The sequence below is a fragment of the Henckelia pumila genome, chromosome 2, assembly GCF_033568475.1.
Source record: "Henckelia pumila isolate YLH828 chromosome 2, ASM3356847v2, whole genome shotgun sequence".
NCBI classification, from domain to species: Eukaryota; Viridiplantae; Streptophyta; class Magnoliopsida; order Lamiales; family Gesneriaceae; genus Henckelia; species Henckelia pumila.
Window position 1 is genome coordinate 109,510,799 of NC_133121.1, and position 58,039 is coordinate 109,568,837.

At 34.4% G+C, this 58,039-nt stretch overlaps 7 protein-coding genes across 18 annotated transcripts; 3 read left to right on the forward strand and 4 right to left on the reverse strand.

The window, feature by feature from the left end:
- Positions 1-13,616: 13,616 nt before the first annotated feature.
- On the forward strand, positions 13,617-16,300 carry LOC140881554 (protein CHLOROPLAST IMPORT APPARATUS 2-like). The gene is made up of 3 exons (XM_073286957.1): positions 13,617-15,484; positions 15,918-16,064; positions 16,157-16,300. Exons 1-3 carry the CDS (start codon positions 14,465-14,467, stop codon positions 16,184-16,186), a joined length of 1,197 nt encoding a protein of 398 aa, XP_073143058.1. The 5' UTR covers positions 13,617-14,464; the 3' UTR covers positions 16,187-16,300.
- Positions 16,301-20,581: 4,281 nt separating this feature from the next.
- LOC140881993 (uncharacterized) lies at positions 20,582-27,041 on the forward strand. Of its 3 annotated transcripts, none has more exons than XM_073287698.1 (8): positions 20,601-20,696; positions 21,667-21,857; positions 22,411-23,584; positions 24,871-24,931; positions 25,020-25,138; positions 25,820-25,910; positions 26,457-26,504; positions 26,741-27,041. In XM_073287698.1, exons 3-8 carry the CDS (start codon positions 22,539-22,541, stop codon positions 26,819-26,821), a joined length of 1,446 nt encoding a protein of 481 aa, XP_073143799.1. In that variant the 5' UTR covers positions 20,601-20,696; positions 21,667-21,857; positions 22,411-22,538; the 3' UTR covers positions 26,822-27,041. The 3 variants fall into 3 exon arrangements, with proteins under 3 accessions (XP_073143797.1, XP_073143799.1, XP_073143798.1); XM_073287697.1 differs by having other exon boundaries at positions 21,667-21,833; XM_073287696.1 differs by lacking the exon at positions 21,667-21,857 and having other exon boundaries at positions 20,582-20,696.
- Positions 27,042-27,854: 813 nt separating this feature from the next.
- Positions 27,855-32,217, reverse strand: LOC140883396 (pathogenesis-related homeodomain protein). Of its 3 annotated transcripts, none has more exons than XM_073289844.1 (10): positions 31,860-32,217; positions 31,244-31,409; positions 30,857-30,980; positions 30,617-30,729; positions 30,177-30,530; positions 29,632-29,850; positions 29,467-29,556; positions 29,243-29,293; positions 28,730-28,957; positions 27,855-28,371 (listed from the first exon to the last, which is right to left on the reverse strand). In XM_073289844.1, exons 1-10 carry the CDS (start codon positions 32,087-32,089, stop codon positions 28,099-28,101), a joined length of 1,848 nt encoding a protein of 615 aa, XP_073145945.1. In that variant the 5' UTR covers positions 32,090-32,217; the 3' UTR covers positions 27,855-28,098. The 3 variants fall into 3 exon arrangements, with proteins under 3 accessions (XP_073145945.1, XP_073145944.1, XP_073145946.1); XM_073289843.1 differs by having other exon boundaries at positions 27,855-28,374; XM_073289845.1 differs by having other exon boundaries at positions 27,855-28,374; positions 31,244-31,506; positions 31,860-31,998.
- Positions 32,218-33,355: 1,138 nt separating this feature from the next.
- Positions 33,356-37,093, forward strand: LOC140882563 (putative clathrin assembly protein At5g57200). Its single transcript, XM_073288636.1, has 15 exons — positions 33,356-33,575; positions 33,661-33,730; positions 34,004-34,101; positions 34,296-34,434; positions 34,525-34,652; positions 34,752-34,844; positions 34,936-34,986; positions 35,074-35,139; positions 35,237-35,302; positions 35,471-35,551; positions 35,648-35,728; positions 35,916-36,095; positions 36,192-36,267; positions 36,359-36,483; positions 36,563-37,093. The coding sequence occupies exons 1-15, from the start codon at positions 33,495-33,497 to the stop codon at positions 36,971-36,973; spliced, it is 1,746 nt and encodes a 581-aa protein (XP_073144737.1). The 5' UTR covers positions 33,356-33,494; the 3' UTR covers positions 36,974-37,093.
- A 529-nt stretch (positions 37,094-37,622) lies between these two features.
- LOC140879927 (uncharacterized) lies at positions 37,623-42,210 on the reverse strand. Its single transcript, XM_073283908.1, has 5 exons — positions 41,550-42,210; positions 40,988-41,091; positions 40,590-40,766; positions 38,467-40,310; positions 37,623-38,155 (listed from the first exon to the last, which is right to left on the reverse strand). The coding sequence occupies exons 1-5, from the start codon at positions 41,723-41,725 to the stop codon at positions 38,012-38,014; spliced, it is 2,445 nt and encodes an 814-aa protein (XP_073140009.1). The 5' UTR covers positions 41,726-42,210; the 3' UTR covers positions 37,623-38,011.
- Positions 42,211-42,869: 659 nt separating this feature from the next.
- Positions 42,870-45,165, reverse strand: LOC140884348 (pentatricopeptide repeat-containing protein At4g32430, mitochondrial-like). Its single transcript, XM_073291081.1, has one exon. It carries the CDS (start codon positions 44,992-44,994, stop codon positions 43,213-43,215), a length of 1,782 nt encoding a protein of 593 aa, XP_073147182.1. The 5' UTR covers positions 44,995-45,165; the 3' UTR covers positions 42,870-43,212.
- A 1,199-nt stretch (positions 45,166-46,364) lies between these two features.
- LOC140881005 (glycosyltransferase BC10-like) lies at positions 46,365-52,903 on the reverse strand. 8 transcript variants are annotated; one of them, XM_073285949.1, is made up of 12 exons: positions 52,548-52,903; positions 52,319-52,445; positions 51,267-51,714; positions 50,650-50,748; positions 49,791-49,891; positions 49,625-49,696; positions 49,151-49,241; positions 48,960-49,040; positions 47,651-47,710; positions 47,434-47,556; positions 47,102-47,140; positions 46,365-47,023 (listed from the first exon to the last, which is right to left on the reverse strand). In XM_073285949.1, the coding sequence occupies exons 3-12, from the start codon at positions 51,615-51,617 to the stop codon at positions 46,895-46,897; spliced, it is 1,146 nt and encodes a 381-aa protein (XP_073142050.1). In that variant the 5' UTR covers positions 51,618-51,714; positions 52,319-52,445; positions 52,548-52,903; the 3' UTR covers positions 46,365-46,894. The 8 variants fall into 8 exon arrangements, with proteins under 8 accessions (XP_073142050.1, XP_073142053.1, XP_073142052.1 ...); XM_073285952.1 differs by having other exon boundaries at positions 52,299-52,445; XM_073285951.1 differs by having other exon boundaries at positions 52,286-52,445.
- Between the last annotated feature and the right edge of the window lie 5,136 nt (positions 52,904-58,039).

Genomic DNA, 58,039 nt, shown 5'->3' on the forward strand with positions numbered 1-58,039 from the left:
GTTCATCTTCTTCGAGTTTTGAGGAAGAAGATTATGAGGATGCTGCTTCTGATGGTTTTGGAAGTTCTGAGGAACAAGCTGCTGATGAAAGTGTTGCCAACACTGATGACAACACTGCTGCTGAATCTGACTCTGATATTGATCTTGCTAAGGCATACAATCTCCAGTTTTATTCAAAGGAATCTGCTGATGAATGGGAAGCTCTGTCTGGAAAATACTGTTGGGAAGAAAGAAATATTGATGAAGTGTCCTTCGAAAAGCAGAACTTGGTGACTTTCTTGAAACAGCAGAATTTATATTCTACTGTCACCACTGCCGGACCATTTTCAAGAAGAGCTGTATTAGAATTTTACTGCAATCTGAACATGAAGACTGGAGACGAAGAATCATTTAAGTTTGGAAGAGTGTACATCCGAGGAAAGGTGTTTGATTTTACTCCTGTTTTGATCAATGAGCACTATAATACTCCTGATATCGATGACGATGCAGTTACTGAGGATATTGATCAAGTCACTAAAGTGATCACTGGAGGAATGGTTCAAAAATTTCCACTGCACCCAGACAGGTTGTCAGCTGCAAAGCTTACCTCCTTCTTTTATGTGCTTCACAAAATTGCGATCAGAAATTGGACGTCATCTACCAATACAACAGTGGTAACTAAGCCACAAGCACTTGCGCTGTTTGCCATTGGAACTCAAGCTCCTTTGGACTTTGGAAATTTGGTGTTTGAAAATTGTGAGGCCTTGATTCTAATCTTCTAATCTCGGAACTAAACAACGATTCCAATACAAGAAACAAGACTAAAACAAATAATTTTTTTTTTAAAAGGAACAGTGCCCGCTCGATCGGTAAAAACTTACCGATCGAGCGGCAGCAAAATGACTCAACTTCTGCCTCTGAACAAAGGTGCTCGCTCGATCGGTAAGATCCTACCGATCGAGCGGCACCAATTCTGCAGAAAAGAACAGATGCTGCTCAACTCATTCAATTCCAATTCTTTCAAACTAACACCATTCAACATGCAACAATCATCTAAGAATCATGCATAATCAAATACAAGGTAGTTCTAGAGTTATACATTCATCCAAACTAATAGAACATGATTTGGTTAAGGGTTTACAACACCAAAATACAAGAAGAGTTTGAATACAATTCAACTCCTAAAACCAAGGGCCTCACTCTATCCTCTCAATCACCTAGCCAAGCTGCCTCTGACTCGGTCCTGCCCACCTGTTGCCAAGTACACATACAAACAAAGACAACAACCGGATAATCCGGTGAGAATACAATTCCCAGTAAAAGAGACTATCATGCAATATCAACAACCATATCAAACATGATATGAATAAATTATCACATATATCACTTCAAGTAAAATCAATCCTTCATTCAAGTACTGAATTAAAATGATATGCATGTCTTTAAAACATCTGGATTATCAGACTCAGATAATCAATAGAATTCTTCTTTCTTTCTTCGGTTTGGGATCTCGAGGTTAAAATATCCAACAATCACACCGAACTCCCCTCTCAAGGTGGACGAGACATATTTTAATCCTCTAGACTCCAGAGCATTATAGAGAGTTTATTTGACAAGGTATAAAATCTCCAACCAGGTCACTCAACTACAATCTCTAGATCGTCTAATCAAATTGAAATGAATCGAGGCTCAATATGAATGCATATGTCATCTCATGCATTCTAATATCATTTCAATCATCAATTCATGTAGGCATTCAATCATGCTTTCATTCATCAATTCAAATAATCATTCAATCATGATTCCAAATAAACATTCCATCATGTTTTCAAATACGCATTCAATCATGCAAGTATGTGAATTCTTTGAAACACTCGAATAAAGTCTAATTCGAGTTAATCGTTCCATTCAAGTCTAAGTCGTATTTTACCTTATTCGCTTCGAAGGTTCTTCAATCTGAAATCAATAACAAGGATAATAGTCAATATCCAATCAAACTCTTTTAAAACTCAATCAACTTCTTCAATCGATAAATAAAAAAATCGATACTGTACCGACTTCAATCTTCCAACTGACCAAAGCTGCTACCTCGCAACTTTGCTGAATTCAATTCAATCTATCATAAGAAGTCAATAGGATCAATATCGACATCCAAAAGCTCAATCAAACTCGATACGATCAAAATATTGAACGATATCCAAAACTCAAACTGACGGCATAACGATTATAAACTGATCAAACCGGAAACGCGGACAGAATTTAACAATCCAATAAACTCAATATCATCTCAATATCATCAAAACAATTCAAATCCTTCAAATCTAAAAGCTCCAATTTTCGAAATTCACAACAAAAATCATATCAATTCCAATCGTCGTTATTTCTTCGAACCGTCTTAGATATACTATCACAGCTATCTCATAATCATCCTCTCCGAATATAAATCAATTCTAAAGACAACCAAAAATTCAAACCTCTCAGAAATAAGATAAACTTACTTCCAAACGGAGCACTCGTCGCTGTGATCGCAGATATCAACTTCAGATCAAATTCCAACGGACGAATCGAGCTAAAATGGAAATCACAAAAGCTTGGAAGCTTTTCTCTCGCCTTCAATGGAAGAACACGGTTGAGAGGGTGAAGAGGAAGGAGAAAGAATAGTCAACAAGCTTATAAATATCTATCTATGTCCAAATTTGCGTTTTAGTCCCTAAAAATTCCAAAAATTGCATTCTAGTTCCTGATCAAAATCGAATCGGCCCTCGACTTCTAAAATCTCTGATTATCCCAAATAAAGTCCATTAAGATAATTTTGGAGCGTTACAATTCTCCCCCTCTAAGAATCGATTTCGTCCTCGAAATCAATCACTGTTCCATCACAAGGTCGAGGATAAAGTCAAAGGACTGCAATAAGAATTTACATTTCGGAACTAAGTCCAGAATCTGCTTCCAATCAAACTCTGAATCGTTCGTCTCAATTAGTTCGACATCTCAATCAATCAGAGAATTCAGAAACTCTATTCGATTACTTCATCAATACTCCGTTCGTCTATCAAAAGTCAACTCATCGTCGTCAGAAAATTCTTCTAAACTCAGTCACAATTCGAATCATCTTACGTTCTAAACCAAGAGACAAAGGGAATTAATCTCAAAATTCAATTCGATCATCCTCTACTCTCGCACAACTTCTATAATGTGCCTCCAATAACTCGTCAAACTCTGTCGTTGCACGAAATTTCTACAAACATCAAGAATTCTGTCAACTAGTGCTAAGTCGAGCACTACTACTCAAAGCAATTCTTCTAAAGTTCGACTCATCTGATCTGGCTGTCCGTCGTTCTGAGGGTATCGAATCGAAATAAGTTGTAATCAACACAAAAATCTCTTCTAAGTCTATGCCGAAAGAACAATACATCTAGGATCTCTGTCTAGACTGACAGATTTCGGCAATTCATGACATCTGACAACCCCTGAAAAGATATCAATTCTCTCCTCTTCATCATAATCATTCTGTACAGAAACTGTAACGGATCCTATCTATCGGTCAATCAAAATCAGACAGTAAATAAAATAAGAACAAATTCTTCGGTTCTAAACATCAGTTGCTGCATTCGCTCCTTCTGTTAAAAAGATTCAAATCAAAAATCTCAATAAGAAGAAAACCAAGTACTACAAGATCATCAGTACTGAAACTCAGAATACAAAGAGCGGAAAATCAGAAATTCCATCATCAGATAATAAGATCAAAGAAATTCATTCGGTTCGATCAAAAATTCAAACGTCGAGATTAGTATACAACTGATCGGCGTACAATTCTGAAAAGATTGTCGAAAACTCTGTACGATCAGTACAATTCTCATAGCCCGAAAGCAAGAAATTCATCAATAAGAATTCCTAATTTCAACTAATACTTCTGAGAGATTCGGTCTACAGACACATTCTTCAGCAATACAGGAGTATCCGTCAAATCAAATGGCCGGTCAAAAGCTCAAAATGGTCATACCTCAATTCGGAAACGATTCTGAGAAAGCTCACTTCACAAACTTCCTGTAGAGAAAAATTCGGATCTCAAATCAGTGTCAAACTCATTTTGACAATCGAGACCAATCTAGAAGTTCAATCCGAACAACTTCAATTAGTCAATGACCACTGGAACATCAACCAGTTCAGGTTACAATTCAATACATCAACTGTAAAGCTTCGAGAGTTCGTTCATACTATTCTGTAATAATAGTCATTCTACAGAATAAATCAAGAATTCTTAGAGTCGATAATTCTTTACGGAGTATTCCATCACTCGCTCAACGATACTCAGATAACATCTCATCTCGAACTCAATAAAGTAGTCTTACTACTAAAATCAACAAAATGCGATCTCAATTCCCTTCTGAATCTGAATAGACTTTACAACAAAAATTCGGATCGCTCTCTCTCTCTGACTGCTGACAGTTCAAAACATCAGAAACCCTACTTCGAACTTCATGCTTCATCATCCTCTATTCGATCTGATTCCTTAATTCATCAAACATCTTCCGATCATCTGGAATAACTCTGAATAAACTTCAAAGTGCAAAACTCCTGATACTCTGTCTCAAACCGAAACATCTGGCACAACAAAAGTTATTCGCTAAAAAGGCATCAATAAAAACCTGAAACTCAGATTATACTCAGATATGATCTATCTTCATCGGATTCTGAAAGGTCGAATCAGATTCCAGAGTGTTCTCAATCTTCTCAATCAACTCTGGTTCGAAGTCGAATGAAGGAGTCAAGATAAACATTTCATCTGTTCCAGTCTCTAACAGAAGTGCAGCAATCATCTGTCGAAGAGAACAACTGAAGTAGATAAAATAAGATCAGATCTTACAGCTTAGGATCTTAGCGGTTACCATTAGTTCTCCAGATAACAATAAAAATTCGCAGTCAGATAAATCATCCTCTAAAACTCTCTCTCCCAAAACAAAATCAGTTCGGAATGCGACAATCAAAACTTCTATCTTCCTAGATCAGAATAGATTACTGAAATCTTTCAAGCAATAAGATTTTTGTGAGATTCAAATCGAAAACTAATATTGCATCTCGAGCGTCTTCAACTTCTTCGATGCTCAAGATAATACAGATTTCTTTTGAACAAGAATAAATCTCAATACTCAATAAAAAGAAGTGTAAAGCACCAAAAGGTCATCAAAGATACAACTGAATAGAAGAGCATAATCTGCTGAGTATTCGTCTAATCAACAATAAGAATTTCTCAAAGGATTCGCGATAGAACTCGCTAAATCCAAGAATCTTCAATTTCAGATAAGGATGTCGATCCAAATCAATTCATAACAGCCCTAGTCTTGAGGTATTCAATAAAATTCCATCTTCCTAGAGAAAAGATCGAGGAAGATACCACTCGATCTCACGAGATTCAGACGTCAAAAGAATAACATAATTGATCGACATGCAAAACTGCGAACAATTCTTAAAGAATCTGAAAGATCAGTACGGATCTTCGAAGGATAAAAGATTCATCGATAAGAATACTCAAGAACTCATCTACAAACCTCTGGAAGATTCGGTTCAAAAAACTCATAAACATTGCAGATGTAATTCCAATTCGATCTATACGATTAAAATTCAAATCGGTCGTACCTCATTCCAAATTCAATCTCTGAAACTTCTTCCCTTCAGAATATCAGTCGATGATGTCTGATCTAAAATTAATGCTGAACTCATCCTCTCGACTCGGAGGCAAATCTGGAATCTCAACTAGAACAACATCAACAAACTTAACATCTCTGTTAAAACAACCAACACGAGCTGATTGAAGACACCATCTACATACATCAAACATTCCTCCGCACCTTTCTGTAACCAACGGTAATCAACAAACAATAAGAAAGAAATTCTTAATTCAGGAATTCTTACCGGAGGAAATCCACTCGTCTATCATCTCGGATCCGAATCTGGCAACAATCGGAAATCAAACTCGGTTGCTCTGTACTCGGTTAATGCACTACATCGATAATAAAATCAAAAACTGATAACCGGAATATAGAACTGTTCAATACAATCAACTCTCATCGAAACAAAATTCAAAATTTCGAACTAAATTCACCGCAACTAATTCAGATAGTCTATAGTAGAGGAAGCATCAATCTAACTTCTCCACAAGAAGAAAAGTTGCATCAATATCTAACAGCAAAAGAGTCGAAAGACTAAAATCGAACAGTTACCTGTTTCATCATCTTCAAGAGCAGTTAGAGTCTGTGAATCCTAGAGCAAGTACTAAAGCCTGTCGTAGAAACTCGGATTTAACAAACTCTACGAAACGAACAAACCTTGTTTCTCTAAGGCTTTCTTCTTTGATAACCACCAACTTTTCGCAATGTCTTGCAGTTGGTAACCAACTAACTGAATCCGTCGTTCGTCGCTGTAGTTTAAAAGAATCAAACAACTGATCGATCACTTCTAATCAGCTTTCACACCAAAACTCATTCTCAGAACTCCTCAAAGTTGAAGGGTTAACAGACTGAAATCTCATCAGTAATGCTTCCATCAGTGTCGGAGTGAAATCCATCAGTCCAATCACAGAACAATTCTGTACAATCGGGTTTGTTACTAGTTGAATCATGTTCAAAACTTGCCGAGTAGAAAATCTGATTCAAGAGGATTAGGACACAACATCTCAATTACATCTATCCGGTGTCCAACAACCTCAGCTCGACATACTCATACGATCTCAAGAGTATACAATGTAACCCGAAATAGTTCGTATCTCAATTAATTCATGCTTTAAAAATTAAATCACATATCCAAGTAATTCAAATAATTCTCAATCATAAAGCATGCTCGCATATTCTTCAATCATAGAATTAATCAATCACATGCGAGAAATTGAATTCAAGCGGACTCAATCTACCCCGCTCTCTTCTAAATTCAGTCCAAGATCTTAACTCTCTGATACCACTTAATGTGAGGCCTTGATTCTAATCTTCTAATCTCGGAACTAAACAACGATTCCAATACAAGAAACAAGACTAAAACAAATAATTTTTTTTTAAAAAAAGGAACAGTGCCCGCTACTCAACCTCTGCCTCTGAACAAAGGTGCTCGCTCGATCGGTAAGATCCTACCGATCGAGCGGCACTAATTCTGCAGAAAAGAACAGATGCTGCTCAACTCATTCAATTCCAATTCTTTCAAACTAACACCATTCAACATGCAACAATCATCCAAAAATCATGCATAATCAAATACAAGGTAGTTCTAGAGTTATACATTCATCCAAACTAATAGAACATGATTTGGTTAAGGGTTTACAACACCAAAATACAACAAGAGTTTGAATACAATTCAACTCCTAAAACCAAGGGCCTCACTCTATCCTCTCAATCACCTAGCCATGTTGCCTCTGACTCGGTCCTGCCCACCTGTTGCCAAGTACACATACAAACAAAGACAACAACCGGATAATCCGATGAGAATACAATTCCCAGTAAAAGAGACTATCATGCAATATCAACAACCATATCAAACATGATATGAATCAATTATCACATATATCACTTCAAGTAAAATCAATCCTTCATTCAAGTACTGAATTAAAATGATATGCATGTCTTTAAAACATCTGGATTATCAGACTCAGATAATCAATAGAATTCTTCTTTATTTCTTCGGTTTGGGATCTCGAGGTTAAAATATCCAACAATCACACCGAACTCCCCTCTCAAGGTGGACGAGACATATTTTAATCCTCTAGACTCCAGAGCATTATAGAGAGTTTATTTGACAAGGTATAAAATCTCCAACCAGGTCACTCAACTACAATCTCTAGATCGTCTAATCAAATTGAAATGAATCGAGGCTCAATATGAATGCATATGTCATCTCATGCATTCTAATATCATTTCAATCATCAATTCATGAAGGCATTCAATCATGCTTTCATTCATCAATTCAAATAATCATTCAATCATGATTCCAAATAAACATTCCATCATGTTTTCAAATATGCATTCAATCATGCAAGTATGTGAATTCTTCGGAACACTCGAATAAAGTCTAATTCGAGTTAATCGTTCCATTCAAGTCTAAGTCGTCTTTTATCTTATTCGCTTCGAAGGTACTTCAATCTGAAATCAATAACAAGGATAATAGTCAATATCCAATCAAACTCTTTCAAAACTCAATCAACTTCTTCAATCGATAAATAAGAAAATCGATACTGTACCGACTTCTATCTTCCAACTGACCAAAGCTGCTACCTCGCAACTCTGCTGACTTCAATTCAATCTATCATAAGAAGTCAATAGGATCAATATCGACATCCAAAAGCTCAATCAAACTCGATACGATCAAAATATTGAACGATATCCAAAACTCAAACTGACGACATAACGGCTATAAACTGATCAAACCGGAAACGCGGACAGTAATTCAACAATCCAATAAACTCAATATCATCTCAATATCATCAAAACAATTCAAATCCTTCAAATCTAAAAGCTCCAATTTTCGAAATTCACAACAAAAATCATATCAATTCCAATCGTCGTTATTTCTTCGAACCGTCTTAGATATACTATCATAGTTATCTCATAATCATTCTCTCCGAATATAAATCAATTCTAAAGACAACCAAAAATTCAAACCTCTCAGAAATAAGATAAAATTACTTCCAAACGGAGCACTCGTCGCTATGATCGCAGATATCAACTTCAGATCAAATTCCAACGAACGGATCGAGCTAAAATGAAAATCACAAAAGCTTGGAAGCTTTTCTCTCGCCTTCAATGGAAGAAAACGGTTTAGAGGGTGAAGAGGAAGGAGAAAAAATAGTCAAAAAGCTTATAAATATCTATCTAAGTCCAAATTTGCGTTTTAGTCCCTGAAAATTCCAAAAATTGCATTCTAGTCCCTGATCAAAATCGAATCGGCCCTCGACTTCTAAAATCTCTGATTATCCCAAATAAAGTCCATTAAGATAATTTTGGGGCGTTACAAAAATATTATGACCTTTCGAGAAGGTGGTTGGAAAGCAACTAAATTTTCGTTTCCTTCATTGATCTATGGTATGCTGGAATCTCAAGGCTTCACAAAAGAGGATGATGAAGAATTGATTGGAGGAGATGAGCTTATCAAGATCGCACCTAGTTTGCTGAAAGGAATTAGAAAGATTGATCTACCATGTACTGGTGCTGTACCCAGTGTTGCCAACACTGAGTCTGTTCCACCCATGACCATTCATAACACTGCTGTGATTATGTTGAAATCTACTGCAATTCGTGCTCAAATGGCTCATGCTGAACTAAAAATTGCACAAGCCAAAGCTAATCTCGAGTACTATGAAGCCTTAATGGCTGAGTACATGACTAAACTTGGACTACCAGGGCCCTCTGGACAAAAAGGGGGAGTAGAATCAAGTGCTGAGCAAGCTGAAGAGGCAGATGATTAGATGTGGTTGATCGTAATTGGTTTTAGGATTTTTTTCTTATCCTTATCTTTTATTTTTGTTATTTTGCTCTAAGTTCGAAATATATTTATGAGTTGATTAGGTTGTGCTGTTTATTACTCTCTGATATGATATTAAACTATTTGCTACTATGATCTAGTAAGTGTTGAGAGTTGGTGTTGCCAACACGACCGCACAACACTGTGTTCTGAGATGATTAAATTCAGGGGGAGCTTTAGTTACATAAGATAGGGGGAGTTATTTGCACTTGTTTGTGTGTTTTGTCCAGAAAAGCAAAAAGGGGGAGTTTGAAAGAACATATTATGCACATGTCTTTTAAATTATTTCCTTATTGCATTCAATTTCTATATTTATAGTTTTTCCTTTCTTAGAACATGTTTTAAAATTGGTAATATCATATATATCTTGATTCGAAATATGTGATTTTCTGATGATATATTGTTTCCATGCTTTGTAGGTTTTTATTTATGGAAACATATTGAAGATCTATTTATAGGAGTGCTTGGACCGATCTGATAACACAACAATCAAGAGAGAAGAGAGTGAAACGTAGAGAGCAAAATACATAGAGAAAGTACTGCAGAAATTCTAGAGTATTGAAGATCGATCATTGAAGAATTTCTTAAGAGATACTACTGCTACGTTGTGTTGCCGAGTAGTGTTGGAAACACTGAAGAACACACGAGTGAAGTGTTGTACAGAAAGTGGTTCTTTGGTTTTCGTTTTTCGGTTTAGAACTTCCTATTGATTTATTATTCAAGTTCTTACTAGTGTTTAGAAAGTCTTTTATTTTCTCAATCTGTCGAGAAAAATAGTTTTTTTTTTATAAAACAATCGCTAGTTGGTTTTTTGTAAACTGATTTAATTTTGTAGTGATTATTTCGCCATGAGGCATAGTACAAGTACTTAGTACTTGTGCATATATATATGTGTGCTATTTACTTTTGTTGTTAGTTAATTATTCTGCTGCATAATGTTATCGTGAAGTGTTGACAACACTGAAAGATAACACACACTCGAAAAGTTTTTTGATATTTCTGTGATTTCATACTGTCCAAACCTTACAGAAACAATATATAAAATATTAAATATATATATAACTTATTTAGACATTAGTAGCAAAGTAAATTGCAAATGACATCATTATTACTTGAATTTTTTTTAAAAAATTTATTATTACGTGAACTTAAAACTTATCTTACTTAACATGAAATATTATATAAGCACTTAAATAGTATATTTGAAGTTTATGATCTTCTCTAACAGTTTAACTAGACAACAAAAATACATTCAAATACATTTAAAATCTTTTCATCTAAATGTCAAACCGCAACCTTAAATTTTTTAAACATTATTATCGAAAATACCACATATACCATTTCTTACTTAAAATTGTAATTTGTAAGTTCTTAATTATCAAAATAATGATTACGTTGTTCTTTTCTTTTATCGATGTTTTAGATACGAAAATTAACAAAAAATAACAATAAAAATAAAGTTTATCGGCGTCATATTCTTTATTAGATTTTTTAAAAAAATGTTAAAATTTATGAGACAAGGGTTTGATAAATATCGTTAAAATAGTCCAAGGATGTTGAGACATGGGATATTTTCAAAATATCTCAGTTATAGGAAACTCAAACCCTCGGCAAAGCCAAACCTCCTATGTGGTCTTGTAACATTTTATAATTTATATTCATAAAAAAAAAATCAAAAAATAAAAAATAAAAAAAGGAAACAAGTGTTTTCGATATTTGCAGTTTTGACCTTTAGCACTTCTATATTTCATCTTTCAGTAACCTTTAGATTACCCTGAGTTATATATGTTAAGTATTCTTAACACTTTTCGAACGAGTTTGTCGCAAAGAGTTTTTCTAGTAAAATTTATTTTATTAAAATGATTTGTAGACTACTGTGTTATATTGTATTTATCTAGTGCTCATCGAATAATAGCGATTGTGGATTCTCACATCATTTAAAAAAAATGGAGGAAATATAATAGGATGGAGGAAATATAATAGGTTATTGATTCCATATGTTATGTGAAACATGTAATATATTATCGAAATCTATCGAATTATAGCTCAATTTTTCAGATAGCACAAAACAGCCTCCTAAACTTGTTTATTCCCGTCTATTTTGTTCATAGTTCGGATAATAATTTTTTCTAAAAAAAAATAAAATTTTGGTGCATTAAAATAATCTTCTATTAAAATCAAAAATTTTGCGACAGAACTCATAGACCCGAACCGATATTTGTTCGGAACAAGCATCCAAAATGGTCTTTTGATATTTTTTTTTCTCACGAGCAAAGCAAAGCATGAGCTTTGCTTATTGTAATCACAATATCTAATGAACCCAAATTGCCCAACGTATGAGCACTTGATGCCACACACAATTGCCACAAAAGACCAAAAACCCTTCAAAATCATTGCACCCACCGTATCCCACCCCATCTCCATTTTTCTAGATGCTCGTGAAAAATCCACCAACCAATAAAGTCCATTCCACGTCATCCCCCAAATCCGACATAGCCAATAGCCTTGCGCCACGTCGGCAGATAAGAGACACTTTATTCTGATGATAGAATGCTCTCGATGAGGAAAATACATCTACGCCCCTTGACCATTAAGAAGTAGATTGATTTACATACGCTTTTATTAATTAATACCAAATCGCAGTTAAATCTTGGATAATTGAAGTAACCCTTTGGTTATTTTGAATGATATGCTAAATTTTCACTTGCAGATAATATTGGGTAAATATTATATGGTACTAGCAACCAATGTACATGCTCTGCGTGTACGTAAATAATTTAATATCTAATTAAAATTATAATAAATACGAAATTTTAATAATTTACAAATAATATGTTGATATTAAACAAAATTGCAATGAAATTTTTTAACTGAAATGAATATTTAATTTTAGAAACACATAGATAGTGAGTGGTTTTTACTGATGGGAGTAGAAAATGCAACCGTGAGTTTTTATCATTTTACCAAATAATCTATATGAAGTATAATGTATGTTTGAGAGTTAAAATTGTAAATTTAAATTGGTGTCATCAAACGGACTAAAACAATTTTTAAATAAGTCTCAACTTTTATATAATAGTATAGATATAATATATATGGTAAAAGTCAGTTTTATGCGGTTGTGGCCAAATGATGATTCATGTATTAATTTGAGATTTTGAACTAAAGGAATGAAATTAACCTCTACGTGTTGTATCCGAGAAGGTGAAAGGCTTACCAATCTTAGAGGGTGTTTGACTAAACTAATTAAAAAGAACTTAAAAGCTATTTTACGAGCTTATAAGTTGTTAGAACTTATTTTAAAAATAAGTTGTTAAAGTGTTTGGATAAATTTATTTTAAATAACTTAAAGATGCTGATGTGTTTGGTATTATAAGATCTTTTTATCGTCGAAAGTACCAAAAAAAGTATAATTATATGAAAATAATGTTTCGAGTTATACATATATGAAAATAGTTTTAGAATAAACATATATTAAAAATAAAATTGTTATAATATTTTTATTTTAGAAAAATTTATGTGATTTGAATTTTTTTTTATAAAAATAATATTTAATATTTAATGGGTGAAAGATATGATTGAGATTTATTAAAATATTTAAGAATATTTTAAAGAGATAAAATATTAAAATAAGATCTTATGAGAGAACAAACACAAACTCTTGTGAAACTACATTTTACGAGATAGATATTCTATTTGGATCATTTATGATATTGTATTATTTTTTATGTCAAAAATATAATTTTTTTATTATAAATATAAGTGAGTTCGCGGATAAATCTCACAAAAAACCAACTCGAAAACAAGTTACATAATAATAATAATAATAATAATAGTTAAAAAGCACGTAAATAATATATATATATATATATATATATTTGTTTCGGAACTTTTTGTTAACCCCATCTTTATTTTGAAATAAAAAAAAAAAACTTTAGAGGTGGTTTTAAAAAAACCATGTACAAATAATTGTGACCGTGGAATTATATACAAACTAATGAAAAATACTAGGAATATAAGAGAGGGGTATTTCACAGTTTACTACATAAACTAATTAGTTGATATAATTAACCATAGTACTTAAAAGTTAAAACCGCAGACTGTTGAAAACGAGAATTAAGAAAGCGGTCCACCATCAAACAACTGCAGACTCTATTGTCCCTTTCTCTGTTCTAATCTCTCTCTCTCTCTCTCTCTCTCTCTCTTCATTTAATCAGAGAGAGAAAGAGAGAGAGAGAAAAAGTGTGTTTGGTAACAGGCTTGGTGTGTGTAGTGTGTGTTCTTCTGCTATATGTACAGAATTCATCCCGGATTCTAAACTTTTATCTGCTCTGCTTCCTCCCGTGACTCACTCTACCTACCCAAAATGCTTAAATAATAAGTCCCTTTTGCGGTCAGATTCAATCCTCCTTGCTTCATAGGCCAAATCCCACCTCAAAATTCCTCTAAAATTCTCGTTCGAATGTAGCCAGTATATGCTCTGCTTCTAAACGTTCCTCTCCTGGGTATATCCTCTGTTTTTTTTTTTTTTTTTTTTTTTTACCTTTTGTGGTTGGAGTTTTTGGTAGCAGCGGATTCCTGCCTTTTCTGGGATTTTGCTTTCAGATATTTTCTGCCCAAGAATGCTACTTTCTTCCGAGTGCTAAAGATTTTGGCTTTTCTGACTTTCTTTTATTAGTGCCAAAGTCTGGTTCGTAGTGAAAATATAGTACTTTTCCAGGGTTTAAGGTTCTCCTTGTTGAGCCTTTTTTTAAACACTTCGACTCCTCTTTTTCATCTTCTTTGCTCAATCAATGGCGATTCCCAATCAGGGCCTAATTTTTTCGATCTCCCCTTAGATTCTTGGACTCTCAGTCTACCATTTAAAGCCTGTCGGAGTTGAGCTCTGTAATTGAAATCGAGTTGCTTATTCAGTACTCGAGATCTTGATTTAGTTCAATTTTTGAACTCTTTTTGAAAAGCTGTTGCATAGTATAATCTACGGATGTCTTCTTGTATAAGTGGAGGTGGGAGAGCTTATAGATTGAACATCGAAATCATCAAATCCCCATCGAATTCTTGGGCTTCACATTCATCGTCCCCATCCTCCACCCTCTCCGAGTCCAGCAATTCCCCGTGCACAATCTCCACCCGGAAACCTCGTACCTCGCGGAAAAGGCCCAACCAGAAGTACGATGAAGCGGCGGCGATCCTCTCCACCGCCTACCCCAAGATATTCTCCATCGCGAAGCCTTGCAAGTTCGCGGACCCGCACGACAAAAAGAGCAAGAACCCCATGTTGTTAGTAGAGCCCTCGGATTTGCTCACGCCTTTGAGAATAGTGGACAACTCGTGTTTCTTGCTGCACCCTCCGATGCAAGAAAGACCCCATTCTCCCATCGAGCTGAAATGCGCGAGTTTGTTCGAAAAGCATTGTCCAAGTCCGGGGGAGATCAATTCCCAGTCGAGTCCATTCGACGATAGTCAAGAAGACTTCGACGCAGAATCTATACTAGATGAGGAAACAGGGGAGGGTATTGATAGTATCATGGGGAATTTGAGCATGTGCAATGACTCAAAAGATGAATCCAATGCTTTGAACACTACGCAAATGAACACTTTTTGCTACGGCTATCCGGTAGGATTAGGATTCGGCTTCGGTTTTGGGATGGGAAAAGAGTTGAAAGCAATGAAAAATGTGGACGAGGGGGGAGATTGGTGGAGATTTCCAGCTGTGAACATGCTTGATTTAACTCCTAAGGTGGTGAAATCCCCTGTGGAGAAGAAGAAAAGGAAGGTGAAGAAAATGGTGTCGATCAAGAATTTAGAATCAGGGAAGAAAAATTCAACTTCTATGGCTGATGTATCTAGCGATGGTGGTGCTGAGGAGGCGCCAATCCCTCGGCCAAATGGAGGGCTGCTCCTGAAACTGAACTACGACGATGTTTTGAACGAATGGTCCGATAAAGGCTCGCCCTTTTCCGGCGACTCTCCGGCCACAGAATCTGAGAGAAGTGATGTTCAGGTACTTTACGTTAGATACCATTGGTGCTTAGTTTATAAACTTCAAAAGGGAAATGAAATCTCTCCGAATCAACTAGAATATTTTGTTTTTGTTTTATATCATTTATCACAATGTTTTCAATATCGGATTCGGTTAAAACGGTACAACTGATTGGATCGTTTTTTAAAATAGATCGCTTCAATCACTAATTCGATTATAAAAACATTGATTTATCGCAATACTCTTCGCCGTATGAAATTATATTAGCTCTTTTGATTGAATTTTTTTGACTCCTTATGGGTCACGTAGTTCAATTTTAGTTTTGCTACACGAGTTCATATATTTTTATGGAGTCGTGTTTATATTAATTTTAGGTACTTGAATTTAGCATTTTTGCAATATAAAATAATTTAAAAGATTTTTTTATATTTATTTATGATTCTTTTTTATGCAGGCGAGGTTGGCGCAAATAGATTTGTTCGGAGGTGAGAGGGATGCCATAGTGCTGCGATACAAAGAAAAACGGCGGACTCGTCTCTTTTCTAAGAAAATAAGGTATCAAGTCAGAAAAGTCAACGCTGATCGACGGCCCAGAATGAAGGTAATAAAATAAAATAATTTGGACACTTTTTTTTCTTGATGGATAGATTTCCCACAAATTTATCTCAAAGTGATTTATTGTTTGTGTTGCAGGGACGATTCGTGAGAGGAGTGGATTCTTGAATTTTGACACTATTTTTTTCCCCTTTCTTGATTACAATGGGCATGAATAAAGGAGTTTCAAGAAGAGTTCATAGTGGAGATATATATATGTTTTCATTTGCATTTTATCTTAAATGTGTGTTCTCAAAACGTAGCTAGAAGTACTCAACAACTTTCAACACAATTAGATAATCATAAAGGGTAGATTTTATGTGTCACGGTCTTATAGGTTTATATTTGCAAGACAAAGTAATCGGTTATACATGCGATAAAAAATAATATTTTTGACATAAAATTCATTTTTTTAATGAATCAGGTCTAATGAAAAATCCAAATTGAGCCGATAGATTTTCTCATATGAGTTTTTATAAATGATAAGATATCTTTGTAACGATTTCTAATAAGACCTATCGTGGTTTTTTTGAGTGTTCTAGGGGATATTCAATTATTTGGGATTTCTATATTCCTATCCGCTAACTTTAAAATAAATTTTTATTCCTAAAATCTTTTTATTTATTTATTTATTTTACTATTTTTAAATGTAATAGTTCTTAAAATTTTAATCCCAAATTGGATGAGGGTGAACAACGTTTGTTTTTTCTATATACCAACGTTGGGAGTCCAGGAAACTTCAACATATCACCATTTGCATAATCAGGAGAAATAATGTTATCATGATAATTAGTTTTTGGTGGAAAGATTATGGTTGTGATGTTACTAAACTTAACATTTTCGTTACAAATTTTATTATTATTTTTAGATCAAAACATCAAAGTTTACATTAAAAGAAGTATATGTCTCAAAATTTAACACCAATTCATCGACTAATTTAATTCAAAACTTGAAATTTAATGCAAACCTATATATTTATTGTGGGAGGATTTAAGTATATACATGGCGTTATCTTCAAAAAGTACATACATGGCGTTTTGAATTATGGGGAAATTTAAACATAATCCGGGCTTTGTGGCCCAATTTTCGCCCAAATATCATGTACAATTGGTCCACTTACGGATTTTCCATTCTGAGCCCATTTAAGTAATGGATTAATCCATTACAAAAAGGCTGACAAAATTGTGTGTCATGTAATATGGAATGGCACACGTTTAGAAGTTTTTTGCCGTATATGCAGACTCATTGTGTGTGTGTTTATATCTTATAATTTTTGTATAATGACTATATGTTTATAAATTTTGGATGAATTTTTGACTGGTTGAGTATTCCTGAAATAATGAGTATGCAAACTTGACTGTTTTATGATTTAATTTTTTTTAAGACGGATAACTAATAAGTAATACCTTCATGCATTATATAATTTTGAAGTTTGATTACCACAAAACTTTAGAAGAAAATTTTCCTTCAAAAAACGGGGACACCTTTTAATTATTAGTGATAAATAAGATTGTATTTGGATTGAATGATTGAGTAGATTTAATTCCAAATCCACATCAAGACTCCAATATATCTACTTGGCTCAAAATCAGTATGAAATATTTGAAAACACGTGCGTTGTCCAAACATAATTTATGTTTCAATTTCGAATGTGTTCATTGACCCAGTAATTTGAAATCCATATATTTGAAATCTTTGTATTTGATATTATCCCACAAATCCAAATCATTTTCACCAAACAAAATCTAAAGTAATTATAATTACCTTAAAACACCAATTGATTAGTAGAATGTAACGATAATGATGTATGATATAGAGATAATATATAAATAAATACATATAGATAACATAATTGTTTATAACTATGTTTTTTCAAAAAGGGTTGACCTCGAAGGGACCCCATCCCATATGAGTCAGTTGTCCATTGGCTCATGCGGGAATTAAATCGAGGGATGTGCACGAGCGACAAAGACCCGAGGGAGAGAGCAACATGGTCAACCCTCATAGCATACCCCACAATATAACTATGTTTCTTTATATGATTTAATTTAATTTAGATGTTAGATGAAACAAATATGTATAATCAACTAATATCTTATCATTTACACTAAATGATAACAAGATACATGGCCGTAACAAAATACATGGTAATTATTTACATAGATTTCCTTCGTTGAACTTCAAACTCATCAATATCAGTCAAATTGTGAAACAAGATCATGTAATTAAATATTAGTATCACTTCACCATTTTTACGATGCAAGCCAAAATGTGAATGTGGAGCAGCTATAATTAAGATATCATTCGGATCTTATTTTTTTATGACGATATAAATCACATTCGTTATTTTTTTGCGCGCACAAGGGCGGATGATAGTTGGGGTAAAGTTGGGCTATTTTCCGGTAGTTTTGCCCCGACAAATTTTTAGAATTATTTGTTGTCTCGATATTTGATATTTTATTGACTAATTGCATTTTAAAGGGGTAAAAAATATTGAATTATCCCCCGACACTTTAACGGACAAATAAATCAAAGTTGCTAATTTTTTTCCCAAACCTTGTTTAAAATCGCAAGCTATTTTTCAACACTTAATTCGAAATTTTGATGGTTTTCTAATACTGATGTGAGCTATTTATAAAACAACAACAACATTAGATTTTGAACCACATTATCAACTGATGGAAAAAACTCGTGTTTCTTTTCCCCTATGAAAATTAGGGGGGAAGAATTTGAATATAATTGTCCGTGGAACATTAATCATGTTTCAGGTATAAATGCACTTAAAAATTGAATTACGTCATATTAATAAATGGCTGCAGTAGGTCTCTTGTGAGATAATATCACTGATACATTAATCATGTTTCAGGTATAAATGCACTTAAAAAATTGAATTACGTCATGTTAATAAATGGTTGCAGTAGGTCTCTTGTGAGACGATCTTACGGATTATTATCCGTGAGACGGATCAACCATACTCATATTTACAATAAAAAATAGAGTAACACTCTTGTGAGACGGTCTCATCGGTGAGACGGGTCAACCCTACCCATATTTATAATAATAAGTAATATTTTTGATATAAAATATAATATTTTTTAATGGATAAACCATATAAGAGATCCGTCTCAGAAAAATGGCCCATGAAACCGTCTCATAAGAGTTTTTGTCTAAAAAGTAATACTTTTGACATAGGAAGTAATATTTTTTTTATGGGTAACCCAAATAGGAGGTCTGTCTCACAAAATTGAGCTGTAAGACTGTTTCACATAAATTTTGTGAAATGGTTTTGTGTTGTGCTAAATATTGATTTAATCTAATAGAGTTTCATTTCATAATTGCAGAAAAAATGATAATAATACATATACTTTTCTATGTACACAAGTATATATAGAAATGAATTTTGCCCACCAATTTAAAAATTTATGGTAACGTCCCTGGACGTGCACTAGGAAAATCATTGAGTCAACGCAATAATAAGCAAAGTTGCAAATCATACTATCCAGTTAAACTACACGGGTTAAAATATTTGTGACAAGTTCGTCCAATAAAGTGTTGGCAGGAGTAATCAAACTCCATACTATTGATCAAACACTAACCCGCTCTATCAATTCGGACACCTCAGAATCTCCTTGGATCATATTCAGGGTCAGTTTGGAACTTTGGATACATAAGCATTTTACTTTAAAAAATTATTTTTAAAGCTTACTTTTAAAAGTAATTTTTTAAGTAAACAATGTAATAGTTTGTGTTTGGATAAATAGATTGAATTTTTTTTTTAAAGTTGAGTTTAAAAAAAAATAATCTGGAAAGCTATAAATACGAGCTTTTAAAAAAACACTTATTTTAAATTAATTATGCTCTTTTAAAAGCACTTCAAATATACCCAAACACATTTGAAAAAATAAAAACACTTATTTAAAAAATATATATATTTTCTCTTTTGACTTCTTAATCCAATCACACTCTACCTCTTGAATTGATTAAACCACGATTAAAAGAATTTTAAAAGGTAGTTACCTCATAAATATCGAATATTCTCTATGTTTATTTTACGAATGTAAACGATATATCAAGAAATCGTCGAATAATATTTTTTTATTGTTACCGTTGTGATTGTATTAAATTTTATTTGAAAATGATCCGTAACGAACAGACTTACTATTTTTGATGAAGATGATATCCTATTATTAGAATATATTTTAATTAAGTCGAGTCACCGACGCGGTAAGTTGAAACAATTCATTATATATATATATATATATATATATATATATTGCATGGTTTGATAAACTAGTTTTTTTTTTTTTTGAATCTAGTAATTAAATCCATGTTTTGCAATAATCCATGAAAGTATTTAACAAGAAACTATGAACTCTTTTGAAATCTTATTTTAAAATTCAGTGGAAAAAAAACATTGTGCTTGAAAAAAAAGGAAAATATAGAGATATTTTTTTGGCCTTGAAAAATTTAATTCAATTTTACATCTGCTCGCATATATAAATACTGTTGTATAGTACACGGCTGCAGCGTTCTCCCCTCTCCCCCATTTGTCCATCATTCTCCAAGAAAGAAAATCCCCAACCCTTTTTTTTTTTGGAGATAGAGCTTTCTCATGCACTGTTGCAATGGCGGATTAAAGGTATAAAAGAATTTCAATATTTTGGTACCGTTCTTTCATTCTTGAATTTTGTGTTGTGCTCTCTGTTGGAAATCACGTGGGAGTAGTTTTGGAATACTTATTTTTTTGATCCTGGGCAGCGTTTTGATTGTTGATTATCTGGTATACTTGAACATCCTGTGAAAATTTCGTGTGAAGGGTATATTTTTGTTTAATTTGTTTGTTTGCTTGTTTTTGTTATATAATAATTGCTTATTTTTGAGAAAGCTAGCGATGTTTTACTGGAAAAACCTAAATGGAAAATGAGATCAGAATTAATTTGTGATTTCTGTGAAAAGAGAAACTGTTTGTGAGATGAACTAATCTGATAAGAGATGGGTCAAACTCATTGTTTCATTGAGAGAGTTTCTTGAGATTGGTTGGTGATATAATGTAAAACGAAAAGATTGGAATACAAAGATAATCTAGACTTGTTTTATGTAAATGTGTGCAAGAAAAGGGAGAGAATATGATCCCCGCGGTTATGGGTCATGTAATAAACCAAAAACAAACTCAGATTTCTTTATCAGGATAGTCTGTATTCTTTAAAGAAATAAGTTTGGAGGCCATCTTAAATCTGATCTTTCAGTCCAAACTGGATGGGTTTCCACTTAATCACAGACTTGCATTAGTTAAGAGACAAGTACAACTCATGTTAAGGGATCCTTCTGTTCATATACCTTTGTATTTTTGTGAAATTTCATTAAAAGCTATTAGAAACAAGTCAAACAACAGTGATACATATTAAAATATGCTATACATAATATGTCTAGGAGAAATAAATTGGGCGTGTCAATGGTTTATTCAACTACATGAAAGATCATAGAGATATACTGCTCTGAAGGCAGGTCTTTGATGAGAGTTAAGCGAGAGGTATTGTTACCCTAATAGTGAAGATTGGTTGCCGATAACTTTTCTGTACTTATTGTGATTATTTTGTGAACCTGGATAGGTTTCTTAAAAGAACTGCCTCTTGGTTATCTCTATGACTCTCTGTGTTAAGATATCTATCGAATTTCTCCTGCAAGGAGAGATCTCAAGGCTGGGAGTTCTAGACCTATTGCTCTTCCAAAAAATGATTGGATGCTAGATACTTCAGGGAAAGGGAGGCCGATCAAGGCAATGTTATGCTATTTCTCTTGAGTAAATGGTTCCCCGTTCTTTTTTCTAATAAGCCTTTTGTGTTTTTTTTGAAGATATATCGAAAGCTTCACATTTTGTTGCGTTGTTTTTTTGTTTTGGTATTTGTGGTGGAATAGAGAGTCAACGGTATCTCTTCATCGAAGTTTGTGCCTTGTGGGGTTCATATATATTTTCTTTTGTATCATATGCTTGATAATGTTAATCTAATGACAAAGTGTTAGTTCCCAAAGCAAAATGTAGAATTAGGTACAATAAACCCACGAGAGGACTAAGGTGTCAGTGCAATGAGATAAAAACGGAAATTCGTGTGTGGCCTTACTTGTTCTTATTAAGGCGAATAGTGCATGATCTACTGTTATGAAGGTACCTTTAACAGGAAGTCGTCAAATATAGTATCTTGTATGCACTGTGCTTTAGTCCTGATATGATATCTTTAGTACCTGGATGTATTTGACTAATACTTTCTTACCATCTATTTGATAGAACTTGACCGCTGAAAAGCTACTTATAAATAATTTCGGGTGCCTGAATTTCTATTTTTATTGTGGTTCAGATTTGAATGCTGATGCAATTCCATCTGTTACATGGAATTGTCAAATTGCTTCTTATGTGTCTGTCTTCACGAAACCTGGACTTTCACATGATTAAATTCCTGGGACTAGAAGTTTTGCAAATTGTTCAATGTGTGGAGAGTATAACATCAAAGGCTGTGGAAAACCTTTTCATGTGGGGAGAAAAACTGATGACTGTTCAAGTTCCTTAAACTGTGTAAGAAATTGTTTCCAGCAATCCACCTACAGTCCGATGTCCCAAAGATTTGCGCCGTATTTTGTATATCATCGTAGGAAGCAGAATAAGAGCTCTAGTTGCATTTGCATGATCCCACCAACTTCTGGTGCCAAGTGTAGTGATGGTTGCCGCTCTTCCATCAGTTCTGATGCTGCTCCACCTGGGCTTCCCCAAGAGAAAATTTCTGAACCAAGGACAGAATCCGTATGGCCTCCTGTTGTGTGTGCAGTTGAATGCAATCAAGATACCACAACAGACTTTAACGAGTGTCCGACTGGGGAACGAGCTAGTTCTGAAGAGGCCTTGATAAGTGATGTGGACATAGCTTTGAATGTCATTTGTGGCAATAATTGTTCATCGTCAAAGTCAAATCTGGAAGTTGGATCGGCTTACTTGAAAATTGATGCGGAGGATGCAGGCGAGTGCTCTTCTTCTGGTGCTTTGGTAACTGAGATGGTGCCAGATATTTCAGAAAGAGATATATGCATTTCGATTCTCAGAAGCCAGGGATTGCTTGAGAAAGTGTGGACTAGACATAAGAAAGCAGATGTTGAAAATACTGGTATCTCTGGCAGCAGATGCTGTTTAAAGACATGCAAAGTCTGCGGGCATTTGGAAACTTCGAAGAACTTGTTAATTTGTGATAATTGTGAAGATGCCTTTCATATTACTTGCTGCGAACCCCGTGCAGCAAGAATACCTGCCGGTGAATGGCTTTGCAACTCTTGCTTGAAAAAGAAGCACAAAATACTGAAGGAGAAATCTTCTGGTAATTTGAATACCAGCACGGAGATTGGAAAAAATGGCATTCCGGCATCAGTAGGTGAACTAGGATCCCTGGAGTTCATGTTCAGAGATACTGAGCCACACATGTCGAGTGTGCGAATTGGTGATGAATTTCAAGCAAGTGTTCCCGATTGGTCCGGTCCCATTGATGGGTAGGTTCCTATTCAGCCATTTAAATCAAGTTGGAATATTTATCTTTTGTTAATTTTTCTCTGCATGAAATTTCTGTGCAAGTATCGCTGATGGGATGATCGAATGGATGATGTGAGATTGGTAGATTATAATATGTTTTTCAAAATTCTAATAACCTCTAAATCTGCTTCTCAGTAAGATAATTATTAATTGGTTAGCTTTAGTGACCTCACCTATGCAACTTCATTTTCTCATCTGCCCTAGATCATTTGGTGATTCTTCGAAGGTCCAGCTTTTCTTATCATCCATAGATACAGTGTTTTGGATTTTTCTAAGTAGTTGTTCTGTACGTGTCATAAAAAATAACCGTGTTCCTGTGATCAGTCAGTTGGAAGATCATATTATCCCACTGCCGATATGGTTGGTCACAATACTAAAATCATCAAACAGGACCATCTTTTGTTCTTTTTGGTTTTATTTCTCTGCCGAATCGTCTAACATTTTTGTTTCTCTATTTGTTATGCGACAAGGCAGCATTGATAGGTTGAACATTTCAATGCCTTGTTTTTCATCACGTGTTAATTTCTCTAAGAACTTGGTATTGGAATTAAATCCCTAAAATCTTGGCAATCGGCATCATCATTCTTATAATTTCTTTTAACATTTTTACAAATTGAAGAGTACATATATTGAAGTTTAGAAGAATGCAGGCATTTGTCTGCTATAAGTCAGTTTATTGTATGTGTGTACTTTTCTTGCTTCTCGTGTTTCTTTCGCTATATCTCCATCCGCTTTTCATATAGTGTAACCATTGCACCATATTTGTTTTGCAGTTTCTCCTTGTAATGCAATATTGTCTTTATATATCAGTTTTGGTTGTTTTTTAGTGTGCTCTTTCTACGAGTGGTGCATGTTGAAATTCCATCTCTATTCTTTATGACTTAATATTTTCACAATATGGAGATATAACATAGTACAAATCTTAGTTCAGAATAACCAAGTTACGTGATCTCGAAGACAATAAATTTCATGATGAGTTTATTTTGAATGAAGGTTGCCTGCAGCCTTTGCTCATCTAATTTAGTTTCTTGATCAGCGACCTACTTCTGTATTTATGTCTTGTAATCTTTCTGATTTGTATCACGTCGTAGCATTTTTGCACCAGTACAATTAGTTGGGGTTTTCAATTTAATAGGTTCTATTCCTTGTATTTTTAATGCTCTTTCTTGCTTTTCAGCATATGATTAGTTTCTTAGACCAACTACTAGCTAACCTTGTGTGTAATTGATGTCCACAAATGCTGCAGTGCATGTGATCTTAATGGTGTCCAGGTAGAAATTGATCCTCTTGAAGATGCTTGCTCATGGGTAAATTTTTTGAGGATATGGCTTTTATATTAAGTTGGCGTCATGTTTAGGATAAATATTAAATGGTAGATTTCATGATTTTATCCAGAAATGGAAATCGACCAAACCTTTGAAGCTCAGTTCTATTGGCAATTGGCTTCAGTGTCGGGAGATGATTGAAGGTGTTGGAGAAGGTGTTGATGGAACCATGTGTGGAAAATGGCGCAGGTAAATACGTCTGATTTCGCTTCTGAAGTATTATGAGCATAAACTTTTCCCTTTAGATATTGATGGGGAATTGACAAAAGTTTTACCTCATTAAATAATCCTCCGAGATCATGGAATCAACAATTGAATCTCTTGGATAGAGAACAAATATTAAGTCATAGGATATAGTGGCAGAATCAGGACATTTTATGGGATAGAAAGTTTAATAGAATCATGCATTCTCAATTTTTTGATTACAACATTGGGGTGGGGGATTTTTTTGTACTTTACATGGGTTTGAACCCATGCCTCTCCCTCAAAGGGGAGAGATTTATGCTATACACCCAAGTGGCGGCGGCATGCTTTCTCAAATTTTAAAGACATTTAATAGTTGTGATGTAGCCTTTTTCACATATCCCTCTGGTTTAGTTGTATAACATTGATATTGTCATTCAAACAAATTACTCTCATTTGTTGGTGTCAGAAATGGACTATTTGATCATGGAAACTTATATGTTGTGCCAAGGTATATACTTCAAACCAACCAATTCAATATATGATTAATGCAGGCTAATATTGATTTTATCAATGCCTCTACTGTGTAAATTCACAACATTATATTCTGAACAGTAAATTATTTTCAAATGTGTGCATGTCTTCACACACAAAAGCAATATTTATCTTCTCTGCTGACATATGCAGGGCCCCTCTTTTTGAAGTTCAAACTGATAATTGGGAATGCTTTTGTAGTATTCATTGGGATCCAGCTCATGCAGATTGTGCTGTACCCCAGGTATTTCTTTTTTCCTTTTGCAGTAACATAATTCTGTTTCATTCTCCTGAACGCGTACTTCATTTTCTCTTAAGATGTAAGAATGATGCCTTAAAACACCCAATGGCAAACCAAATCTCAAAGGAGTAATGGTAACAGAAGGTGCTGCCTTTCAGATTTTATTTATTCCTGCCATAAATGTTCAGAAATTGATCTGTTTAACAAGTTCAAAACTTGGTGGTCTTTTATATGTAGAAATGAATTCCTCTCATCTGAAGTTTGTGCCCCAAATGTAATAATGAAAATCTTGGATGCTAAAGCCGGTGAGGGAGAGCAGATGCTAATAGTTCTTGTTTTCCATAATTTCCCACACATTTTTAATGCCACCCAAGTGCTTGCAAACGATGAAAGCTCGTTCAGCATCATTGTTTTCCTCCGAAGTTAATGTGCACCTGAAAAATGTTTATTACTTTGGGAGATGGTTCATGATGTTTGATTTGCGTCTCTTTTACACATTTGTAAAGCCGTGTCATTGTGTACTGATACGTTAATCTCTTATGAATTCAGGAGCTTGACACAGAAGAAATTACGAAACAGTTGAAGTACATAGAGCTGGTGCGTTATGTTACACCCTCATGGCTTGTTTCATTTTCTTTATCCCTTTTTGCTCGTACAGATCATGGTTCTGCTCACATTAATAATAATTTCTGGTGTATTTTGATTCAAGTTTGGTGCTAACTGTACATGTTCAAATGAACTTCCATTTGAACAGCTGCTCGCCTTTATTCTTGATCTGGGATTTGGAATCTTAATCCTACAAACCTCATCCACTACTTCTATTTGATGTGCAGTTGAGACCTCGGCTAGCTGCAAAAAGGCGCAAGTTGAATTGTTCGAAGAGTAATGGTTCTCGAGACCTTTCCCAGTCGTGACAAGGAAACTAAATTTTGGGGGAGAAAATGTATTTTTCATGCATCTAAACGATAAAAAATCTAAGCTTCGTATGATCTCAACTACAACAGGCTGATGCTGTAAATGATATATTTTTAAGATTGAAAGAGCAAGTGTGGGGCTCCATATCGTGCTCTGTTATGTTTGTTGATTTTTAGATATGTCACCAAGCTGTTTGCAATTGCTGCAGCCCTTTTTTAAATTAACTATGTGCACTCATTCCTTCACGAGTGTGACAAAGGATGGTGTTCCGGAGTTAAATTATGAGGCAACGTAAGTGCCAAAGCCATGTGAAATTTCAAGCTATTTTTAGGGTATTACTTCACGGTTATATTTAAAAGTTGATATTTAATAATTTATGTGAAATCTACCGAAAATCAATGGACTTCACATGTATTAAGAAATTTTCATCTGCCGATGAACCTTTCGGGTAATACTCTAAAAGGTTATGTCTCATTTCCCTAAAGCCATGGTCTAGGTGGTCATCATAAAAAAGAGTTTGTTTTATCCATAAGTTTAAAGCAGTTAGTAGGATCTGAATGTTACCTAGTGTTGCATTAGAGCTTAGTTGAATCACGAGTGATATTCAAGATTGCCTCGAAACAAAATGGGGGCAAAAACTCAAATTTAAACTAGAATCAGAAGAAGTAATTTTTGAGTTCAAGTTCGAGACTTTTTGAATGATCTGATTACAAGCTCCATTTTTTTTAAATATCAATAAGTTATTTAGCTTGGGTTAGAGTTTTCATGGAGATATCCTTAATTTTTGTACCATACATGTAAAAATCATCCTCATCTCAACTTCGACTCAAATTTGACCTCATGGGCGGTAAGGCTCATTCGAGGCAATGTTTTCATCAGTTGGAGATCCACCTAGCTCATTGTTTATTAAGCCATAGCAGGCAAGTTGAATTTAACATGGAAAGACACTGCGTCATTTGTCAATGTCTTCAAGAACCAAAAAAACATTTACCTATAGAGTAAATAAAGGTATCAATTTATACAAATCCTTCTTTCTTTTCCATTTCCCCCATTTCACTTCAAGAAACACGATGACCAATTACAAGGGAAACACATTTGCTCATTGTTTGTTTGTAGTCACTGCAAAACTTGGTCATCTTACTATACCTGACCTATGTATACATGCACCAAAAAAGGACTTCTATTCTCTAGTTGCAGAGAGGTAAGGGCGTAAGGCTAAAGAACGAAGCAAAGAAATTACAAAATCAAAGGAGATATTAACAAGATAAACAAAATGTCACCTTTTCTCCCTTACTTCAGCTACAGGTATGTAAATAACAGATGAATCACTTGAGGTAGTTGCATTGGTTTTGCCAAATCTTTGGCATGGAAGTTGAAGTAAAGATTGCCGGAGTTTCTCCACTCTGTTATTGATTTGACAGAGTCTTTCCATGTTAGCTTCTGCTTCTAGCAAATCAACCCTATTCTTGCTGTTCAGTCTCTTCTTAGCCTGTTTTGCTTTCTCCCTTAGATGTTTTAGGCTCTCATCATCACCAAAATCTACTGGTATCTTCTGATTGCAGGAAATAAAGTATCAGCACACAAAATGAAGATAAAAATGCATGCATATAATTGTTTTAGAAAGTTTAGAGAATACCAAATATCGGCTTCGCATAATTCTTATATCATGCAAATAATGCAAACATGCTAATTATCTTCAATTTATTGAATTCCAACAGCAAATGAAACACAAACAGAGCATTGATATTTTATGGTTTTAGGAAGTTTAAACACGAATGGAATACAGAAGTCAATGCGCAAATCAGGCCCTGCTGGTAATACTCATGAAAAGAAAGATTTGTGACTCTAGAACATATTCGATGAAAGCCAGCATAAAGTAAGAGTGAAAATTTAATACAACATATCACCTTTCTCATGTCTGGCGATTTCAACGACTGTTTCCTCTTCTTTTTCATTAAAGAATTGGTCAGCAAGTAGTTGTTCCTTCTTCTAGTATATTTTTTTAAAGTCTTAATAGTTTGTGATGTCAGGTTATCCTCTGGTGCCATTTGATCAGCATTGACATCGGACGCAGTTTCAAACAGAGCTTTCTTTTGAATGGAACCGGCATCCTCAGACAGTTTAGATTTTTCTGCCTGTTATGTTTAATAGTTAACAAACTCAAATCAAACTTAATGAGAACTGTGCACACTGAGTAATGCATCAGTGATATTGGAGCAATGCAAATTAGATAATATATGACTTATGAGATATTAAAGGTTTTCAAAAGAAATGAACTGTTGTACAAGGTCTTAATGAACTGGACTGCAAAGGCATACTGCTATGGACATGAAGATTTCAAACGAAAGAAGTGATGAAAAATAACAGAAGATAACAGAGCATGAAATCTTTAATGCAAATTCAATCAGGAACGGCCTTGCCTTTCTGACTTTTAGTGCCATGTAGCGCGCATTCTTGAACCATTTATTGACCTGCAGATGGAAAAATAAAAATGCCATCTAAGCTTGTGGGGAATCATTCTCAACAAAAAAGGTCTAATTGCTTACAATTTCTGTTTCCACGTGAAGAGTCAACAAGTAGGCTCTTCTTATCCTAACATTCTTAGATTCTAATAAGACTAAGGTAAACTTAACCATACAGTCACCTTCTCAAATTCTAAGCCTAGCTGTTTGGAAAGGCTCTCTCTTACAGCTCTGACAGGAAGTTCATTCTCGGCGAATACGAGTCGTAGCTTCTGCAACACATTAGAAACAGAGAATTGGCACATCATTTGAATAGTGAGGACAATACTAAAATCAACGTACAATACCTCGACGGCGTTATGTGGGAGCCTGAAAATGGATCTTTTACCCTTCTTGCCTGATGGGGTCTCTTCCACTTCTTCTAAAACGTTTTCATTGGTTTCTCCTAGAGTCATGAGGGTGCTAGCAGCATCAGCCTCCTTTCGTTTCCGCTTTCCTTTTGTGGGACCCCAGTCTTCATCTTCACTAATTTGTTCATTTTCAAGAGCATTCTTTCCAAACATTTCCTAAAGACAGGAAATTCAACTATGTGAAAACACGTTCAATCCCTCCTGGGGATACCAATGTTTGGACGGGGAGGACCTACGACCCAAAAGTCCGTGGTCAATCAAGTCAAGAAAGTTGGAGCAATAGGTATTCATGTGTATAGGAATTACTTGACACCAAGTGCCTGCTATGTAATTCAAAAAGAAAATTATGCCACACCACAGATTATTGATGAATTTTTTTTTGAAAAAATGGCTTGTTCAATGTTTTAGATGCTGGCACATATTATTTTTCTCATTGCAATAGTTTCTCTCGAGAAAATAATAAATAAATTTTAAATCCTCACATCATATAATTTTGTATAGTCTACAGCTGCTCGTTGTCTGGGACGGCATAAAATTTCACCAGCGTTGATCTCATCCAAGTCTAATCCATTTAACTCAAGAGGATCATCCTTTGTATCTTCATATCTTCCAGGGGAAAGAAGTGCTTCATCCTCAAGCGACCCAAGAAAGCTGGAACTATATTCAGAATCATCATCGTGAGACCCAGATATACTATCACTACAACAGTATCCAATCCTTTCAGGATTTTCTGGATCATAGTCATCGTCTTCAGAGTCATCTGATGGCCATTCTTCGTCGTGACATACAACGGAATTTCCATCATCAGGTAATGCAGCTTCTTCTTTGAACACGTCCTGTTATGATTGAAATGACGCTATCCTATCAAATTATGGACTGGAATCATGAAAATAAGTTTCATCTCTTTTTACAAACAACCAACCTGCCAATTACTGTCCATAGAAAAGTTGGTACCAAGGTGAGCATTTGTGGCTTCCAATATTTCCATCTTACTCTCACAAAATTTGCAAAACCATCCTTCATCTTCTGGAGGAACTGGAAAATCAATAACTTCATCACATGAATACACAGAAGAACATTGAATGATTCCAGATGTGTGATGTTCCTCGAAGGGGAGACTTGATCCCCACTAAAATGATAAAATAAGGGTAAGCAAGCTCACTATTTTCAGTTGACAAAGGAGGATCAAGACACTTTTGGTGAAAAGCACGATTGCATGTCCCATCACAAAGTATAATGTCGTTGTCTGGTAGAGCTTCTCGCAACTCGCATTTGGAACATATTATCTGAATTTGAAACAAGAACATTGGCTTCCTAATTTTAACTGAAGAATAAATAAAATGGCTTCATTCTGACTGATTAAAAAGAAACCAATTTCAAGGAATACTAGCATGATATTTCTCTTCAACAAAACGAGAGCTATAGATGGTAAACCACTAATCAAAGTCATGTTTCCACTATTCCAATTAGCTTGTCAATGCATGGGTAGTTGAAAATTAAACACTAGATGAAACCCCCTTACAAATTAGACAAAGGAAAAAAAACTTACATGTTCATGATGAACTGATCCATCAGGAGCAACTTTTGAGTTATTAATGCATCCAACAGAACTAAGCAAATCCAACTGACGAATAACTTCACGTATTCCCAGCTTGCATTTCAATATTTGCTTCTTGGCTCTTTGTAATTCCGTTTCTGGTTTAATCTTCTCTCGGCTGGAGACAAAATGTCCACTCATGTTAGCAGTGTGCAAATCATGATGTTTCACGCGCTAGCCGTAACTGACACTCCACAATTCGTCATGATATTTCCCTAGAGGTTAACTCATACAGTAAACACCAAACATTTTCGAAGAGACAACAAATTTGAAAGTTAGAGATTGAACTTTGTAGAAAAAACTGTATACTTGTATTCTCTATATACACCTATGGCAACTCAGACTATTCAAGTTTCATTTGACAAATATATTCATGCGCTTCCTATCTACCACGCCAATGCAACAACTTAGATGCACATTTTTATGTAGATTGGTTAGCCTCCTTTAAGATGACATTCTTTATTGTGATAAAAACGAAAATGCATCAGAAGCAGAAAAACAATATAGAAGTAGAATCTGCAAGTAGGCATTTTGTCAAAAGATCGATGACAGGACAAAGATTTTATACCTCTGACCTTTCCAACCTTCTGCAGAATAAGCATCAATAAGATTCTGCTCCAGCTTTATCTTTATCAAGAGGTATCTCGTCCGCCTTTGCAATCGAGAAGCTTCGTCAGGCCCCAAATGATCATTTCCCTTGTTCCCATTCCTCCGTCGCTTAAATTTTGCGTCTTTATTATGCGATTTTTCACACTTTTTTCTTCTAAATGTTGCAATTTTAACTTTGAGATCGCTCATGGAAGGTCGATTCTCAGAAGATTTCACCAAAAAAACTTGGTCTTCACACTCCCATTCAAATCTTCTGCACTGGAACTAACTGTTACGAGCGATCGAAGGAGAGACGATGGGACATTGTTCTTGGTACTCTGCGGTGGGTCGGAGGTCGAATAAGGCGGACTGGTCCATTTGAGGGATCCAATTCAAGGGCCCAGTCCGGGGGAAGAGGGTGGAATAGGCCCAATATGAGTAGACGGGGAAGTCCAAAGGGCTAGAGATTAGAGAAGTGAAAAATAAAATGTCCCCATGCATATTAATTTCCATTATTTTGAAGATTAACGAAATTATTGCTTTCTCCCAGCTATAGAATTATTTTTCAGACAAAACTTTTATCCTCTCCCCAAGAGCTTGATTAAGACGTCATAGATTTTGACAGTCGGTAAAGATTAATCAAGTCAAGAGGTCTGGTAAGTCCAACGAAAAAAAAAAAATCAACCGCCTCACTCGACAAGGCTTAGCGACTAGCGACTATGAAAAAATAAATCAAGTAATAACGGCTATAAGAAACTGCAACTCATGTAGCACAAAAAATGGCGAAAATGAGCTAACACCACGTACAAGGTATGTTAGAGAACTCTACCCAAGAAGTTGGCTCGAAAGATACTCCATAAATGGGCTAGTAGATGCTAAACCAAAGGATTAGCTCAAATACACTACCGGAAAAGCTGTCGCGGTTCCACTCTTGAAAGTTAAGAAATCAAAATAATATTTTTTACATAACTTTTAACATAAAAAGTATTATATTTAACTAAATATTATACAATATTTTTTAACTCAACTTTGGATATAAACAAACAATATTTTTCACGAGTCAAGTCGAAGATCCGTCTCATAAAATCAAATCACGAGACAAACTCAAAAGAGTTTTGTGATTCAAGAAATGTTATATACAAATTAATAATAAATGCTAACGTTGGATATAATCAAAATTTGCAATGATTAATTGGAGAATAATATCCTATGACCTGAAAACAACTAACAAACAAACAGCTGTCGCATCCAATGTAGCTGCAGCTCATATATATCTTCGTGTAATATTTAATTAAAGTATACATATATACTTGCATGCATAGAGAAAATATATTATTATAGTCAAACTTACCAAAAATAGAGAATAGGAGAGAAAGAAGGAAGAGAGAAAATCAGAATCCGAGGGCTTGTTTTCTTGTTATTATATTGGAATTAGTATAGGGTATGAGAACAAGAGAGGAAGAACACATGATCAAAACCTCTTTTCCTCTTTATATATCTTTCTTGATCTCTTCATTTGTTCTATATATATATCGCTACACAATTCAGCACACACATTTCAATGGAAATATTATTAGATTAAATTTTTCTTGCATTGAGTCATTAATATTAATTGATGGAAAGCTTTAGAAAAGCCTATGGAGCCCTCAAGGACTCGACCACGGTTGGCCTCGCCAAGGTCAATAGCGAATTCAAGGTGCGTGTTATGGGGTTTTCCACGTAAATATCCTTGTTTTGTTTTCATATGTATCGTGATTATAAGTTTTCTTGGTTTGGCCTAGGATTTGGATATTGCAATTGTCAAGGCAACTAATCATGTTGAATATCCTCCAAAGGAACGACATGTTAGAAGTCAGTGCATTTTGTTTAATATTGTTTTGTTCTAAAATTTTTTGTCTTTTTTATTCTACGGTGCATGGGATGAAATTTCGCAGTCAATGTGGTATAAATCTGGTTATGAATATATATATATATATATATATATCATGAATCTGTCTTCCTAAGAAATTAAAATATTACCTTTCTTGTTGTCAATCAAGAAAGTACTTTATATATATTGTATATATGCTTTTTCTTCTTTTTAATATTTTGGTGATTTACTTCTTGAATTTTATTTTGTCTCAGGGATATTCTCCGCAGTATCCATATCACGTCCCAGAGCTGATGTTGCCTACTGCATCCATGCACTTTCAAGAAGATTGGGAAAGACAAGAAATTGGATTGTAAAGTTTCAAAACTCATTTAGCTTTTTGTCACTATTTCCTTTGATTTCCTGCTTTAATTTGTCCAACAAGAATCCATGTTTCCAAAACTTAAAGATGCAAATTAATAACTCCGATTACATGATGCCGAATCTCTGCGAATGTGATTCGAGACCCAACCATGCTTACACTAATGAGCTTGGCGCATATTTCAGGTGGCTATAAAAACTTTGATAGTTATTCACCGGGCGCTAAGAGAGGGAGATCAAAGCTTCAGAGAAGAATTATTGCATTACTCCAAAAGGGGACATTTGTTTCAAATATCCAACTTCAAAGATGACTCTAGTCCTTTAGGTATATAGATGTTTATAGAATTATGTCTCAATAGGGAGAATATAGCTACAGCTCCCTTTTCTTGACATCTTGATTGATTTCTGCATGCAGCATGGGATTGTTCTGCTTGGGTTCGAACGTATTCGCTCTTCCTCGAGGAGCGACTAGAGTGTTTTAGAGCTTTAAACTACGATATAGAGTCTGATAGAGTCACAAAATCGGCTCCTGGAGTCACTAAGGTATCCATATTCATATATTTCTGTCATTAACTCAATTCACAATTTTTTGGAACAGAGACTGCAAATTAAGCATATTATTCATTATTGTTGCACTATCAGGCTTATAGCAAGACACGACTCTTGAACACAGAAGAATTGCTGGATCAGCTTCCTGCATTGCAACAACTTTTGTATCGACTCGTCGGTTGCCAGGTAACATTGCTGCAACGAGTCCTCTCATATCGATTTCACCTCATGTTTACGCGGGGCGTTGAATCTCTTGTGGTTCTGAAAAAAAATTCAGCCTGAAGGAACAGCCTGTCACAATTTCCTCATCCAATATGCATTGGCCTTGGTATGAATCTATGCAGAGATTATATGTTTTACAAAGAAAACAGAGCATATTTTCGTGAGTGAATTAATCAATCCTTGGTTGCTGCAGGTTCTGAAAGAGAGCTTCAAGATATATTGTGCCATTAATGATGGGATTATTAATCTTGTTGACATGGTAATGTTCTTATATGCCTCTCACAATCGAAAAAAATCTTCAATGGATTCAGATTGTTTAGCTTAAAAGTGAGAAAAACAACTTGTTTTTCATGCAGTTTTTCGAAATGCCTAAACATAATGCAGTTAGAGCTCTTAACATATACAAAAGAGCTGGACAACAGGTCTGTTTCTACTTTCTTCTCTAAGGGCTATAGTTCCAAAAGTTGAAAGTTATTTTTTTTTCCCACTTTAGAAGCATCAGCTATTTAACATCTACAATAATATCCGCTAGCGACATTCGAATCCTTTTCATTCATGATCCCTTGCTGTTGATCTCTGGTTCTTTGTAGGCAGAAAATCTAGCCGACTTTTACGGGTTCTGCAGAAATTTGGATCTTGCACGAACTTTTCAGTTCCCCATTTTAAGACAGGTCTTTTTTCCTTGAAAAGATGGATTTAAAAGTCAAAGAATCATTGGTAATTCCATAACAGTTGCGTTTGATGAATGTGTTTTAATCAATGAACAGCCTCCACCTTCATTTCTTGCAACTATGGAGGAATACATTAAGGAAGCACCTCAGACAGGTTCTTTGTCTCACAAGAGACTGGTGAGATTCCACAAAGAAAATTTGAGCCAGCAGTAAATGTTTTTTTTCAGAGCATATATGTGTACTGTTGTTGCTGCTAGATATTCAATCTCGTGTAACAGTTTAAAACAACTGAATTGTACTCTTTTCATGCCATTTTCGGGTTTTCAAAGAAACAACGATTATAATTAGCCTGATCATGCGCCAGGAATATCGCGAGACAGAGGAAGAGGCAGAAGAGCCCCAAGAAGCAGCTCCAATCGAAAAACAAGTAGAAGAAGTTGAGAACAAACAAGAGATTGTTGAAATGATAGAAGAACCGGAGGCTAAGGTCGAAGAAGAAATCGAACCTGCACTAAAATTAACGCAAGAACCAGTTGATCTACTGGTATGGTTTCCCCCCTTCAATGTTCCATTTGAAGGCTACAGGACTTGAGCGTGGCTTAAAATTTTCTACTGTCTTTTTTGTGTGAAACTTTTGCAGGGTTTGAATGAAATAAATCCAAAGGCCATTGAATTAGAACAAAGAAATGCAATGGCACTCGCAATTTTTCAACCTGGTAACCACTGCTTTGCTTGTAGGCTTTTTAAATCTTCTGATACACTTGATTCTAGATGATTTATATATATATATATACATGTTCTTTTTAGGGAGTGATCAGCTGTATACGAATAGCAATGCATTAATGGAAATAGGAAAGAGTTCTGGATGGGAATTGGCTCTAGTCACAGCTCCAAGCAACATCAATAAACCCCAACCACCTGAAACCAAAATGGTATAGTATTTACTGAGTTATCACGGTTATACGTTACCTTTTGAAATTACAAACTAGATTAATCCTAGTTCTATCACAGGCTGGAGGATTCGACAATCTGTTACTCGACAGCTTGTACGAAGATAACTCGTCCAGGAGGCAACTGCAGCTGCACAGCGCAGGTTACAGCACAGGCTACGGGTACGAAATGGCTGCACAGAATGCAGCATTCGATCAAGTACACGACCCTTTCGCCATGTCAAACAGCATCGCGCCTCCGGCAAATGTGCAGATGGCATTGATGTCTCAGCAAGAACATAGGATGATGATGAATCAACAGCAGCAGTACCAGCAACAGCAGCAAAATAATACGATGATGGTGCCGCATAACGGGTATGGAGCGCAGTATTATCAGCAGCCGCAGCAAATGGGAACTTCGAATCCATTTGGCGATCCCTTTAGCTATCCCCAGAGCACGTTGCAGCATAATGGAAGCCATATGTTGATATAGAGATCGAGACTTATATTGGGTTTTGTTTGTAGTGTTTGATTTTTTTGGAGGAAGATGGTTCGTGGAAGTTGAAATCAAGAAAATATGCAGGCATTCTTGTGTTTTTATTGTACCTTCCATACCGCATGATCCGACTATATAAGCTAAGAGCTTATCGTTATTGGATTATATAGATTTAATGCGAATGCCACTTATCAGGGTCCGATTTGTGTTACAAAATATCTTATGTTAGTAACCAAATTGCATAAAATATGATTATATCGCTCATTAGAGGATATCTGCAATATCAACATTCCAAAGCCTTTGTTTCTTCATCCATTATTTTTTTGGGGAGAAAAAAATTTGCCATTGAATTTCCAAAAATATCAAAGATCAAGTATAATCAAAAGGTCCGAAGTGATATTCAAGTTTTTTTTGGGTAAAGACACTGCATGTCCGTTCTTGATTGTCCAAGACCAATCTTACTTTCTGTTCGATTATGGTATTTCTCGTGTGTGTGTGTTGGTTCTTTTGTTTTTTTTTTTTTTTTGCTCTTTTGGTTGTATGTGTGGGAGATAACAGGTTATCACAAAAATTCAATTAATCTTGTGATACATAAACAAAATCTTCAATTATAATTGACTGAATATGTAAAAACTGGTTGAAGCACTGATAGATTTACAAAGGTGGAGACCTGCTATCAAGAAAATGGCACGAGTTTATACATAATCCTATACAGATTAAAAATAGCTTGATAAAAAATCATCTACAGGCAAGAGAAAAAGTAATGGATCGAGGGATCAGATATCACAAAACCATCTAACCAAGAAACAGATCCTTTGTTTTGAGTATAAAATTTTGGGCTTATGTTTTTTTATGAAAAAATGGTCATTTGCAGGGACACGGAGCCACCATCGTGCACGTTTGTGCTTCTTCTAAAGCTTTCTTATGAGTGCTATTAATTTGTATTTGACGAAACGTGAATTTACAGTAAACCAAATTTATATGATGCCCAGAGGGAGAAAGAACTACACAGAATGCATACACATTCAATATACCTCACATTTGAGATAAAAGATTGCTGATTTTTCGAAGCTCGTTGAGTGCAACCGTGGCTGTGACTCGTCCTTCACTAGAAAAACCATTGTTTAAATTCTCTGGCGATCCCTGATCCCGATTCAGTTGGAGGGCAGATTCAATCATCTGCAGGACCAGATGAAACCAGTTAAAAATGCACTGAAGATCAAGGAAAGATTGAATCCGAAGTCCGGGTTTAAGAAAGTAAAACAAGGCAGTTCTAAACTTCAAGGGGAAATTTTTTTTAGTTGGGCGAGATGTTTGTTACAATGGGGTCTCAAACCCGATACCTTATCATAAACTTGAGACATTGGTGACAAATAGGTTATAAGCCAAGGAGAAGTTAATTGGTTATAACCAAGACTGTAAACTGGTTTTAGAAATGAAAATATAAACAATGTCCAAACTAAACTTGCAAAAGACGATTCAATTGATACCTGGATGTTCTCGAGCATGCATTGACCGAGATTACTCAAGCTAACCATCACATCCTGGTCGACTGCATCTCCGTGGCTGGTGCTACATGAGCCATCATATTCATCAGCGATAATAATTCTAGCATCTTTTTCCTGACGACTGCTTGCATTGTGGCCAGTTCTCGCAACTTCAGGTGATGGTGGTGGTCTCTTGAATATTCCCCCATTGGCATTTCTTCCCAACTTCCATAACCATGGGAATTTACCAGATAGAAGCTTTACTTGTTTTGTCCCCATAGCTGATTTTTCCATGGAGTCCTCGTTTTGCTTAAAACTTGGAGGGCGACGAATAGGAGGATCTGGGACCAGAAAAGGGGAGTGTGTTCCACACGACTCGGGATCGTTGGTCTTTGCATCATTTTCATCAACAGATGAGTTTGATGCAACACTACTTCTATCCTGTTCATTTTCCTGATCACTTTCTCCATGAATAGGACTTTGTGGTTCAAAGTAGTCAGAAGAATTTCCTTCACTTGCAGCACCACTCGATGCACTGCTAAGCTTTTGATCAGTAGCATTTTGTCCTTCAGTCTCCACTGGATTCTCGTGGACTGCTTCATCACTTCCGACAGATTCTTTCTCTTCATCTGAACCTAGCTCTCTGGACAGATCCTCCAACAAACTTCTCTTTACAGACGGCATCAAACTTTTTGTAGTTTCACACTTTATTGATGGAGAAGGGTCCGATTCAGTTCTGGATAGGCGCAATCTTACTCTCTCAGACCAACCTTTTTTGCTTTTCACGACTTGTTTTTCCGAGTCATTTTTCTTGCTTTCTTCTTCCTTGTGCAAAACTCTCCATTTCTCTTCCCAGTAGCTCTCATGAACCATCTTCCAAGGAGTTCTTGGAGAACTTAAATCAAGAGAAAGGCTATGGCCCCGAGCAACCACTGACTTCCTACTGCTATATAAGTCGTGTTGAATTTGTAGGGAATTTAGATTTGAATCTAGTGCCAGCGCTTGCAAAGAAGCTGCCTTTGCTATCAGTTTGACAAGAGTTATGTCATCAGGAAAATTCAACAATCTCTGAAGGCAGGCAGTCGCATTCTCAGTAGCAAGCAATGAAGACCTTAAATAAAGTACCATTGAAACTGCAAAAGCAGAAATGAATGCTCCCCTATGTGAGTCGAGAACTCCACTATTGGACTCAACATCAAGATCAGCTGCTTTGCTCAGCTTGGTGTTTTCACGAGAAAAAATTTCATCCCAGATCACCAAAAGGGTTTCCAAGGAAAATTCACGACCAAATAATACACGCAGCCATCGTAGTGCAAAATATTGGGGTTCTACTCCTAGTTCAACAAGGTGGCTGTGAAGAGATGAATCGGCTATGGATAGTAAATGATACAGTGCAGCGGAAGCTTCAATTACAGGGGGAAAGCCACTATGGGAATTCACAAAAGGAGAAGGAGAGAAAAATTCGGCCATGGCAACTGCCCCACCAGCCCCACTCATCAAAGCATCAAGCATGGAATAGGCATCATGTTCCATAAATTTCTCGGATAGCACAACACCAAGTTCTCCTTCGGCTCCATAAGCATCGCTTAGTAAAACAATACTTTGTATTTCTGGATCAAGTTCACTCAGGCAGTTAACTTTCACAGAACTGTTTTCTAAACCATTTTTATATTCCATGGATTCTGAGAATTTCTTGAAGTCAAAATTATATGTTAAGTCATTTTCATGAAATGTGAGGCCATCAAATTTGTCAGCAAATTGGTCTTCATAAAGCTTTCTCACTTCTAAGAGGCGCTCCACATCAACATGAAGAACATACATCAGAGGAGCCAAGAGTTCATGCATACCTACATATGAAGATACAGAGAATCTATAAATATAAATGATTGATAAACAGAACAGTTTTAGAAAATCTATCACAAAAAACAATGTCAATTGCCAAATAGTCAGTTATACGTTCCCACAATAGCTCCATATAATAGGTAGACTAGACACCTTTGCTGCCAAATGCTAAGCTTCCTATTGTTTCCTTGGAACATTATACTAGTACTAGAATATAAATGTGTGTGACTGAAACAGATGAAACAGAATCAAGAATAATATACAAATAAAACTATCTGCTCTACCTTGTCTGTAGCCATACTCTGGATTTTTAAGGCACCAAAGTAATAATATTCGTCTTAGCATGCCTTGGCATGCACTTGTCTGAAAATAGCTACCTCTTTCAGGGTATAAGCGCGTCAAATCTTGATCAAGCATTCTCTCTAGTTCCGCGTTTCTAAAGAAGCGACCCCACATGCTGTCTGCAATGAAAACATGAATAACATAAATTATAACACATTTTCGTGCACTTAATAATGAATCATACAGGTTCTGAAATAACACAATTATAAAAACTGAAATATAATAAGAGTCGGAAATTCAGGGAGAAGAACCAAACCGGGAATTCATATAAGTCAAATTAATCTGTCAGATGATCATAGAGTGACACTTTATGTAGTTGAGAATAAGAATTAAATCGTACCCGGGTTTTGTGACAAAGGATTGTCCATGACAAGTTCAGGAGAAACACCCCCATCCTTTGCCACATGCGGATCAACTAGAAGTTTTCTCCTCAAAGAAGCATACCTGTTGAACGTTAAATCACTAACTATTCTAAAAGATCCATGATTTCTTTCCGGTTGGTACAATATCACTTCAACTAAGAAAGAGGCGTATTAAACAAAGTCCTTAAGATTTTTGCTCTAGCGATATTGGAAACTTACGAAGGGAACAAAAACTGGAGTACACTTTGCAACCAAAATAATTATAATCTAAAACCCCGCAACACCAATTATCGTTAGCACCAAACTCCAAAATTAGCCAAGAAAATATATAAATAATAACATGATTAAAAAAAATGTGTCAGCCGGATTTTGTTTACTCGTGGGAGTATCTTGGATGCAAAAACTTATTTTTTTAGAAAAGAAAAATCGGATGCCTATTGTCCCGGCTCATTCAACCTTGAAACCAGGAAAGCTAATGAATTTTCCGATCGATGACTGTTTAAATTATGTCTTTTGCATATTCGAGGTAATCGTATTCACCTCCTACGAGAATTGGCCGTATCCCGGCGAAGTTCGTCTATTGATGCAGAGAGGGAAGAAGGTAAAATCCCCAAATCTATGCGCCATCGGATCCCTCTAAAATCTCCAAAACGACGCAAACCTCCAGAACACGATGCCGTTTCAGGCATGGTAGTCTCAATAGGAACCGGCGACATGTGTGATTCAACCCTCCCTTTTGATCCCCCTTTCACCTTCAGTTCAGCCCAACTCTCACAGCCCTTGATCACAAACCCCCTCAATTCATCTTTTAATAGCAAAAAGATGGAGTCCCAGAATTTTTATTTTTTTAAAAAAAAAAATGCAATCTTTTGCTCGGAAACCGATAATTAACTGAAAACTGCTAGGATCCTACGGAACGCAATCGAGCCAAACCCATCGATATCATCATCGCCAACAATCCGATTTCATGGAAACCCATTTGAAGAGAGAACAAAAAAATGGCTGCTCAAACAAAAATGAATTGTTAATCAATTGTGAAGGGAGAAAATCCCAAGAATTCATCTAAGGTTAGATGCGCGAAAAAGAAATAATGCGTTGAACAAAAATATCAAAGGGACCCAAAATCTAGAGCGATGAATTGAAGGTGTGATGCCTGGGAGTGGAATTTGAGAGAGAGACAGAAGGGAATATGCTTGTTGTTAGCGGGATCATTTATATATGTGCTATGCTGGTAATCCTCCTGTTAGTATAAATTAGCTTACACAAACACATTTACATGATAATGATTATTTTTCTCAAACAATAAAAATTTATACCAAGAATAATGATTTTGAACCAAGTACATTAATTTTTGGCTTTTTTAAATCAATTTTTATGTTTTATGATTTGGTGTGCGATTATAAAAACATAAAAAAAATCTTATAAAATAATACACAAATCAATTTTATGAGACATTTCTAATAGAACTCATTAAAAAAATTATTTTTTTTTTTACCTAAGCACATATGATCGGATGAACTTACAAGTGTCTTGTAAAAAATAATAAATTTTACAACTATATTTCCTCCACATCTGTTTTTATGGTCCCACCACTTTTATAAATTTGATACCATGATTGTCACGATCTCACATTTAATAAGGAGGCCACCTTAATTTGTCTTCAATTTTCATTAATGCCAATAATTGTTTTGTTATTGTTGAATTTGATTGACCTACACGAAAACGACAGTTAACATGATGTCGAAGATGCATATAATGCAATTAGCAGAACAAATGAATTAAAGAGAGGGAAAAAAAAACATTGCACTTGTAGAATTTTGACAAGAAATCATATGATATAGCAATTTATGGCTTCTCAAAATTGTGGGCAAAACTTGTGTAAATACATACTCTTCGGTAAATTTTCAAAGATTTTGGAGAACTTGAGCTAATTTTCATAAAACTATACATACACTGACTCACTGAGTCATTGATCCACCTTTCTGACCCCCACTGGATCCAATTCCAACTATTCTGGGCACGAAACTATAAGCTCGACAGTTGAGTGCAATTAAGACTCGGATTGAGCTCTTGTTTTTCAAGTTCAACCCCCGCCTTCAAGCTCGAATTCTGCACCGTAACTGAAGCACATGAGGGCGCCACTTCCCTCCACTCGAATCGAAAGCCCATCAAACCAATTCAACACCATTCTGGCACCCTAATATCAACAACACAGCAATTCTTCATCCACCCCCCAACTCAATGTTCTTAATAAGTTGAGTATTTCATCCATTCTTGAATGAGAAAAATCTCCAATTACAAACTTCTCAAATGAACCCTTGACTTCAACGATGCTATGGGCAGCCTCTTTCTTCAATCCACTTCCTCTCAACATTTTTCTAGCCCCTGCTACACTCTCCCACTTTCTATCTGATGCATATAAGTTGGATAGTAAAACATAAGGTGATGTGGTGATGTGATCAAGTTCAAGAAGCCTAGCAGCGGTTTGTTCTCCCCTAAGGACATCTCCATGCAATCGACATGCTGATAATAAGCTGCCTAAAACAACAGCATCATGGCCGCTTTGATGTTTCTGAATGTACTCTTCGGCTTCACTCACTCTCCCTGCTCGTCCTAGTACATCAACAAGGCAACAGAGATGCTCGCTATTAGGGGTTATACCGTAAAACTTGTTCATGGAGTCGAAGAGATATTGACCCTCTTCCGCAAGGCCGGAATGATTGCAAGCTGTCAGAAGTCCAAGAAAAGTTACCGAATCTGGCGTCAATCTCATTCTCATCATCTCCATGAACAATGTGATCACGTTTTCAGCTAGCCCATGATTTGCAAAAGCAGTGATAATGCTGTTCCATGAGACAAGATTACGACATTCCATTCTTTCGAAAATAGCTTGAGCAGAACCAATGGAACCACTTTTTGCATACATGTTGATAAGAGCATTTCCAACGCCAACATCCCAATCTGGCCGTGTCCTAATTAAATGAGAATGAATCTCCTTCCCATGTCTCATGGAAGCCAGTCCAGCAATGGCAGAAAGCAGGCCGGCATAAGTAAAAAGATCGGGTCTTGCATCATTTTCCGCCACCATATCCCTGAAGAAACTCAAAGCCCTTGAATTATCCTCGTGACGACAACAAGCAGTGATTAATGTATTCCAAGATACAACATCTTTATCCTTAAGCAACCAAAAGATCTTCTCAGCTTCTTCCAAAAAATCAAATTTTGAGTACATTGCAATCAAAATGTTTCCAGTAAAAGCCAAATAATCAAATCCAAGTTTTACTATCACACAATGTACTTGCATACAATCAGAAACATTATAGTATGTACGTTCAACGGGTCCTAGTAATCCCGCAAAAGTAAAATGGTCAGGAACCAGACCCCGCTGACGCATAAGCTTAAATATCTCAAACCCCTTCTCTCCCTGCTCATTTTCCACTAGCCCGGTGATCGCTACATTGTAAGACACTAAGGATAAAGAACCGGAAACACTACCACAATAAAAAATTAACAAGGCTTCACTCCACATAAAGCATCTCATATACATCGAAATTAGTGAATTAAGAACAAAACTAACAGCGTCATAGCCTAACTTTACTGCCTGCGCGTGTATTTGTTTCCCAAGCTTTAACTCCTGAATGACAGAACAAGAACCAAGGACACTAGACAAAACAAATTCATTGGGTTTAAAATATTCTTGCATCCGACTGAAAACCCGAATTGCTAAATTGGGTCTTTTTGATTGGACATAGCCAGAGATTAACGCAGACCAAGTGACCAAGTTTTTCCGCGACATTTCATCAAACATTTGGTGAGCTGAATTCATGCACCCACATTTTGCGTAAAAGTTGACGATATCGTTTCCGATTATGACATCTGATTTCATGCCTATCTTTACAGCAGCAGCATGAAGCAAAATCCCTTGTCGAAAGTTCTTCGTGTTGGCGCACTGGTGCAGAAGGGAACCAATTATTTCCTGCAACATTTCTAGCTTGTACTACAAATTCTATTGCAAGAAATAAATTTTCTTGGGGTGGTGAGGATGAAATTAACAATCAGAGACGTTTGAATCGCCATTCCCAGAGATTCTGTAAAACGGGAGGGGAAAAAAAGTGATTTTAATTTATTTTTAAAATAGTTTGCTAGTTGAACTTGGCGGTAAGAATAACGGATCTCTATTAGACTATAGTATTATCTCATTCTTGAGATAGAGATTTGATTGGAGAAATTGTTTTTTTGGTCTTGTATGTTTGTCACTTTATGATTTTGATCTTGTATATTTTTAGATTTCAGTTTTAGTCCGATATCTTTATTTTTTTGGCAATTTTAGTCTTTTTTTATGTGACGCTGATGTGACACCAATACAGTGCTGATGTGGAGCTGACGTGTATAGTACCACGTAATCGTTTTCGAATAAAAAGGACTGAAATTGCCAAAAATCGAAACGTGCTGAACTAAAATTAAAATATGAAAACATAGAGGAGCGAATCGTAAAGTGACAAACATAAAAGACCAAAATTGCAGTTTTCTCTGATTTCATTGGTTCATGCTACACTCACGACGTAACATAGTATTTAATTAAAAGTTAAAACCAAACTGTAAAAATGTGAAGAGCGACGAATAATGAATGTGAGTTTCAAGTTTTTCAAGTTTAAATAAAATTATTTTGATTTTAAACGCCAGAAAATGTTGTTAATTTTTATTATAATTTTAATTATGTTAATTCAAATAATAAATAAAATGTGAATCATCATAAATTTAAGATTAAAAGAATAAATTTTAAGTTCTAAAAAAATTATTAAAATTATATTAAATTAATATTTTCGTACAAATTTAAAAAATAGTATAATAAAAATAAGTTCATTATCAATTAATATATCATATTTATATTCATGGAATTTTTTATTTAATATTTATAAAAACATATTCATTCGATAAAAAAATAAATAAAATATAGTGTTCTAAAAAAAAGTTGTTTAATCAAGTTTAAACGTATTAAAGTTTAAGTGAGATTAAAATCCATTTAAATGAATTTTTTGAACACTGATTAAAGCAAAAAAAAAAAAAAAAAAATCCTCTTTGAGAGAAATTATTAAAATTATCTAAATGAAGATTTTTTATTAGTACATTTCGGAAAATACAAGGTAAAATCGTGTAAAATCATGTGAGCGCATACGACATTACTCATGTATAAAAAGACCAAAATCAAGTGGAGAGAAAATATGAATTTTTAAGATTTGTCTTAAATTTCTTTTTGAAAAACATAAATTACAACTTTTACTTTAAAATATTATATTGAAACAAAAGATTAGCTCTACATACAAAAATTACAACAAAAGTTATGTCAATAAACCACTTTATATAAAAACCAAGTATTAATAAATTCAGATTCGGCCTCAGTGGTTTATACTTTATCCATCATTACACCAACAAGACACTATTTAATAAATTCACACGATGAAGTCGAAAGCTTTGAACTCAAGAGTCAAGACATAAACGATCGGTTCTCTCTCTACAAAGTTTTAAGCTCTCACAATATATTTACAGCTACCTAGTATAAAGTTTAATGCCTTCGTCTTGTGACTCATGTCACACAGTCCACGAACTGGGAATAATACTTCAATGAAGGAAAAAGCAAGTACGAACCAAATCTCAATCAAGCCAAAAAAAGGGACGGCCGATCAAAATCTAACAAATCTTAGGCTGTATAAAGCCAGGAGAAGACCCTAAAATCCGTCCTTCGAGCAAGAAAAGATCATCCCGCCATTCTTCGTTTGAAATCACTCCTGGCTATCGCCCTTTCAACTCGAATCCATCTTTGCTTTTCAATAAAGAACCGGACAACTCTTGTGTCCGCCCAAGGATTAATACTGAGCTTTCACCCTCTAAGGTGCATGTGTAATGGGAATGAATTTCATTAAATTATCTAGAGTTTCTGGTAAAAATTTCCGAGCAAATAAATAACATGGTCGTTGTTTTCCGTTCCATATGCAAGGTTTAATCTGGATTTCTCTCTGCATTTCAAAAGGAATATGTCAAGAGGGGTGCGATGTGGTAGCAGACTTTAAATTATAAAGAAGAAAGATACCGACCCTTCGGTCACTGGTGGCGTGCACACTGTCAACGATAGACTGCAAAAATACAGCTCAAAGTCAAAAGTAAACACGATAGGTACTATTATGCAGCTCGATATATATGCAGATTTGAAGGGCATGGAGCAAGATTTAACCAAAAACGCTTATACTCAGCATGTGATTAATGAACAAAAAGGTCGCGATTAACAAAATCGATGCTGGAACACTAGAATGACCAAAGAGTCAAAAAGTACGCCAGAGAAAACTCAGATTAGGGGGATAAAAACTAAATGTCAAGACAGATGAAAGAGTTGAACAAACTGATTCAAAGCTCAAACGAGTAGTCATACAGTAATATTCTGAAACAGCTCAAAGGTGATGTCCTCAGCTTGGTATGATTTTGGATGCCACTTCATTTCAGACCAATCAACATGTGTCACTGACCAATTGGAAATTCCAGTGGGATCAAACATCTGACAAGGCGAGAAAAAAAATCAATTTTGATTAGCAGGGTCAAAAGCGGAGAGAAAGCATCTTAACAAAATGAAGGTGTAAGGCCGGACTCACATAGAAAAAGGTGGGCAAATAGTGTTCATCGGAATAGCAGTTGAGGCCATCCATTCCTGGCTGTTCAATGAAGGGTTACAAAGGCATAATGGTTCAGTATTACGACATGGCAACCACAATGTCCAAATAAAATTAGTCAAGAAATAAAGTAAACTCAAAAAGAAATGAAAGCAATGGCAGTGGTATAGGATTGGGCTTTCTTCTGTCAGAAATTCGAATGTGCTCTAATGTTTCTATGTACTATGTTTAGAGATTTTAGGCCTAATCCACTCACTTGCATAATATTTTGTTCTCCCCTTTTATATTTGCAGGTAAGGAGCTCAGGCAAAATTCCCGCCTTCTCGGAGACGGTGGTTCTAATATCCAGAACTAAACAAAATAAAAATTCCCTACAGGATGCACTGAATGATGCGGCCTTTGTTTTAATAAAAAAATATTTACCCAAGCACAGATGAGAAGATATGGATCAAAATATTTATGCGTTCCAAAATTATTTGATATTTCCATAAAACGAGATTTGAGGTGAAAAAACAGTGCAGAGATTCGATTTGTTCCTGTGGTTTTAAATTTTACATTTCATGAATGCTGTCAAGGCTAAAAGCTGAACTGATGTGTAATTAAGATAATTGAGCTAAGAGTCCAACCCACTGTTTATCCTATTGTTTCACCCGTCTCTAAAAAATGCTTCTTTTGCTTAAGTTTCATTTTGATGTCTTCTTATGTTTCAGTATGGGAGTTTCCAAAAACAAAAAAGATGGAAATCGAAACAGGAGAGAGCTCATATCGGGGCAGACTAACGCCTGGGATGCTTTCAAGAAGTTCACTCATCCGGTTGACTTAACCCCTTTATTTTACACAACCCATGGACTTAGATTGCACAATCATCTTAGTTAATCATGAACAAACATCTGAAATATTGAAGCAAAGTCCACAAATAAAACAGCTTCGTTTCAAACTCCACAAAACCAACAGCTTGGTTTCTCTCCTTAACCAATTCATCCTCACATCTTGCAGGTAGAATATGGAACAAAGATATACATCAGAAGACTTAGTTATCCTACCTTGACAACCAGAGGTCATCTCCCCTCGAATTTTAAACAGAAGAGAGGTTAAGCAAACATTGGGGTCCAGATGATCTTACAGAGTGTATAATAGAATAACTGAAATAATAACGCAAATGTTTGTTTGACATCAAAATAAATTATGTGATAAATCATGCAGATGTATACCTAAAAGTGATTAGGAAAAAAGTCAAAACCGTGGTGAAAAAGAAGACAGTTGAAACGGCAGAAATCATAAGCTAGATCACCTGGCAGTAATCCCTAAATTTTTTATAATACAGACTGTCAGCAATGATTATGATAGCATGTTGCCGCTTCATTGTGAACCACTGCATTATACAACACCAAATGCATATTACAACAAAACTTAATAATGTTTAAAATTGAACCTACTGCACTTAGTAACAACTATGGAACTATTTCAATAGTATAAATCCACCTGGGCACCCTTCCGAAAGTTTTTTTTCTCAACTTCAGGCAACATGCGTTTAGAATACCTGCCATTTCCATGAGGACCAGGATCCTCGAAGCTACAGAAAACAGGATGAGCACTTAGATTCTGGAACATATATTTGAAGGATGATAAAAAACATAAATTGTGTACTTCATAGAGATATATATGTAAAGTTTTCGAAAGCATAATCTTAACCAGAAAATTAGTGTTCCATATCATTTATTTAGTTTCCATTGTAATGATCCAATTTTCAGGAGCATAGGAGGAGGAGGAGGAGGAGGAGGAGGTTCTGCTGAAATTGGTCTTAGCCGTCAATATTTTAGAGTTCTATATGGTAAGCCACCTATTTATTCAAAAGGATACTACTGATTATTTCCTAAACTAAACAGTAGAAACTAGGGAAAACGGTTGCTGCTGAAGAGAAGATATCCATATAAGAGAGAGTTTAAATAGACTTACGAATCTATAAAGCTGGTATTTGTGTCCATCAGATAGTTGTATACGTGATCAAAATCCCAAAGTGGCACGCAGCTGCGGAATTGATTAATTTATAACTGAGTGCTTACTGGAGTTCAACAAAAAATGAAAAAGTAAGAAAGTCGCAAAGAGTAGATTCTATAGCCACCTGTCCGAAAGAAGTACGAAAAGCTGGTTATCTGGATCTTTGAGTGCATTTGCTAAAAGCCGCCTTTCGGCATCAACCATTGAAATTTTCCCCCATATTACCTTCAATTGTGAATCAGTATATAATGTTTAGGCAACGATAATTGTAAGCGTAGTGTTCAGTAGTAATGTTGTGATGAATTTCTTTATGGTTCACTTATTGAAATATAATATAATAATTATTTTGAAAAATTAAGGATCTACAGATAAGTAAAGCAGATCATAAAACAATGAGAACAGTTAATGATTCCAAAAATGGAAAATCACAAGAATTGTGTTTGAACAAATCTTTAGTGTAGCCCATTAAGCATATAAACCGTGTCCAGTGCATATAGCCTATAGGTGTAATATTTCAAATAAGTTTAAACATGGTTCACGATAACCGGTTTATAGGTACTTTCTTGTGTGTGAGTAAATCATTTAATCCGCACACGATCAAACATGACACTACGTCAGTGTAGCTCATTTTAAGTATATAAGATTGTGTCAGACTGTCGGTGCACACGAATCAAACATGACAATAACTGACTGGTTTGTAGATACTTTTTTGTTTGTTTTTAAATGCTTTCAAATACCAACATGTTCCAGCAGCAGAGAATGAGTCAGAATCCCGCAACCACAAAAATACAAAGCCCACCCACTCACCATGTTTCCAAATGACACTAAAACTTATTTATTACATCATATTTCACCTTTGACTTTCATCACACAAGATAAATTGTCAACAGCACCAAAGCTACAGAGTAAGTTTAACATAAATTATATGTTCAAAAGAGGCCAAACACTTTGAATAAGAATGCATGAAAAGACGAGGATCCAACCTTATCACTACGAATCTCCCGATTGATAAAATAACGACTAAAATGCACAGGTTTGTCTTCTGATGCGTGCACGTAAATAGAGAATCTACCTTCGTTTCCCTAATGAAGCAAAACATAAGGAAAAAAGGTCAACCTAATAAAACCAAATTTCACTGCCATTCAAACATGGGAAAGAAATTCACCACCACTATTTACCAAATCTTCTATCTTTTTTTCTGAGGGCCACAGCATTTAGTTAGTGTTTAGCAATCCATTCCCAAGATTCAGAAATGAGAGAAGTATAATAAATCTACTCCGACAAAAATTGTGCATGTCATGTTGTTTCAGTAATTCACACAAAGTGTAAATCCATTCACTATTCACGCACCAAATAAAACAAACATATTCTAATCATACTACTGTAAATGAAAGAGTGAAAATCTCCAAATGAAATCAAACACACTGTTTCCTTTACATCTTCGAGATATTTATTGCCAAGACCACCGATTAGCCAAAGTCAAATCTGTAAGTTTCGCAAACACACTGCCACTGAATGATAGCAAGTGAACTCTAAAATTCACATTTTCAGCATCAAGAAACACAAAGTACCTTCCTCAAAAAAAAAACACAAAAAGTACCTGGAAAAATTTATCCCATAATTTTTCAAAAGGTAAGGCACCAGGTGTCAGAAACAGGAAGGCAATTTTGGGATTGGTAGATGTATTAGAGGCCATATTCAGAATGTCTCTAATAACAACACGAGAAGCAATTTCTTCATCGGTCAGTTCTCTAGCAGACATAGGTGGAAGCCAACTTTGCAAGGCCTTGCAACCATTAGATGAGAAAACGTAACAAGCTGAACTGTGAGGTGGATAAACATATGTGCAAACTAAGAACAAGCTGACTAAAGAAACCAATATGATTATCCAAGTTGGTTTCTTTAATTGACCATGTTGGCGTGGCCAAGGCAATACTTGCACGTCTTTCATGCCAAAATGCCACGCCTCAATCTGATTTCACCTCAAATTCCGAAATGCACCTTGTTATCCTTAATTTGTTCGCTCTGATTCAAAGAGTTCACTTAAACTACAGGAAAAATTTTAAAAAATACATCAAACTCAAGCAAGATATACTAATATAAATCAACGTAAAATACGATAAGATGTCAGACGATAAAAGATCAAGGACTATGACAGGCCAAAGTAAAACACTACATTCAACATTAAAACCAGTTACTATTCCAATTAAGTGTGAGATAACCTCTAAACTTTGATGCAGACAATTGATCATGAAGTTGATGATAGCTGAAAATTGTAAATTTACGAGTGAAACTGATAATATCAAGTCAAATATATGGACAATTTGAACTCTGCCAAGACTTAATAAAAAAATAAAGAACCATATAAAGTAAGCCCTGGCGCCAGAGGTTCAAAAATCAGACAGTTATTTTACACGAATCCCGGAGTTTCATTATTTATGGATGAAATGATTTAAAGTCAAGGGTGAGACTAAAAAAAAACATAACAGCATTGCATTGATAATATTTTATAAAGGGGTTTGACCGATTAAAATTTATTGTCTACGGTCACCGAACCAACGAACGATCCAGAAATCAATGGTCTTAAGAGTCAAATTACCGACCACCGAAAAGTCAAACCTAACTCCGTAACTTGATTGACAATCATCAAACCTCTTCAAATCACAATCACAATCACAGCGCGCGCGCGTGCTCACATACTTCGGAAACATCAATCAAACGAACCAAAAAAGGTTCGTTTGATTACACCGACCTCCAAACACAAATATAAGACCATACGCTGCTGCCCAAAAATTAAAAATAAATCAACAGCGAAATTCACTAAAAAAAACACATGAATAAATATCCATGCATCTCTGGAACCAAATAGAGATCGAATTACCTGAGTGATTCAAAAACGATAACTCGAAAAGAGGATAAAATTTTCGAATCTCGAACCCAGAAGATCGATAGTAATGCGTACGATTGTGTGTGTATATATATATATGATATATGATTACAGATTACCACGCGGATGAGATCTAGGGCTACTCAATATACGGAACAAATCACTGTGAAATTGCGTGCTCAGAGTAAAACTGTGAAGTAGAAATACAGAATTTGAGCGTGAATCGACTGATACAGGCAGCGTATATATAAATCAACAACGAAGACAGCGGACTCGAAGGTGGTTGAGGCGTGTTTGTTTTGGGGAAAAGTATTAGCGCCTCTGTGTTGAGAGATTTGAATCCTTTTCGGCCTCCGTCCAAAAACTCCAAACACATCACATTGAGGCCGCCGATTTTTCATTTTTTATTTTATATAATAATATTTAATTTATGTAACAAATTTTTTAAAAAAAATTAAAGATGATGTAGTTATTAATTATTTTACATAAAATTATTATTGGCATCTATTTTATACATTCATCTACTATAATACTCTTTTGATACCAAATCTTTTTTATAAAAAAAATGGATTTTAAAAAAAAAGAAAGAAAGAAAAGACAGTCACTGATAATATAAGATTTGATTTAAAATAGATGAAAGCAGCCTGTTAACTGCAAGGCCCATACACATTCTCACGGAGATCGGACTAATTCGAGCCCAAACTACTTAATTTTGGTTTTTTTAGAGAGCAATTTTTTATTAGTGAACAAAAGAAAGTAGATTTTTTTTTTGAAAATAAAGTATTTATTATCTTATTTTTCCAAAAAAAAATAAGATAAAAACTTAAATCTATATTTTTTTTTCAAAATCGTCTCTTTTAAATTAATCTTTGATAATTAAAAATATTATTTATTGTCTGATGTTATACAGGGCATAATTTATTATGATTTTTTTTAATACGACATCTTACTATTCTTTATCTATATTTTAAAATTAAATTAAAATTAATGTAAATCATTAATTTGAAAACAATATAAACTTTTAAATAATTATTTCAATTGTATGAACACACCGCATGCATAGAGGTGCTATATATATCTATCTATACTATTAATTAAGGAAGAGGGTGCTATTAATTAAGGAAAATAGTGAATAGTAACTAACTTTTGGTGAGGTTTTTTTTAATATATGTCAATAATATCATTAATTAGTTTTTTTTTTTTGTTTTCTAAATTTTTATTTACCTTTTTTTACAAATCTTTTTATTTTATAATTTAATTACAAATATTTAGAAAACTAAAATAAATTTAAAAATTAAATTATATTGTACGACGCGTGCTCCGAGACGCTAGTTTTAGAAAAAATTACTAGCTTTGATCGTCACAAAAAAATAATATATATATATATATATACTATTAATTAATACTAGTAATATGCCAATAACAATACTATTAATTAAGGGAGAGGGCCGCGGGGTGAATAATAACTAACTTTTGGTGAGATTTTTTTTAATATGCCAATAATAACATTAATTAGTTTTTTTTAAAATTTTTATTTACATTTTTTTACAAATATTTTTATTTTATAATTTAATTACAAATATTTAGAAAACCAAAATAAACTAAAAAAATAAAATTATGATTGTACGGCGTGCTCCAAGACGCTAGTTTAAGAAAAAATTACTAGCTTTGATCACCACAACAACAAAAAATAATATAATATATATAATAAATAAATAAATCTCATATGAAACATAAAACCAAATATTAACATTATTTTTCAACAGTGTTTCAAATATATAATAAGAATTTTTCCTGTCTGACAAAAGGTTTAATTTCTTAGAAATATGACAAAGCATATCCACATTTCAATTTTTTTCCTTTTCCCAGACATTTCCTATATAATCGTTTGTTCCCAAAGTAATTTTTTGGGTTAATTGCATTCACACCCCCTGTGAAAAGTATAAAAAATATAAAACACTCTGTGTAAAATTAATAGCATTTTAGACTCTATGTTTTAAAAAAATTAGCATAAAATCCCTATGAGGGGGTATAAATGTACCCGAGTTTGTATAACATAGGGATGAAATGTGCTACATTTTAAAAAACTGAGGGATGCATTAGCCTATTAATATTTTTTAGAAAGTTTTATGTCTTTTAAACTTTTCACAGAGGGTGTGAATTCAATTGGCCCTAATTTTTTATATAATTTCTTATAAACGTGACCAAACGTATCACTACTTTGATCACACATTTCTTGTGGGTTAATTGCAATAATCCTCCATGTGAAAAATCTAAAAGTCATAAAACTCCTTAAAAAAATATTAATAGACTAATGCATTTCTCAGTTTTCTAAAATATAGCACATTTCACCCCTATGTTATACAAATCCGGGCACATTTATACCCTCTCATAGGGGTTTTTATGTTAATTTTTTAAAAACATAGGGTCTAACATGCTATTAATTTTACACAGGGTGTTTTATGCCTTTTAGATTTTTCACTGGGGGTGTTGATGCAATTAGCCTCATTTCTTGTTCTAAAAATATAACAAAACATAAATACTAAAACAAACTCAATGTGCCCATTCTGAATCAGATCAGTTTTGTAAAATCGTTGATTATTTATACTTGTTATGGTTGCACGTGATGCGTGCATATTCATTCGATATTTTTTTTATATATATATAAATTCTCCCGTTAATTAAAAAAATGAAATTTTAAACTGTTTTATTTTAATAAATTTTTTATTTCGTTTTTTACATAAATTTAAATGAAACAATAGGGAGGCCACAAAAAAATAAAGAACGGTGATTTGGAGATTATAAAAATAATATCATTATAATATAGAATAAGTATTATATAGTATATCACAATTAAAAATAAATGCTGGAAACACAAAAGACCAATCCAATTTAACTAACTTAAAATTGTAGCACGATCGAGGACATGTGGTAACATTCTACATTCCAATGGTTTAATATTAAAAATAATAATAATAATAATAATAATAATAATAATAATAATAATAATAATAATAATAATAATAATAATAATAGTAATAATAATAGTAATAATAATAACAACATTTTTCTTAGATTATATTTATGTCTTTATTTTATTACACCTACAACACATTTATTTCAAATATTTATTTTATTACACCTACAACAAATTTATTTCAAACTAGTCAAAAATGTACACGCTCTACGTGTGTAAAAGAAATTTTTTTTTAAAAAGCAAATCATGAAGTTAGTGGAAAGTTTTTAAATGAAATATTGGATAGAAAAGGATAATTTTGAAATAAATTATTTTGGTATCCTCAAGATAGTTACTACAACCTACTTATCTTTTATAATATAGAATAGATATCACTTTACACACGTAAGTGTGCCTCAATGCCAATAATAAAAAATCTACGCCCTCTATTTTTCAACGTGGGCTGAATAAATTTTCGAGCTTAACACAGTAGAGCATAAAAACCACATCACTCATCGGTCACGTAAACCACATCAAGCAAACCATACGAGCAATGGTGGAGCCAGGATCCGAAATCCACCGGGCTAAAATTTTCAACGAGAAACAAAAAATAATGCATAATAAAAATTAAAACGATAAATTAGATACTTGTTAATTGTAATCTTAAAACACTTTTTCATTAATAAGATCTTCAATATTTTTTTATGAAATCGTACGTAAGATTTAAAAACTTTTGACTGATATCACAATTTAATTTTTTTTCAATATGACATCATATCAGCAACATACGATCAGCGCGATGCATGATCTAATATAAATAGAAACTTAAACGGAACAAACAATTAATTTTTTTCATGAAATCAAAAATTACAATTAAAAAAATTGCAATGCATTCACTTTTAAAATAAAAGCAATATCACAAAGCAAAAAAAAAAATTAAAAAACGACGAGAAAAAATCTACCTTATAAAAGTGAAAATATTATTTAATTCACGAAAATCGACAGAGATGAAAGTTAAATTGAATCAAATATAATCAAGAAGATAAAGATGAAAAATCCAATTTTGAGACATATGAACTACTTAATTTGTTTTTAATTGGATTAAATATGAGCTATTTAATTTGTTTAATTTGACTACCTAATATAACATTGGTCAAAAAATAACACAAAAAATTATTTCTAAAAATATATATAACACATAAAAAAATATAAAAATTGGGCGCTCGGGTGGCACATAATGTACCTTCCCCCTTGCATACGAGACAATTTCGCTAAATAAGTACTGACGTACAGAAATAATCGAACTCGTAATTATTTAGAGGGTGTTTGACTAAACTTATTAAAAATAACTTATAAGCTATAGGAGCTTGCAAGTTGTTTTTGGAGCTTATAAGCTGTCAGATCTTATTTTAAAAATAAGTTGCTAAAGTTTTTGGATGAATTTATTTTAAACAACTTAAAGATGATGATGTGTTTTGTATTATAAGATCTTTTATTGTTGAAATTACCAAAAAGGGTAACATACTATAAAAATAATTTAAATAGTAACATACATTTAAAAATAGTTTAAAATTTATTATAAATATTAAACATATATTAAAAAAATAAAAATATTTTTAATTTTAATTTAGAAAAAAATTGATAAATTATGAATAAAAAATGAACAGAGGGCGTTGTGAAAACATAATAAAATACATAAGGATAATATGGTGAAGTAAAATATCAAAATAAGATCTTTTTGAAAAAAATATACTCCTCCTTACTTTTTTAAAAACAGCTTATAAGCTGTCAAACAACTTATTTTGACAGCTTTTAAGCTGTTTGACAAAAAATTTGTCAAACAAACTTAGGCGGTGTTTGGGAGAGCTTTTTAAAAGCACTTCTCAGCTTTTCCGTTAACAAAAATTTGAAATTTTGTGAAATTTTGTTAACGAAAAGCTGAGAAAAGCTTCGTAAAAGCTCTCTCAAACACTATCTTAAAGAGCTTATAAGCTCTCCCAAATATCCTCTTAATCCCGCACTCACCTCCCCCCGTCGGAACACCTCGTGAGCTAGCTAGGGTAATTATTCCTATGGTATTTTACTTGGAGCTAAAGTATATATCATCATATATATAGTGTACAATATTTATTTTGACGGAATATGGAATATATTTTTAATGCCCATAATAATGGAATTTCAAAACGAACACGACCAGAGCAAAAGGCATGCTGTGTTTAGCAAAACAAAAGCAAAACACGACAAAGCCGAAAAATTCCAATGTATATATATATTTTTATACAAATATGGCGCCACCTGTCGAAATCATGAGAGTGACACTAGCACAAATAAATTACCAGCAGATTTTTTTTAATATTTTTAATTGATAGGTAGAAACCATTATATATATCCCCTTTCATTTTTTTTAAAATTGATTTTTCATAAAATTTATTGACATATGTGTGTAAATTTACATATTATATCTCTTTATTTCTAAATTATTTTTAAGAGATTTATAAAAATAATAAAATATTTAAAATAATTTTACTCG

Bases quoted from the DNA above. Each gene is read 5' to 3' on its own strand.
- LOC140881554 (XM_073286957.1), top strand. From the start codon at position 14,465: ATGTCTTCTTGTATAAGTGGAGGTGGGAGAGCTTATAGATTGAACATC. The intron at 15,485-15,917 runs GTACTTTACGTT...TTTTTTATGCAG, and splicing joins CTGAGAGAAGTGATGTTCAG to GCGAGGTTGGCGCAAATAGA. The intron at 16,065-16,156 runs GTAATAAAATAA...TTTGTGTTGCAG, and splicing joins ATCGACGGCCCAGAATGAAG to GGACGATTCGTGAGAGGAGT.
- LOC140881993 (XM_073287696.1), top strand. From the start codon at position 22,539: ATGTGTGGAGAGTATAACATCAAAGGCTGTGGAAAACCTTTTCATGTG. The intron at 24,932-25,019 runs GTAAATTTTTTG...GATTTTATCCAG, and splicing joins TTGAAGATGCTTGCTCATGG to AAATGGAAATCGACCAAACC. The intron at 25,911-26,456 runs GTATTTCTTTTT...TTATGAATTCAG, and splicing joins CAGATTGTGCTGTACCCCAG to GAGCTTGACACAGAAGAAAT.
- LOC140883396 (XM_073289843.1), bottom strand. From the start codon at position 32,089: ATGAGCGATCTCAAAGTTAAAATTGCAACATTTAGAAGAAAAAAGTGT. The intron at 31,410-31,859 runs GTATAAAATCTT...TTTTGTCTCCAG, and splicing joins GAAGGTTGGAAAGGTCAGAG to CCGAGAGAAGATTAAACCAG. The intron at 29,294-29,466 runs GTGACTGTATGG...TTCCATCTGCAG, and splicing joins TAGGCTTAGAATTTGAGAAG to GTCAATAAATGGTTCAAGAA.
- LOC140882563 (XM_073288636.1), top strand. From the start codon at position 33,495: ATGGAAAGCTTTAGAAAAGCCTATGGAGCCCTCAAGGACTCGACCACG. The intron at 34,653-34,751 runs GTATCCATATTC...TTGCACTATCAG, and splicing joins CGGCTCCTGGAGTCACTAAG to GCTTATAGCAAGACACGACT. The intron at 35,729-35,915 runs GTGAGATTCCAC...ATCATGCGCCAG, and splicing joins CTTTGTCTCACAAGAGACTG to GAATATCGCGAGACAGAGGA.
- LOC140879927 (XM_073283908.1), bottom strand. From the start codon at position 41,725: ATGTCGCCGGTTCCTATTGAGACTACCATGCCTGAAACGGCATCGTGT. The intron at 41,092-41,549 runs GTGAATACGATT...AACGTTCAACAG, and splicing joins ACGGCCAATTCTCGTAGGAG to GTATGCTTCTTTGAGGAGAA. The intron at 40,767-40,987 runs GTACGATTTAAT...TTTTCATTGCAG, and splicing joins TCCTTTGTCACAAAACCCGG to ACAGCATGTGGGGTCGCTTC.
- LOC140884348 (XM_073291081.1), bottom strand. From the start codon at position 44,994: ATGTTGCAGGAAATAATTGGTTCCCTTCTGCACCAGTGCGCCAACACG.
- LOC140881005 (XM_073285953.1), bottom strand. From the start codon at position 51,617: ATGAAAGACGTGCAAGTATTGCCTTGGCCACGCCAACATGGTCAATTA. The intron at 49,892-50,649 runs GTTGGATCCTCG...TCACAATTGAAG, and splicing joins GGGAGATTCGTAGTGATAAG to GTAATATGGGGGAAAATTTC. The intron at 49,041-49,150 runs GTGGATTTATAC...TGTATAATGCAG, and splicing joins ACTTTCGGAAGGGTGCCCAG to TGGTTCACAATGAAGCGGCA.